Raw genomic sequence first — 72089 nt, forward strand, 5'->3', positions numbered from 1 at the left:
TCCCAGCGTATGGAAATTCAGCTAAGTAATGTCAAGGCAGGCGATCACACGGCAAGGCATAAGCACACCCACTATGTCTTGGCGAGCGATCACTTTGTGTTTATAGACGCCCACCAGCCTGCCGCCCAGTTGTGAACGTCATCTCCAGGAAGTATATACAACCATCGGTACATCGGGTTCCATCAGATCTGACCGCAGCGCTTGCGGTTGACTGTTCCCTACTGCAAGCACTTCAGTGTATAATTCAAGTTGGTGACATGTACTATGATGCTGCCTGTTAATTATGCATGCCTCTGAAATGGCGTTGTAACACTCAGGCACGTCTGCGTTCGCACCTCCACTCCCCCGTTACTACTGGCCTGCCATTGTTACCAATCACAAACTTCCTCTCCTGTCTCTCATTCCACTGGGCTGTCTTTGCAGGGGGAGCGAGCGCTACCCGAACGCTCAGACTATTTCAGGCACGCAAAATGCATGCGCAATTGCATAACCGGCCACGTACGAGCGAGCGGCTGCTTGCGAGAGGGTCTGAATCAGGTCCTAACTCTGTATTAATGCCCATTGCTTTGGAACAAGATGTTCAACAAGCACACGAGAGTGATGTTCTGGTGTTCACATACTTTTGCCCATGTAATGTGCTTTTATACACAGCAACGTGACAATGGGTGTGTGACTGATGCTGCCACCAAAGGAACACAGTCATGGGGACGGCAAAGTTGCTGCCTTGACCATTGGCACCCTGGTGAGGCAGCCTGTCACTCTCTTCCACCTTGCAGGGTATCTGGAGAGGCACCCAACGACATTGAAAGGTGCTAGGCTCCTATCTCTTAGCTCAGAGTAGGGGTGGCCATCAGAACGGAGCTGTTATATTGTTTGCAATGTTGCCGCCATTGCACCATGTCTCACGATGGCATGTAGCCAACACCCGTTAACCATTGAGGGTATGCTAGTACGCATGTGGAGTAGACAGCTGCAGTTTGACGCCAGCAGCCATTGGAAATTAGCATGCTGTTGTGCTACAATCCCAGCGTCGACTTGCAAAAGCGTCTCCATTGGATCGGAAATCTCATTGGTTGCCAAGCATCGGTTTCCGATGGCCGTCCCTAGTGCCAGCCACTGAAACAGTAGTTGACTACTTTGGATGCACCAGTGTTCTAGAGTAATTTTGCAGCTAAACTCTATAGCTGAACAGATTCATTTCCTTTTGTGCACTGGCTTACATCAATAATACTGTATATATGGGTGGGTCATGGATTGGTGCAGGACATTTATGGCATTTGGAATTCTGTCCCAGATAGGGTTATGTGACGGTAGTGTCTAAATCCCATTCACGGAGAGGACCCTGACGTCATCAGCCCCAGTGTCCAGCGTCATTCCCGACCATACGAGTGGTAACATAGAGGTAGGGTCACGTGAGCGCCGACGCTTGCCCTCACTCCTCGCCTTCTTCCGCCAGCACTCGGGGCGTGTTGACATCAGACGTCGTTTTTACTCACAACTCCTGTTAACATGGCGGCGAGGGCACCGGGTAAGGACGGTGGACTGTACCACTTGTGAATGTTACGGCCGGGGGATGTGAGGGTAGATGCAGCGGGGGCGGTTAGTGGTTTTGTGGCGGTGCGGGGGTGATAATAGGCGCTGGGTCTCCTCCCTCCCTCCTGCAGCCGGGCAGATGACCCCGTGCCCTCCATGTGACCCAGCAGTGACCGAGGGCTGGGGGCACCGCCACGCTCTATGCCAGGCTACTACCGTGAACTTTGGCACGAAATAAAAAGCTCCCCCCTCCGGTCTATATTAGTCTGATAGTGCATGCATCATATGTGTACTGTATTGCCTGCACTGACCCCTACCCCCCCCCCCCCCCCCAAGGGTATGAGGGAGATCTGGGCATTAGAGCCCCCGTCTCTGCCCATAGGCATGGGGTAAGTGTAGTGTAGGGTGTTACTGCTGATACTGAATCACCAGACAATAGTGGCACCTGAATAAAAAGTAGAGACTCTCTTACATTATTTAATTGTATTTGTATATTTGCAATTTCTACTTCAGGGTCCATAGGGGGTCCACAGGGTTGACCTTGGGGTATAGGTTGGGAACCAAATCCGGGCACCACGCAGTTAAAGCTTTTAGCTCCCAGGATGCACTTGGGTCCACTCTCCCTATAACCCCGCCCCCCAGCCAGAGGCACCTCAGTTTAAGTTGGTGCCCGGCCGGAGTCGGGTCACCGTTACTGCAGGGGGGCTGCTTAGCAGCCTCTAAGCTTAAAAGAGTTTTGTTTTATTATTTTTTTACTACTCTTCAGAGCGGCAGCATCAGACTGTCCAATGGACGTCTGAGCTGCCGCTCCTACACCCCGCCGGCGCTGCGACGCCAGTACAGATCTGGGGATCGCAGCGGGACCCCAGAGTCTGTACTAGCCGGGCTCTGGAGGAATCCCTGGGCTGCTGCCGGATCGACGGGGACAGGTAAGTCGCGTGGTCACCGCTTGCGGTGACCCGCGTGTACATGCAGCCTTATGCCTCCGGTCTCTGGGGACAGACCGGAGGCGCTAGCGGTGGCGGCGGGCTCCCCCTCCATGGAGGCATACCCCGCGTGTCCACAGCCCACCAGGGATTATAGCGGCAGCGGGAGCCGGCATCCCGGGGGGTTAATTGCTAGCCAGGGGAGGAAGCCTTCCCTGTCTAGCGGCTCCTCCCCTCAGCTCAGCGCGCCTTTCAATACTACAGTCTGGCGTCGCTGAGCTGCTTCCTCCGCGGGCCACGCTTCTTCTGAGGTCTCCAGCGGCCATTATCTCTCTGTGGTGCTGCAGAACTCTTAGGATGTCAGTGAGCCCAGTCCCCCTGCGTACCTGGCCATTTGGGTGAGTGTACACAGCGCTATAGCCTTCCCAGACACTGAATCTGGGCAGTTGAATGTAGCGACATTGTGCAGTATATTATATGTCATGCTTATGTATGTATATATATTTTTCTGCATTGTATGTGACTTTTGCTAGTGCTGACTGTCTGCTTTTTCTCTCACCTGTCAGTGTATATCTATCCCTTTTCTTTATCTGCCCTAATACAGGTGTACCTGGGGTGGTTCTGAGACCTCACATATATATATTTGTTAATATCTGTGAGGTTTGTCACATACTGTTGCGTGCTGCACGTTGCCATATTTTAGATGGAACTGTGAGTTGCGTACGCTGATAATGGGTTCCTGCAGCTAATCTTAGCGTCAGTCAGGACCGGTATGGCACTGCTTAATATTTCCGTCAAGATAGTCAGATATATCTGACCAGGAGATTGCACACGATACTGCACCCATTATTGCTATCCTGCAAGTCATAGCCTGCAGGAATTAGTGCGGAGGATTTTAACTCAGACAGGTTTACGTATGCGGCACCATCTGGTGCCGGGCCCCTTGCACGACCCCCTTAAAGGGCGTTGTTTCTCAGGATCCTCTCCTTTGAGGATCGCCGGGCGGGCCCCATTGTCGTCACTCGCTTGGAGTTACTTCACCATACTGCCCTTTGGAACTCGGGGTATCTCGCAATTTCTTGCAATTTACCCCTGTGTCACAGACTATCGCTCCCTGCCGGGGGTTTTCACAGTACATGAATTACCTCCGATACCACATCGGTCTGTCATTCCCCTTGCAGGGATTACCACAACGGCCACCCTGGTGGATGTCGTTTTATACGAAATACTAATTGGCGTGATATACGCCCTGTGGTTACTGACCAGTGGCTCTGCCGTGAACTGGATGGTATATTCGGCTCTTTCCCTCTCACATGGGGGGAGCCGATCTCAAGTATTATTATCCCTGCTTTGGGGCTGGTAGCCAGGCTCATTCTGGATATAGAGAATGTCGATCCTGCACCAGTATCATACATCTCCCGTTTTCTGCCCAGCGGGTGGATCTCATAGCGGGAGTCTGGCTGTCCCCAGATACGAGGAGTCACAAAGGCCTCCTGTTTCCCATTCCCTGAGGGTCCTCACAAGTAATGGAAATCCCCTTCTCGGATGGATTTGTATGTTAATCATCGGGTTACAGGCATTAATACGCCTCCCATCCCGGCCTGGACGAATTTTACGGATCCGTAGGTGGTAACTTTGCCTGAAATCAATGTACTCGTTTTCAGGGCCTGTTGCCCGTCCTACCATGGCCATCGCATGGTGATGCTTTTGTGACGTTTTTCCCCTCCAACACGTCTGAGGTTCAAATATCTTTTTGCCGCTCACAAAATATGCAGTGGTCATATGTGGGATTACCTCATGGGATGCCGGTCTTCTAACTTTCAGGGTTTCGGCGGCGGCTGTATCCGCCGCAGTACCCTATGGCTGCGTTATGGGAAAGCAGAGGTGCACACTCCTTCCAGGGGGAAGTTCTTGTTTGGTCCTGACCTTGACAAGATCGTTGCATCATTGGCAGTATCACTAATGGGGAGATACCGTCTTTAGCTACTACCACTACATTCGGACTAACTCTGTTAAGTCTTTTTGTCCTCAGGGTCAGCCTAAAGGCCTGTTTTTTCCTAGGCTGTCGGCCTCCACGGGGGCCACCATATCCAGTACCGAGCAGTCCTGGACTTCCGGACGACCCTGTTTCTACACCTGAGGATATACCCTCAGCCTGACGGGACAGGTCTACATCTGGGGAATTTCCAGAGTGAGGTACTGATTCTCAACGGCCTCTCATTGCTCATGCAGCCTCCTCACAGGCATTGTTACACGGGCCCTTCTTCAGAACTGATCAGGGCCTTACAATCCCAGAAAGCTATACAGTCTTTGTGGTAAGCAGAGCTATTTCGGCCAACCTCACTATCTCAGTGAGGGACTGGTTGTTCTACTTTCTTTTTGGGGCGGTGACCGACTGGTCCTCCTTTGCCTATACTCTGTCTCAAATCCCTGAATCAGATTCCAACGGTGCCTTGACTCAGGTGGAATCGTCCATGCTCCATCATCCGATGTTTGGAACCTGGGGATTTTATGGTATATCCGAGTATTCAGGATACGTACCTACGGGTACATACAGAGCCCTCTCATCAGCATGGGTTCAGGTTTGCTGTGCCACAGCAACACTTGTAAGTTTCGGGCTCTGCCTTTTGGGGCTGTCCTCAACTCCACCGGGGTTTACCAGCTTTATGGATTTTCTGACAGTTCACCTGTTCAGTGTATCCGAATGCTCCTTTCTCTGGACGGTCTCCTGCTTTTAGCAGGATCACCAAGGTACTTTACCGCCAGGTCAGGATAACCGGGGCTTCTTCTCGGCACAGATAATTAGTCAACGGAGGAAAAGTCCTCCCTGCATCCCTCACAGGGATTTCTTCATCTGGGAGCACTGCTGGATTCTCAGAATCTGAGAATTTTTCTGGCGTAAGACAAGATCTCCACTCTTCAACTTCGAGTGTGCGGATATCTACGCAGTCGACATATGTCATTACTCTTTGTGATGCGCGGTCTACCAGAGTGTCTACCTTTTGGTAGGGTGGAATGTGCTCAGTTCCATTCCAGGCCTTGCCATAATTGACTCCCCTCCAGATGGATCGAGTTTTTTCCATCGGATCGCTGTTCGAACGATGATACTTTCTCCGGAGGCGAGTTGGTCTCTGTCCGGGTGGCTATGGCCATCTCGTCCAGGGTGTTCTTTGCTAAAGACAGTGTCTGGTCCGCATTCATTTCGGGGCAGTTGGACGTCTGTCGCTTCTGCCCTGCCACTTAACTTGTTGATACTTTAAGCTGTCTTGGACTTTCACTCTGGCCTAACCCATTTGTCACGGTAAACCTGAATAGGTTCAGTCCGACAGTGTCACAACAGTGGCTTCCATCTAGGCAACACTGGTAGTTGGGTGGCACTGTTAGGAATGTCACCCATTCTGACATAGTCCAAGGGTCTTCTCCTGGCCAACTCTGCGGTGTTTATTCCCGGAGCTCTCCATTGGGAAGCGGGCTTCCTCAGCCGTCACGGCGTGCATCCCGGGGACTAGTCTCTTCTCCAAGAGAGGTTTCAACTCCTGGTGAGCAGAGGGGGCCTCCCTGAGGGGATTAATCCCCATGGCCTTCTGACTCGATCACACATTACCGGTGTTACAGTCCAGCTCTAGGAGTACTGAGGCTACCTTCAGTGACTCTTTGTCAGTGAAGTGGTCCTTCCACTTTGTGTACCTGTGTCCTCCGGTCTCCCTTCTTCCTCGAGGTCTTCGGAAGTTTAATTCGAGACGGAGGGGCTTTCCTTCTGGGGGCTCCAGGTCGTCCCAGACATCACTGGTACTAAGATTTTCGGAGTCTCCTCCTCGATGCTCCGTTCCTACTGCTTCACTATCTGGACCTGTTGTCTCAGGGTCCTTGTTTTTCCCTGGATCTGGATCGCTTGTCTTTAACTGCGCCCCTACTGTGGTCCTCGGGCTTCCCTGGCTCTGTCTTCATTGAGATGTTTAGAGCAGATAGGCCAGACTTTGCTGGGATCTGCCACGGACTGTGGCGTACATAATTCTTATGATATCGTACCTGTCGATACGATCCTCCGGTGTCCAGGATTTCCAGATATTCTGGCATTCCTTCCAGCTGGCTTGGGTTTCACCCTTGGCCTGGCCTTCCTGACAGTGCGGATCTCTACACTGTCGGTATGGTTAAGATATGGAATTGCTCCGCTCTGGTATCCAGTTCATCCTTTGGAGTGTTTTCTGGATTATGTCTCCACTTGTCCTCCCTAGGGACTCCTGGGGAGTTAGTATTGGTTCTTTGTTCCCTCCAGGGACAGTCAATGGAACCGCTGGTTGTGATAGCCATTACATGGTCTATTGTTTAAGCTCTCTCTCTCTCTCTCTCTCAGGGTGTTTAAATCAACCAGGAGAGTGTCTGAATGGGGAGCGTTCTCATGTGGCTCCCTCTTCTGGAGGGCATCATGTCAGGGTGTGAGTTGCTCTCGCCCTGTGTTTCTTCTTAAAGTGGTTTTTAGGTTCCATATTATTCTGGAACTTATGGTATGGCCATTCAGTTCCCAGTCCTCTCGGCTGTTGTGGCCTCATGGACTGTGGTCCGGCCTCTTTGGCTTTATGTGATCCGTTCAAGTTCCTTATGGTAAGCGGACTCCTTATTGGTGGTCTGCGGTTTCTGGTTTTAACAGGAAACGATGGCCGGCCTATAATGAAATGTTGACTGGATGGCCTCGTATGTCTTCCTCAGGGGCCTACCCATGGGTGGGCATTTCTGTCGTTGAGGCTTGTTTTTTTCTCGGGCCGTGTAACCCTCGTGGGCGGCTCGTCGTGGCGCCTCGGCTGTTTTGCCTTACTAGGTGTCCACGTGGTCTTCTGTCCATACCTTTTTAAGGTTCTAGGCATTGGTTTCCTTTGCCTCTCAGGATGCTTCCTTTTTGGCGACGGATTCTCCTCTCAGCACAGGAGCGTCCCCACCCTTGGTTGAACTGCTTTGGGACATCCCCAAGGTCAACCCTGTGGACCCCCTATGGACCCTGAAGTAGAAAACAAGAGATATGGTAAGAACTTACCTTTGTTATCTCTGTTTCTACGAAGTCCATAGGGTCCACAGGGCGCCCGCCCTGACGCACCTGGCTTCATATGGGCTGTGTTACTGGTCACCGGCTTCCCGTCTCCTTTTCTGTGAGTATGGTTCTAGAGTGTTCCAGTTTTCTCTCTCTTTTTCTCTCCTCCTCCGGCCTTTGGCTACTTACAATCTGAGGTGCCTCTGGCTGGGGGGCGGGGTTATAGGGAGAGTGGACCCAAGTGCATCCTGGGAGCTAAAAGCTTTAACTGCGTGGTGCCCGGATTTGGTTCCCAACCTATACCCCAAGGTCAACCCTGTGGACCCTATGGACTTCGTAGAAACAGAGATAACAAAGGTAAGTTCTTACCATATCTCTTGTTATTGATGTCATTTTGTTATCACTGCGCGGAGCCCCTGTAGTGCGCTACACATGCTGATTAAACTAGAGCCCTCCTGGGTGTGCAGCTATCTGGTAGTGAAGCTCAGGCAATTTTACTGTCCTCCCCATTACAATAACTATTAAGGAGCCACATCTCCTCCCCTCTTTCAAATGAGGTGCCACTGCGAATATTAAAGAAAGGATGGTAGGGAGATAACCACCAACCCCCATCCCCCCCCAAATCATCGTTCATTTCAAGGCTAAATATGAATCATGCATCTCCTGCACTCACCTAATTACACACCAGACTGTGTTTCATTTAAATACAGGGAATGTTAATTTCAAAATACAGTATTGCAGTCATTTGTCTAGCCGGCCAACTGCATCCAAGTCTACCCTTCTGGCCAGTCACCACACTGACTCACATACACATGAGAATTGCTCTGCATCATTTGCTACCAGGTGTAACATAGATTCTATACACTAACTATGCTTTTTTCATGGGTATAAGGTGGACAATTCAATTGAACGGGATGTAAATAGAGCCGGAAGGAGTTCCTGGAGCTATACATTTTTTTTACCCTGCGTCCGGCACTTAGTAGGGAGATGCTGGTTAGCACAGCTTAAGCCGGTTGTTTAGGCACGCTAACCGGCATTTTTAAAGTGCCAGCTGCGATGTTAACGTCGCACTAAGCTGAAAAATTGCATCGCGACCGGCACTTTTGTCGGATTTCTGCTCGCATCCTTAGGAGGGTGCGAGAAAAAAAATCCTTTAGTCGGGCTAACAGGTCAGTGAATTGAATAGCTTCAGGAACTCCTGCCCAGGGCTATTCACATTGCGCTGAATTGAATCACCCCCATAGAGACAGAAAACCCCCCCCCCCTTCTCAGTTTTGTCCACTATCCGCCCTTTTTACCATCTCTTACTAGTTTTCACCAAGTAATGCTTGTGGCATGTGAAAAAGCGTTCAAATATGCTACCAAAATGAATCCCCGTTGTTCTGGGAGAAGGGGAGGGTGTTGGGGCCGGACAGAGCAGCTGAGAGGGGGATGGAGCAGGACAAAGCTGCAGATTTGAGGGGGAGTTGTGCAGACTGGGGTGTCATGACGTATGCCGAATCCCTTTACTAGTGTGCATTTATATCTAACTATACTGTATATATTTCTTCTTCAGGGTCCATAGGGATCCACAGGGATACCATGGGAAATAATGTGGTTGGAGAAATCCAGGCACCAAACAGTTAAAGCTCCCAGGATGCCTTGGGTCCTCATCCATATATACCCTACCCTTAGCCACAGGCCTTCAGTTGTTTGTTTGGTGCGGCAGGATGCAGATGCACCAATGTAACTGGACTGCTCGGGCAGTCCTAAGCTTTTATTTTATTTTCTATGTTTTTGGGTTGGCAGTACTGAGCTTCTGAATTAAGACGCATATACTGCGACTCCCCCTAGCTCCGCCAGGCCGCAACACCAGTAATAGAGCAGGTGATTCTGGCAGTCTTCTTTTCGGTCTTTTCGTCCTCAGGGACGAGCAAAGGAACAGTCTTCTTCCAGGCAGTCTAGTTTTCGCAGGACAACCAGGCGACAAACGAAGAGGTCTGGGCTGGCCAGATGTCCATCTTCTAAGCCGGACGACAACTCTCGGCTTGATTGGGCTGGCCTCCACCTAGGGGATCCCAGTGTGGGGGCCGACTTCTTCAGTTTGCAGATTGCCAGCATCAAACAACAACAGATGCCTGGGTCCAAGAAGTGGCCTCTCAGGGGTATGCTCTCACTTTCTGGAGGCATCCTCCCCAGAAGTTTTTTTTGCACAATTCCTCCTTCAGGTGTGGTAAAGGTGGCCCTTCAGGAGGTCATTCATTCCCTGCTGCAGGCAGGGGGTTAATAATACCGGTTCCTGTGTTACAAAAAGGAAGGGGTTATTATTCCAATCTATTTTTGGTTCAGAAACCAAATGGGTCTCATTGCCCTATTCTAAATCTAAATCCCTCAACAAATGTTTCCGGGGACATTGAAGCAGAAAATTAGAGTTATGGTAGACGGACCTGGCTGCATTGGGTCATTTTTCTTCGGGTCACAGATTTCCTCGTTTTGTGTAAGAGTGTTTCTGGTGTACGATTGCCCTTCTCCTCTTTCCTTCTCCTGCCTTGAGGCTTGTTAACAAAACTGAAGGCCTGTGGCTATGGGTGGGCTACATATGGAGGAGCACCTGAGGCATCCTGGGAGCTGAAACCTTCAACTATTTGGTGCCTGGATCTCTCCAACCACATTATCCCTATGGACCGCGAAGATATATATTTTTTTCCCTTTGCTTGCGTGGGTTTCCTTCGGGTACTCCTGTTTCCTCCCACACTCCAAAAATATACTGGTTGGTTAATTGGCCCCCAACAAAGATAACCCTAGTGTGTATATGTGGGAGGGAATATAGATTGTAAGTTCCACTGGGACCAGGACTGATGTGAATGGCCAGATATTCTCTGTAAAGTGCTGCAGTATATGTGTGCGCTATATAAATAACTGGTAATAATAAAATGTATTGATATTTATATACACATTCGCTAGGAAACAAGTTTATTTGCATTTAAACTGACGTGTCACAAAAAAATTAATTTCCTAAAACCCTTCTTTCATCAAGCAGTTAAGGTGGTAGTACAAGCGAGAAGTGGAACATAGGAGTTGGGTTTCCGCATTTTTACTTTTTGTGTTTTTTTGTTGTTTTTTTTCCCCTCTAGTTGCTGCTTCGGGTCGGTTCATGGGCAGCCTGTGCAAGTGGTATTATAATCTTGCTGGATTCAACAAACTAGGTATAGTCTAATTATATTTGACCCAATAAAACATTTTTGTGATTTATCATTTTTGCACAGAAAAAGACCAAAGAACCATTTGCATTGGCTACGATTATCTTGGCAGGTTTAATGCGGGATGATACACTGTACGAAAACGATGATGTGACAGAGGCAATCAGGAGGCTCCCACCCAAGTTGTACGATGACAGAATCTTTCGTATCAAAAGAGCTCTGGATCTGGATATGAAAAAGACTATACTCCCGAAGGAACAGTGGACGAAATATGAAGAGGTGCACATTCTCATTATTCATTGGCCGAACACATTACTCTTTACTGATATGCATTTGTCAGTTAACTATACACTAATCCAGTGTTTCTCAAACTCATTCCTCTGGGAGGACTCTCAGTGCATGTTTTCCAGGTCTCCTCACAGTACCACAAGTGAAATAATAAGCTCCATCTGTTGAAACCATGCACTGTTAGTGCTCCCTGAGTAGTGGGTTTGGGAAACACTACATAGTGTTCTCCCCAGAATTTCCACAAAGCTGGGCAGCACCATGAGGCAGCCGGGGGAAGGGAGGGTAGTGTGATGGGGCACCGCGCAATGGCATTCCACCCATTGCCTGGCGGCTTCAGAACAGGAGAGGGGGAGGCTGTGTGTCTGCAATGCCTGTAGCGGCGGTACCATGAGACAGCCAGGGAAGGGAGGGCGAGTCTCCACCGCGCATCCTCCCCACTAGCATCCCACAAACTGCCAGGCGGAGAGGCGAGTCCGCAATGCCTGCAGCTTGCCTTCTGTAGTACATATTGGTAGCTGTTCAATCACTTCAGTAAGATCACTCAGGTGCATGTAAGGGAGGGATTATTCTATACAAGAAACAGCAAAGGGTATCTCCCAGCACACTGAAAGATATCAGCAATAAGAATTAAAAGACTACATGGTGGTAGATAATTCAAAGATCTCAGTTGCACTTATTTGGAAAAAAATGGCTAAGCCTCCAGGCCACTTCACAGCTTCTCTGATTACTGGAAGTCCCTAATACTAAAGGCCCCCATACATCAGCAATTGATTGCAGCAATTGTGCAATGTGCAATCGATTGTGTATAAAAATCTTTCCCTTTTTCAAACAATTGCAGAATTTCCACAATCGATTGAAAAAGGGAAAGATTGTGTATAAAAATCGATTGCAAATTGCACAATTGCTGCAATCAATTGCTGATGTATGGGGGCCTTTAGTCAAAGCCTGGGGCGCGGAACCCCAAAAAAGCCGGCAAATGCCAGCCACCACAGGGCAGCACACCTGTGAGACGCTAAGGTGTGACTAAGTGTTAATAATCAAAAGCTATGTGTTAAAAGGTGATACACAGGTGAAAGGTGTAATTAAAATGCTAAATAAAGTAGTAGTAAATTGCGATTTTTAATTCCTGTATATTTTTTTTTTTATCTGCTTTTCCTAAGTGAAAGTATGAAGTGATGAGGAGTCTTCAATGAAATTAGTGACGTGGGTTTCATGATTTAGTACTGGATCAATATCGCATTTAAAAAAACAAACAAGCTCTTATATTTTGTTTGTTGAAAAATTACTTTAGTTATTTATATTTTAATTTAATCCGTCTCCTGTCTGGCTTCATTATATTAGAGACCTAGCCATTACCATTGTAGTGTAGGAGGGTTACACCTCGTCACTGTGCTTTGTGGAGTAAGTAGCAGAAATATATAGGTCAGTTCAGTTAGGAGTGAACGGGGCGAAGCACCTTTATATTAGCACCTCATCTTGCCCCCGTCTCACACCGGGCTCGCAGATTTTAAAACATCCATTTTGGGCTGTGACCCTAAATCACAGTGTCAAGGGATGCCATAAGTGCCGTATATGCGCGCACTTCTAATTCAGTTCACCCCTTAGGAATCTGTTCCGTTAACGGTGTGGCCACAATGTACCGTTCTAGAACAGCACATTGTGGCCAATAACATCACTAGTTATTCCTTGCCCTTCATAGAGGTGCGCAGGTTGTTCAGCCTGCCATAGTGGTCATATATGTGCGCACTGTCAGATGTTTGGCGGCCGATCGCTCGAGTTGAAACGTCCCCTTTTATTTCTGATTTCTACTTCAGGGTCCATAGGGGGTCCACAGGGTTGACCTTGGGGTATAGGTTGGGAACCAAATCCGGGCACCACGCAGTTAAAGCTTTTAGCTCCCAGGATGCACTGGGTCCACTCTCCCTATAACCCCACCCCCAAGCCAGAGGCACCTCAGTTTAAGTTGGTGCCCGGCCGGAGTCGGGTCACCGTTAGCGCAGGGGGAGCTGATTAGCAGCCCCTAAGCTTATTTTATTTTTTTAGGGACAAAGTTTTTTCATAGACTTTGGACTCTTCAGAGCGGCAGCGTCGGACTGTCCATAGGACGTCTAAGCTGCCGCTCCGTCACCCCGCTGGCGCTGAGACGCCAGTACAGATCTGGGGATCTCAGCGGGACCCCAGAGTCTGTACTAGCCGGACTCTGCGGTCGCCCAGGACTGCTGCCGGATCCACGGGGAGCAGGTAAGGTCGCGGATCACCGCTTGCGGTGATCCGCGCATTTCAAATGCAGTCCTGTGCCTCCGGTCTCAGGGGACAGACCGGAGGCGCCGGCAGTGGCGGCGGGCCCCCCATACCCCGTGTGTCCACTAGACCACCAGGGACTTAACGATCGGTGCAGGGAGCCGGCGTCCCGGGGGTTAATAGCCGGCCAGGGGAGGCAGCCTTCCCTGTTACAGCGGCTCCTCCCCTCAGCTCAGCGCGCCTTTCAGTATCCATAGTCTGGCGTCGCTGAGCTGCTTCCTCCGCGGGCCACGCTTCTTCTGAGGTCTCCAGCGGCCATTTTATCTCTGTGGTGCAGCAGAAATCTCTGGAGATGGCAGTGAGTCCAGTCCCCCTGCGTACCTCACCATCAGGTCAGTGTACACAGCGCTGTAGCCTTCCCAGACACTGAATCTGGGCAGTTGAATGCAGTGTAATAGTGCAGTATATTATATGACATGTTTATGTATATATGTATATATCTGCATTGTATGTGACTTATGCTAGTGCTGACTGTACTTTATTCTCTCACCTGTCAGTGTATATCTATCCCTTTTCTTTATCTGCCCTAATACAGCTGTACTTAGGGTGGTTCTGAGACCTCACATTTATATACTTGTTAATATTTGTGTGGTTTGTCACATACTGTTGCGTGCTGCACGTTGCCATATTTTAGATGGAACTGTGTGTTGCATACGCTGAAAATGGGTCCCTGCAGCTATTTTTGGCATCAGTCAGGACCAGTATAGTGCTGCTTAATATTTCCGCCAAGATGGGTCAGATATGTCTGACCAGGAGATAGAGCGTTATACTGCACCCATTTTTACTATCCTGCAAGTCATGTGCTGCAGGTGTTAGTGCGGAGGATTTGACTCATAAAGGGTTCTGTATGTGGCGTCATCTGGTGCCGGCCTCTTTCACGACCCCCTTGGGCGGTTTGTTTTCTCGGGATCCTCTCAATTGCGGATCGCCGGGCGGGCCCCATTGTTGTACCTCACTTGGGGTTACTTCACCATACTGCCCTTTTCATCTCAGGGTATCTCGCAGCTTCTTGCACTCTTCCCCTGTGACACAGACTACCGCTCCCTGCAGGGGTTTTTTGCAGTATATGAATTCCCCCTGATGCCACAATAGTCTGTCATTCCCCTTGCAGGGATTACCACAACAGCCACCCTGGGTGGATGTCGTTTTCTACGAAACGCTAATTGGCGTGGTTGACGCCCTGTGGTTACTTCCCAGTTGGCTCTGCCGTGAACTGGGTACTGTTCGGGGCTCTTTCCCTCTTACACGGGGGGAAGCCTATTTCAGGTATTATTATCCCTGCTTTAGGGCTGGTAGCAGGTCCATTCTGGTTAGAGTGAATGTTGACCTGCACCTGTATCATACACCCTCAGTATTGCGTGCCTTCGGGTTACCTGTTGCTGACTAGCGGGTGGATCGCATAGCGGGACTCTGGCTGTTGCCAGATAGGAGGTGTTACAACAGTGTTTGGCCTCCTGTCCCAAATTCCCTGAGGGCATCACGAGCCCCTCCTGGGGGGGATGGGCGTGTTACTCGTCTGATTACAGACGTTACTACGCCTCCCATTCCTGCGTGGTCGGATTCTTCGGATCCGTAGGTGGTAACTCTGCCTGAAATCAGTATACTTGCTTTCGGGAGTTGTTACCCATCCTACCATGGCTATAGCATGGTTGGTTAATACTATTGCATATTGGGTTGATGCATTTGTAACGTTTTTTCCCCTCCAACACGTCGGGGGTTCAAATGTATTTGGTCGCTCATGTAATATATGCAGTTGTCATAGGTGGACATGCCTATATTGGATACCAGTCTCCTAACTTTCAGAGTTCCGGCTGCGACTGTATCCTCCGTAATACCCTATGGCTGCGCTCTGAGAATGCAGAGGTGCAGATACCATCTTTAGGGTTGATATTGTTTGGTCCTGACCTTGACAAGATTGTAGTAACATTGGCAGTATTACTAACGACAAGTTTACCGCTTTCAGCTATGCACACTACAAGGCCTCAGACTAAGTCTGTTAAGTCTTTTTTGTCCTCTCGGTCAGCCTAAAGGTCTGTTTCTTCGTAGACTGTCGGCATCTACAAGGGCCGACATATCCAGTACCGAGCAGGCCTGGACTGCCAGCCGATCCTGCTTCTGAACCTACGGATATCTCTTCAGTCTGACGGGACAGGCCTACAACTGGGAGATACCGATTTTCTCAGTTCGCCCGGTATTAGTGTCAAGTTGCCGCGGCTACGTGGGTAGGAGGGTACGCCCTCTTTACAAGGGCCTTACAGATCCAGAAAGCTATGCAGTTGTTGCGGTAAGCGGAGCTAATTGGGCCATCCCCACTATCTCAGTGAGGGACTGGTTGTTCTGTTTTCTTTCTGGTGCGGTGGCTGAATGGTCCTCTTTGGCCTGTTCTCTGTCTCAATTCCCTGAACCAGTTCCTAAAGCTACCTGGGCTCAGGAGGAAATCCCTATGCTCCATCATACGATGTTTGGAACCTGGGGACTTTAGGGTATCACTGGATATACAGGACGCGTGCCTACGGGTACTTACAGAGACCTTTCCTCAGCATGGGCTGAGGTTTGCTGTATCACAGCAACACTTACAATTTTTCGGGCTCTGCCTGTTGGGACTGTCCTCAGCCCCACAGGGGTTTACCAGCGTTTTGGATTTTCTGACAGTTCTTCTGTTCAGTATATCCCAATGCTCCTGTACCTGGACGGCCTCCTGCTCTTAGCGGGATCACCGGGGTACTTTACGGCCAGGTCAGGATGACTGTGGCTTCTTCAGGGTGCAGACGTTTAATCAACGGGGAAAAAGTCCTCCCTGCATCCCTCTCTGGGTATTCTTCATCTAGGATCCCTGCTGGGTTCTCAGAATCTGAGAATTCTTCTGGCGTAAGACGGAATCTCCTCTCTTCCATTAGGAGTACATGGTTGTCTGCGCAGTCGACAGATGTCTTTACACTCTGGGATGCATGGTGGAATGGGCTCAGTTCCATTCCAGGCCTTTCCATAATTGGCTCATCTCCAGATGGAATGAGTTTTTTCTGTCGGATAACTGTTCAAACGATGATGCTCTCTCCGGAGGCAAGTCGGTCCCTGTCCGGGTGGCTATGGCCATCTCGTCCAGGGTTTTCTTTGCTAGGGACAGTGTCTGGACCGAATCCTTTTCAGTGCAGTTGGACGTCTGTCGATTCCACCCTGTCAATTAACTTACTCTGGCATAACTCTTGTTTCCCGGTGAACCTGAAAAGGTTCAGTCCGACAGGGTCAGGACAGTGGCTTCCTTTTTAGCAACACTGTTCGTTGGGTGGCAATGACAGGTATGTCACATATTCGGACATAGTCCGAGGGTCTCCTCCCGACCATCTCGGCAGCGTTCATTTCAGGAGCTCTCCATTGGGAAGCGGGAGTCCTCAGCCGTCACGACGTGCATCCCGGGGACTAGTCTCTTCCCCAAGAGAGGTTTCATCTCCTGGTGAGCAGGGGGGGCCCCCCTGAGGTGACCCTCATGGCCTTCTGACTTTATCACACTAGGGTGTTACAGTTCAGCTCTGGGGATTCTGAAGCAAACTTCAGCGACTCTTTGTCGGTGAAGTGGTCCTTCCACTTTGTGTACCTGTGTTCTCCGGTCTCCCTTCTTCCTCGAGGTCTTTGGAAGTGTTTTCAATCGAGACGGAGATGCTTTCCTGCTGGTGGTTCCTGCTTGCCCCAGATGTCAGGGGTACTTGGATCTTCGGAGTCTCTACATCGATACTCCATCCCTGATGCTTCACTGCCCGGACCTGTTGTCTCAGGGTCCTTGGTTTTGCCTTGGACCTGGGTCGTTTGTCTTTGACTGTGTCCTTACAGTGGTCTTACGGCTTCCCTGGCTTTGTCATCGTTGGAATGATTAGAGCACATGGATCAGCTTTTGCTGGGACCTACCACAAACTGTGGCAGCCATAAATCTTATGGTATTGTACCTGTCGATACAATCCTCCGGTGTCCAGGATTTCCAGATATTCTGGCATTCCTTCCGGCTGGCTTGGGTTTCACACTTGGCCTGGTCTTCCTGACAGTGCGGATCTCTACACTGTCAGTATGGTTAAGATATGGAATTGCTTCACTCTGGTATCCAGTTCATCCTTTGGAGTGTTTTCTTGATTATGCCTCCATTTGTCCTCCCTAGGGACTCCTTGGGAGTAAGTAGTGGTTCTTCGTTACCTCCGGGGACAGTCAATGGAACCGCTGGTTGTGATAGCCATTACATGGTCTATTGCTTAGGCTCTCTCTTTCTCTCAGGGTGTTTATATCAACCAGGAGAGTGTCTGAATTGGGAGCGTTCTCATGTAGCTCCCTCTTCTGGAGGGCATCATGTCAGGGTGGGAGTTGCTCTCGCCCTGTGTTTCTTCTTAGTGGTTTTCAGGTTCCATATTATTCTGGAACTTATGGTACGGCCATTCTGTCCCCAGTCCTCTCGGCTGGTGTGGCCTCATTGACTGTGGTCTGGCCTCTTTGGATTTATGTGATCCGTTCAGGTTCCTTACGGAAATCGGACTCCTTATTGGTGGTCTGAGATTTCTGGTTTTCACAGGAAAGGATGGCCGGCCTATAACCAAATGTTGACTTGGATGGCCTCGTAGGTCTTCCTCAGGGGCCTACCCATGGGTAGGCCTTCCTGTTGTTGATGCTTGTTTTTTCTCGGGCCATGTGACCCTCGTGTGCGGCTCGCTGTGGCACCTCGGCTGTTTTGCCTTACTAGGTGGCCACGTGGTCTTCTGTCCACACCTTTTTAAGGTTCTAGGCATTGGTTTCCTTTGCCTCTCAGGATGCTTCCTTTTTGGCGACGGATTCTCCTCTCAGCACAGGAGCGTCCCCACCCTGGGTTGAACTGCTTTGGGACATCCCCAAGGTCAACCCTGTGGACCCCCTATGGACCCTGAAGTAGAAAACAAGAGATATGGTAAGAACTTACCTTTGTTATCTCTGTTTCTACGAAGTCCATAGGGTCCACAGGGCGCCCGCCCTGACGCACCTGGCTTCATATGGGCTGTGTGGCTGGTCACCGGTTTTCCGTCTCCCATTTCGGTGAGTATGGTTATTGAGTGTTCCAGTTTTCTCTCTCTTTTTCTCTCCTCCTCCGGCCTTTGGCTACTTACAAACTGAGGTGCCTCTGGCTTGGGGGTGGGGTTATAGGGAGAGTGGACCCAGTGCATCCTGGGAGCTAAAAGCTTTAACTGCGTGGTGCCCGGATTTGGTTCCCAACCTATACCCCAAGGTCAACCCTGTGGACCCTATGGACTTCGTAGAAACAGAGATAACAAAGGTAAGTTCTTACCATATCTCTTGTTTTTGCCGACATCTGTAAAGGTGAATTGGGAAGGGTGAGTTTATTTGAAGGCATCGGGAAGGAAAGCACTGTAATGGGTGTATTTGTTTCAATAGGATGACCAATATCTGGAGCCATACCTGAGAGAAGTTATCCGTGAAAGGAAAGAGAAGGCGGAATGGCAGAAGAAATGAGCTTGCGAGATGCTTTATTATTTATCACCAACAGACAAACCGATGTATTCAACTCCACTTCGAACAATCTCTTTGGTTTTCATACCGTTCTCTGTTTCTAGAGTTGACTACCAAATAAACGTTTCAGATAATCCATTTGATGCGCTTAATAGATTTTTATGTCCTTGATAATAAGCGGTATAAATATAATTCATGTGTGAGTACCCCATGTACATTAACCATATAAAAAATAGTTTGTCTGGGAACTTACCTGTATGTTTCCGCATAGGCCAAACTGGTCACAATGACCAAAGTGTCATGGCAAGTGTTGTATTAAAACACATCGCATATCAATATCTGATACCTCTTCTCGGCAAGAGCTGCCGCTCATAAACCTACAGTATATCTTACCAATCAATTATTGTGTTTTTGGCACAGGCTGTTGTCTGGAATGGTTATGGGTAGGTTTTTATACAAAGTCTCTACTGCAAAAATTGGGCGCACCATAGCTAAAAATTACCCCTCCCCCTAACCTTTTCTTCCCATTAAATTGCAGTGTCTGTAAGGAAACATTTGTTGGTCATGTATGTAGTGTTCCCTCTAGCTCCGGCGGCAGGCAGGGCGCCGGAGCTAGAGAGGGCAATCTTGTGCGCGCGCGTCCGAAAAGGGGGCGTGGTTATGAAAAGGGCCGTGTCTATAAGACGCGTCCCCTTTTCGTCATACTTGGGGGCGTGCCCGGCGCTTACGGACATGCCGGGCAGCCCCCAAGCGCTGCAGAAAGGGAGAATAGCAGCCGGGCGCATGCGCCCGGCGTCTATTCTCCGGCGGTGACCGGGTCACCGCATGTTTGTCCACCCGCAGGACACTGCGTCCCGCGGGTGAGAACGGCTCCCGCAGGCTGTTAGGGCAGGGCGCTTTTTGCCCTCCAGGAGGAGGGCAGGGTGCTTTTTGCCCTCCAGAAGGAGGGCAGGGCGCCGCGCCCCGCTAAAACAGCCTAGCGGGAACGCTAATGTATGTCATTTACAAGGTATAGTGGTTCTGGATGATCTTTCTTTTCTTTTTTTTGGTATGGGTTCTGAAGTATAATCTTAAAGTGCGTACACACTGGGCGATTAAAGTGGACAACTGAACGATAACGATATCATTGTTGTTCACTTTATCGTCCATTTTTTACACCAAAACGATGAACGATAACGACGATGCGCGTTCCCGCAGGTCATTCATCTTTATTGTTCATCGGGTAAACATGCAGGCCAACCTGACGATATTGTTAGGTTGGGGAATGGGGGAGAGAGCCCGGCGCTGAACGATATCGTTAATGATATCGTTCAGAGGGTGTGCTCAATGTCATGAACGACATTGAGCACAGCCTGCCGGGGACACACTACACGATATCGCTCAGGGAGCATATCGTCTAGTGTGTACGCACCTTAAGGCTATCTAGCCCAGTTTGTCGTCTGTTATAGTTTCCGAATTAAGTTCTGAGGAAACACTGGATATTTTTACCGCGTTCCCTCCATAACAAATGTAAGTTGTGTGCAGAAGATGATTTCAGTTTCTTGTATTGCAATAATTGTTTTAAAGTAACTGTGGTAAAAATGGGGGGTTCTCACTATTTCCTGTAGCTTTTCACATACAATGCCAATAAAAGTGTAATAGTTATTCCAGGTGCGCGCAGTATATATGTTATTGTATTAATGACATATAAGGACTGATGCTGAGTTGGGAGCAAATAGGATTTTGGTACTTACCGATAAATCCCTTTCTTCGATTCCACAGGGGACACTGGAGTTCAAAACAGTGGGGTATAGACAGTGGTAGAGTAGAGCCTGGCACTTTAAATAATTTAGAAGTGTGACTGGCTCCTCCCCCTCTATGCCCCATCAGCCCCAGTTTAAGAACTGAGCCCGAGAGGAGACTGAGGACAACAGGAAAACTAGGAGGAGAAGACCACAGAACGGAACAAGACCGACTGAAGGAGAACAGAGGAACCCACTGCAGGGAACACATGCAGTCACACAACCATATAAGGAACCAAAGAAAAAACGGCAGGTTCGCAGCGCTGGGCGGGCGTCCAGTGTCCCCTGTGGAATCGGAGAAAGGGATTTATCGGTAAGTACCAAAATCCTATTTTCTCCTTCATCCACTAGGGGACACTGGAGTTCAAGACAGTGGGGACGTCCCAAAGCCAACCTCCCGGGTGGGAAGCGCGGAGAACTTGCCGATCCCGCTGCAAAACCGAAACAGGGACTGCCAAGAACCGTAGGCCCAATGTAAAGGCAAGAGCTGAGGAACAAGTGTCGTAGAGCACAGAAGACAATCAGAACTCTTTGATGAACAGCCACAGAAATTCCACAACATACAGCGTAAGTCGAATGGAATAAAATGGCTAGCGAGAGAACACCCGCAGATGAGAATCAACAAAACACCGTAAGCTCAGCTGAAAACACTAAGCCAGACTGTTGGTAGCAGACAGCCCCAACCAGAATCCATAGAAGGGCAGTAACACGAGGACAAATCTCGAGAAAACCGTACCAGAGCTTAAAACAGGAAGCTGCAACAGTCGCAGACAGCAGAATCCCAGCACTGCTGGATAGATATATATATATATATATATCTATATATGTGTGTGTGTATGTATGCATGTATAACGAAAGCAATCTACAGATACAGAGCTGATCCTGTCCACAAACTCCTAACAAAGAGTATACAGGGAGGCAAAAGTCAAGACTGAACAGTCGCGATGAACCATTCATGAGGTCCAACTATTACAAGGCTGTCAACCAGCAGAAGAGTTAGACCATAGAAGTTTTAAACGAGTTGAGAACTTACTGGGCATGAGGAAGAGGCCGCTCCGGAAGGATTGAGACTACAATTTCTTTCAGGTGTCAGAAAGCAGTACAACCCATTCTGGAAACAGAGGGATAAAACAGCAACTAAAACCCTGCAGCTGAAAAGAAACCCACAGCAACAAACCCCAGACAACAGACCACTTCCAACATGATGGAAGCGCGTAGTCAGTACCAACTGCTGGCCCGAACAGAGGACGGATGCAACAGCCCCCCAAGGAGAGTTACCAATATAGGGAAGCTAGAGCACTAGGTCAACCACATAGGTATCCGTCAGTGTAATGAAAATATCAGATACTGAACAGGAAAACCAACTAGACCAACTGCGTGGAATATAGTGACTGTCACACTTTACTGTAAAGATGTGCAATAGCCCATAGATTTACTTTCCTAACAGATTCTAGGAGAATAGAGTAACTTATCTCAATGTTGGAACTATGCACCCACATGCCAGGAAAGCTCTAAAGTGTAGAGCCAACTGATATGACTGAAGGCTGCAAGGACAGCCGCTAGGGTGCGGAAGGGAGAAAACGCTATGTAATGGGAGGTTGCATGAAATAGGAGCATCTTCCGAGGCTTTAGAGGAGTAAGTCCACTCACCTGTGAGTGAGCAGAAGCCCCCTGGATGCTATGTAGAAAGTCACTGACCTTTTCCATCTCACATCAACCCACCTCGTCAGGTATAGCGAGTAGCTTCAGTGGCTACGAACCAATGCTCTACAGCGCAGATTTCAGTCTGGATATGTTGCAGAAGAAAATACTGTAGAGACTAGCAGAATGTTAGCGGAGACAAGAAGGTCGTACAACAGGACTCTATAGCTGAGCTTGTCCCATAAGGGATGTGCATCCATATATAGATTATACATATACCTAGTGCAAGTATCCTTACATTAACACTTATAATGGTAAAATTCTCATTAGCCAAGAGGTAGGATAGCAAAAGAAATTAATTAAGACCCTTTACCGGTCAAGATACACATAGAAATATCACATATTTGATGATGATGGACCCCCACCCGTGACCCCTGACATTTATAGTGGTCACAACGAGAGGGATTAAATTTGAACCTCTAATACAACCCAGGCCTCACCCTGCCTATATCAGCGGATGGCCCTTGGCGTTTAGGCTTAGGGGTAGTATCTGCAGTCTGTTGTAATGTAACAAATTAAGCCCTGAGGAAGGAATAGAACCTGAATTCCCTATGTAATGATAGGAATGTACCTAGGGGACACTGTAGAGGCTCATTACAAGACAATAATATGGCGTATCGGAATCTATACTGAGAAGGGTACCTGTATATAGCCATAGAATGCATTAGTTATCCCCAAGTAAAGAAGGGATATATCTGCAGTGATAACCCCAGTTAGGGCTACAAACAGGTTTTCCCAATTATTAGGAAATAGTCATACAAGGAATGTGAATATATCAGTATACATACACACAGACATAACATACAGTAATAAGTTCACTTGTCAGACTCCTGCACCAGGAGATTTTTATAATTTTTGTATATATATATATATATATATATACATACATATACACATACATACACACACACATATATACATATATATATATATACACACATATATATATATATATACATATATATACACACACACATACATATATACACACATATACACATACATATTGTCCTGCATGCTTAGTGTCTTAGAAGTTTGCTACCAAGTGCGTCACTGGGGTGTAAACAATAGGTCCCTCAAAAAGGGGTGCTATAGATATACGGGAACAGAACTATAACCCAAGGAGGGTGTAAGAACATGTCTTTATATACATGTGTGGACATACAAGAAGGCCCCAGGACATGTATAGGGTCCATACTAGAAGCACTGCTTTAGGGAATTGTGACTATCACAATGTAAGCTGCAGAACATGACTGTAGTCTATAGAGCCACCTAAACAATTTTTGTACGTGCTGCAAAAGCGAGCAGTCAGATTAAATATATATATGGATATATCCTACAGCTTCATGTAATCCCAGGTCGGCTCCCCATCCGTGGAATTATATACACACAGACACACACACACAACAATCCTTAGGGAGAGTTAGTGTAAAGCAGAGTAATTGTAAAAACTATCGCATCAGGAGAGTAAAGCCTCCAAACTCTGCATCTTTCTTTTAAAATAAGCTAGGTATCAGACATAAAACTGCTAAGAACATATCCTACCCTTGCCTTTATGGCAAGGATAAAAAGCGATATATATATATCCATATATGTATACGCATACTGTACCTACAGACAAGATTAATAGGTGATTATAATATCTTAAAAATAGAACATGAGCAATAGTTAGAGCCATGGAAGGAACTGAGCCAAGACCTTAATTGAGCCCAGGACAAATTTCACTCAAGGCATATATATGTTCTAAAGCAGGGCTTAGCATAAAATACAAATATATTCTATATATATATATATATACACACACATATGTGGCTTACCTCCACGCAGGGAGCATGCTCATGTGCTGCGTTGCGGCCATCATTCTGCTACGGCGGGATATTTTAGTAGCGTGCTGTCCCAGACTGGTTTAGATCCTAGGGACACATCTGTCCTCGGTGTACTCGCCTTATCAGGTGAGCCATTTGAGCTACAGTTGAACCGGCTTTTTTACAGTGGGAATCAAAAAGACGAACTCAATGCGGTGAGGCAGTGACCACTACACTGGCAGCCAAACGGAGCACATAAGATATAAATCTATATAGATGTATATATGCATACCTTCTAAGGTAAGCAGAGAAGGCTGGTGAGAACTGGAAGGTTTTAAAACTAGACTATAATTTAGTCTATGCATGGATACTGCCTTTCTTTAAGGCGAACCAATGTGATGAATGAGCCTGGGGATGGGATGCAATCATCTGCTAACCCTGTTAAGGGTATGCTATAACCCTAAATTCTGGCAGCAGCACCAGAACTGTGGCTGTTAATATACATACCCATTTTAGAGATATATACTGTACATATATTTAGTGATTATAAGGAAGATGTGCACCAAGAGGTAGCCTCCACAGGCTACAATATCAGACAATGGTTTTAGCCGGGATGTGTACCGGCTGAACAAACTGGCTCCACTCAGAACTGCATTATGCGGTTATAATGTGCAAAAGGGGTTGGGCTAGTTCTCATTGTGCTAGCAACAGCTGTCCACTGTCGCTAGCACTATTACTCCTGTCATACAGTGACAGCCATCTTTACCTTCTGCACTGAAGAACTCCCTGCTGCAGGAGTTAAGGCAGTCCTAAGGAGGGAAACCGGGAGACAGCCGCGCTCTTGCATGCGGCTGGTCAGCACTGCACTCCGCCCAGAGGCCTTACGTAGCTGTTTGGAAGCAGCTGCAATAGAGCGGAGCCTGCTTTATAACAATTGCTTCAGGGCTGACCCACGGATATCGGGAGCTCTACAGTGTAAGCATCTGGTCCCCGAGCTGGTATATTGGGAGAGCTGCGCTATCGCTAAGCCTCGCCCCCAGTCTCCATAATCCCAGCCGGTCTATTGCTGTAGCGCTGGCTGGTCGCTTGGCGCCCTTTGTTTCACCCTGCTGTGCTTTAGCTGCCCGCCTCAGCACCAGCTGGAAAGGTGGGAATACACCGCTATGTAAGGGAGCACTTTAGCGTCCCTCCCCATGCTAAGAGCATGCGCCTGCAGCTCATACCAGAGCGATGGACAGCGCTCCCGCTGTAAGTACAGAGGGACGCGGCGTCTTCTCCTTTGTATTAGAGAAGAGCTGCTGGAAGGTACAAAGGGCATTTCCTGCATTAGAATGCAGAGCTGTGCCCAGGCCAAGTTAATGGCTCCAGGGCAGTCACCTACTTTATAAGAGGTGGGCCGGGAAGGCGATCCAGTCTCCGTATAAAGGAGCGTACAGGAGTGAAGCCCCGACCAACAAGGGTTCAGCAGGACAGCACCGCGCTGTCATATACTCTCCCAAACAACTTCTGTAAGGGAGTGCAGAGAGAGAGAGCCTTTACTAAAATAGCGCCGCTGGTGTGCAGGACGCGCAAATTAATCCGCCACCCGTTTCTTTAAAAACCATCATCTGTGGAGATTTCGGGTGGGGAGGTAGTCAAGGGTTCTGCTAACAGTAACAGCATGTCACTGAGCCCAGCTATTCATCCACTGCTCCTGCTAATGCAGAGCAGTGGTTATACTTACAAGCTGTTGCGGCCGGGATGCTGGGCTGAGGGGGCGGCGAGGAAACCCGGACACGAGCCAGTGTCAGCTGTGGCGGGTCCTCGCAGTGTCTGATGACACCATCTGTAAGCCCCCTTCTCAGGGTCACCAGACACAGGCTGCAGTAGCCGTGGCGGTACCCTCCCGGCGGCTCCCCCGTAGCAGGCAGACTGCCACAGCAAGCAGTCTGCCTGTCCTCAATGCTTGTTTATAAAACAAAAGAAAAAGATAAAAATTTATGGAAAGGCTGGAGACAGCCTGATGTGCTACCGGCTCTCTCGGGCACATTCTAAAAACTGGGGCTGATGGGGCATAGAGGGGGAGGAGCCAGTCACACTTCTAAATTATTTAAAGTGCCAGGCTCTACTCTACCACCGTCTATACCCCACTGTCTTGAACTCCAGTGTCCCCTAGTGGCTGAAGGAGAAAAAGAAAAAACTAGTAACTGCACCTGGACAAACCATTCTGCAATGCAAGCAGTGCCAATACAATAATAAATTTGCATGCGGGGTAAATACTGGCTGCTTCTCCATGTAGCCCACAAATGCTGGACAGCTTTATTTTTACACTGCACTTTAGATCTGAGTTTGGGCACGCCGCTTTCACATCTAAATCTCTCGGCTCCTTTTACATCTGCCCCATCTGCAGTGCAACATGGTTTTACCCAGGTGCACAGTTACACTATATAGACAAAAGTGTTTGGACACCTCCACGCAAGTGAAATGCGTACCATTGCACACAAGTCACTAATGTGGCAATTTTGACAAGAACACTTATATTTCTACAGAAACAATGTTATTACCAGGACGACAAAGCCACCTGTCATGTTTCCAGGGTGAGGCTGGACTGGTATATAGAAAATTTGGTAACCTGGATGGACTGGCCAGCTCAGAGTCCAGATCTTAACCTCTTGGATGAACTGGAGCGTCTGGTGCGTTCTAGGCTTACGCGACCTTCAGTGTCACAGTTGGTCACTGTACTGAGGTGGAATAGCAATACATACGCCTGCTGTTGTCCAGGCACCTGTGGACAGTTTACCAAGAACGGTGTCTGCTGTAATCACTGCACGTGGTGGACCTACAGAGTACTGACGTCAATAAAATCTTGTTGATCTATTTGCTGTCAGCGTCCAATCAGTTTTGTCTACATAGTGTATTTTCTCTTCTTGTTTTACCCCAATTCTGAATGAGCCCCATAGTGTTTTACAGTCTCCTATTTTGCTGTTTGGAATCTGCCACAATGTTCATACTCTGCATAAGTGCAGACTGTTATCTAGCTGATAGCACGAGAGAGGAAGAGAATGGAGCAGTGATACAGCTGCTGGGACTTTATTAAACTGATGTATTTCCGTTCATTAATATAAGTGGTAGCAGATGGTGCTGAGACGCACTCCTGGACCCAATGCTCCTTCCGGAGGGGGAGGGGGCTACATTTACTAAGAATCGTGTTTTTGTCGAGACAAACACTTGGCATCGCTAAGACGCGTGTGTGTTTTTCACGCTGTCTATTTTGATTGGATGGTCTATGCCAGTGTTTTCCAACCTCTGTCCTCAAGGCACACTAACAGTCCTGGTTTTAGTGATATCCATGCTTGAGCACAGATGGTTAAATCAAAATAACAGGTACTAATTAAGACACTTGTGCTCATGTATGGCTATCCCTAAAATCTGGACTTTTAGTGTGCCTTGACCGTGGTTGGGAACCCCTGGTCTATGCCATTGTGTGTAAGTTCAGTCGTATTGGTCTGAAAACAATAGAGCTGTGTGTTCTGCAGAAGCTCTGCACACGTCAGTGTGATCTGTGCAGTGCTCCTGTGTGTAGTGTAAAGAAAGGGTTAAAAATAAAGAAAATAAAATCGCGCCTTCCCCCCCAAATAAAAAAGCATAACAGACCCGGACTTTTGAGCCCCTGGTACTGGTGGGTGCAGGGTTAATGGGTGATAATGGTAATTAATATTCATGCATGGTGGCACTCGCTGAACCATAAGTGGACTCTAAGTGCCTGCTGGCACCGGTACCCCCACTGGGAAGAAAATATAAAAAAAATAAAGACAGTACACACAATATTTTAACTCTTTATTACACACTCACTCGCTACACACTTATCCCTACTCCATGGCACTGGTCGATCCTTTTCCCCAGTAGGCATCCAGGATTTTGGCAACACCGACTGTATATACATGTGTGTACTACACTACATACCACCTGCATTGACCCCATATGCTCCTGGCTGGATCTGCTGTATGCCTGCATTAACCTGTGTTGCCCCGCATCCTGTTTTCTGCCGGTTAATAAACCTACAAGACTGGTTATCTACTGTGTGGACTGACCTCGCCTATTACCAATATAGGTTCTGCCAATAGGTCTTACCTGGCAATGTTTCTTTTTCCTTTCACTTAATATAAATCTCCTGCTGACCACTGATGACACGATCAGCTTATTAATAACAATTCAACTACTTGTTGGCAGCTCAGTGAAAAATGTCAGGACACGACGGCCACTTACCCACGGATTTGGCTTTAGATTTTATGTTCATGCTATATAATATGTATTGCATGGATATGTCACTAGTGTTTTACTAGCGTTTGGAAACATCTTACAGGTTTCTACGTTGTGAATAGGTTCAAATGCATTCTGTAATTCTCAACATTAGTAACTGATTTCTAATATATCAATTGTATTCATTTTACCAGAGTTAAAAACTTTAGTGGGTAAAAAGCCTAATGCTGAGTACACACTATACAATAACTAGTTCGTACAGCCGACGAAAGATATATGGTGAAGGGCAATGGATCGTGTGCACCCATGATACATCTGTGAACGACGTCTTTCAGAGATATATAGCATCTGCTGTGCAGCACGGTAGATGCGATATATCCTAAGGTCTGCACATGCGTGAGCATGCCTCCATGAAGCCACAGGCCCGCAGTCAATGGCTGAGCTCTATAGTCAACATCCCATGCAAAGACTGCAGCAGGAGCGTGAAGGCTTGGAGGTGAAGCCAGCGGCATCATCTTGGTTAGGGAGCCTGTGACAGCAGGACCAGGGTGGGTGACTGGTAAGTGTGTATGCGGGTTGGGTATGGGATCGCAACGGTCAGGATGTCGACAGTCAGAATCCTAACGTATTTTGGTAAGTATAACCCTAACCCATCCCTTCCGCAGCCTAACCCTCCCCTCCTGTAGCCTAACCCTCCCCTCCCACAGCTTACCCCTCCACCTAGTGCCTAACTTTAAGCCTAACCCTAATACTTCCCTCCGCAATCTGACAGTATTGTGACCGTCGGCATCCCGACTACAGCCATTGTATGCACATGTCTTTTGTGCATAACCCTTACTGTAAAGAAGTCTTAAGAGCAGAGTGCAAATACTGCTTTGTGATGTTCCGGTTGTTCTGCAAATGCACTCGTTTGAACAGGGAAGTGCATTTATATATGCCAGTGAAGGTGGCAAAACAGTGCAATCTAAGGATGAGATGTAGCCTTTAAGAAACCAATCAGATTGTAGATAATATGAGATATGGTAAGAACTTACCCTTGTTATCTCTATTTCTACGAAGTCCATAGGGTTCCACAGGATACCTTGGGGTATAGGTGATGACGTCAGACTTCAGGCACCACAGAGTTAAAGTTTTCAGCCTCCCAGGATGCATCTGGGTCCCTCTCCTATACCCCGCCCCCGGGCCAAGGCATCTCAGTTACGTCACAAGCCATAGGCCGGAGGAGGAGAAGAAAGAGAGAGAAGAAAAATCTGGACACTCACAAGAATCACATTCTCAACATAGGGAGACGGAAAAACCGGTGACCAGAATAAAGCCCATCTGCAGTACAGGTGCGACAGGGCGGGAGTCCTGTGGAACCCTATGGACTTCGTAGAAATAGAGATAACAAGGGTAAGTTCTTACCATATCTCATATTTTCTACTTCAGGGTCCATAGGGTATCCACAGGATACCTTGGGGATGTCCCAAAGCAGTATCCTTTAAGGGTGGGGACGCTCCTGTGCTGAGAGGAGAATCCGCCGCCCGAAGGAAGCATCCTGAGAGGCAAAGGTGTCAAAAGCGTAATACCTCACAAAGGTATGGACAGAAGACTACGTAGCAGCCTTGCAGATCTGAACTGCAGAGGCACCACGTCTAGCTGCCCACGAAGGACCCACAGACCTAGTGGAATGAGCCCTCACCAAGGAGGGAACTGGAAGACCTTCATGAAAATAAGCTTCTGAAATTGCCATACGAATCCAGCCTCCCAAAGTATACTTTGAAGCAGGCCAACCCTTTTTACGGAAGCCATAGAGGACAAACAAGGCGTCCGACTTCCTAAAAGAAGAAGTGCGGTCAATATAAAATCTCAATGCCCGCACAACATCCCAAGTGGCGTCACCCACTGAAAGTCCAGGTGAATTGAAAGCCGGCACAACAATTTCTTCATTGATGTGAAAACTGGATACCACTTCAGGAAGGAATCCCGGACGAGTGCGAAGCACCGCCCTATTCCTATGAAAAATCAGAAAAGGGGGTCTACAAGAGAGAACCCCTAAATCCGAAACCCTTCTGGCCGAGGCAATGGCCAGAAGGAATATGGTTTTAGCTGTAAGCCATTTAAAGTCCACTGAGTCCAGTGGTTCAAACGGCGGTCCCTGGAGAACTCTCAGGACCACAGCCCAATTCCAAGGCGCCACCGGAGGAACAAAAGGTGGCTGAATGCGAAGAACACCTCGCATAAAGGTGTGCACATCAGAGAGCGCAGCAATCCTACGATGAAACCAGACTGACAGGGCAGACACCTGCACTTTCAGAGAAGCCAGGCGAAGCCCATGATCCAGTCCAGCCTGTAGGAAAGCCAACACCCTAGACAGGTGGAACTCCCTAAGGGAATACCCTCTAGGTCTACATCACCGGCAGAAAAGTATGCCACACACGATGGTAGATTCTTGCCGAGGAAGATTTACGAGCTCTTAGTATGGTTTGCACCACGGAGCCAGAAAAACCCTCTGGACCTTAGCATGACCGTTTCAACAGCCACACCGAGCCAGGTCCGGGTGAAGACAAGGACCCTGTGACAGCAGATTCGGTCGTAATGGTAACCTCAGAGGAACGTCTACTGACAGACTCTGGAGGTCGGAGAACCAGTGCCGTCTGGGCCACTCGGGAGCTATCAACAGTAGAAGGGAAGGGAAAAGAAGAGAAAACGGAGGGAAAAGGTAGGGAAACTGGTACGTCTACTGGACGGACAGGGCATACACCAGAGACGTCTTTTCGTCTCTTGTTCGAGACCCGTACACCAGCAACTTGTTGTTGTGCCGGGACGCCATGAGGTCTATCTCTGGAAGACCCCACTTGTCCACCAGACTCTGAAAGACGTCCTGGTGTAAAGACCACTCTCCCGGATGCACGTCTGCCTGCTGAGAAAATCCGCTTCCCAGTTGAGGACTCCCGGGATGAACACTGCTGATAATGCTGGGAGATTGCGCTCCGCCCAGACCAGAATACGGGACACTTCTGCGAGGGCTGCCCGACTTTGGGTTCCTCCTTGCTGGTTTAAATAGGCCACCGTGGTGGCGTTATCCGACGGGACCTGCACAGGGTGACCCCTGAGAACCGGCTGTGCCAGCTGGAGAGCTCTTGACACTGCATGGAGCTCCAAAATGTTTATTGGAAGCTCCGCTTCCGCCCGAGTCCACCTGCCCTGAAACAAGTGTGGACCCGTGACAGCTCCCCAGCCCCGGAGACTGGCGTCCGTTATTAACAGGACCCAGTTCGCCACCCAGAACAGGCGACCCTTGTTGACCCTTGTTGAGGTGGGTCGTCTGCAAACACCAGGTTAGAGACAGGCAAACGTCCAGAGTGAGCCCCATCGTCTGGGACTTGAGACACTGAGGCAATCCATTCCATCTGGACCGGATCAATAACAGCAGAGGTCTGGAGTGAAATTGGGCGTACTCCACCATGTCGAATACCGACACCATTGAGCCCAATAACCTCATTGCCGAGTGTATCGACGCTCGACGACACTGCAGACAACTGCGCACCCTCAACTACAAAGCAAGGATCTTTTCCTCCGTCACAAAGATCCACTGCTGCCTGGAGTCCAATAAGGCCCCGAGGTGCAGGATCCTCTGAGACGGGGTGAGAGTGGACCTCTGCCAGTTTGTCAACCAGCCGTGACGTTGCAGTACCGCAATCGTCAGATCCAGATGGTGTAAAAGAAGCTCTGGAGACCCCGCCATCAACAGGAGGTCGTCCAGATAAGGCAACAGTCGGACTCCCTGCGTCCGCAGGAGAGCCGCCATGACCGCCATGACCTTGGTGAATACCCGTGGAGCAGTCACCAGGCCAAAAGGCAGTGCCCGGAACTGGAAATGTTCGTTGCAGATTGCCAATCTGAGGAACTGCTGATGGCGCAAAAGAATAGGGACATGCAGGTAAGCGTCCTGGATGTCCAATGACACCATGTAGTCCCCAGGTTCCAGTGCCAGAATAATGGACCGCAGGGTCTCCATCCGAAACAGAGGCACCCTCAAGGACTTGTTGAGGGCCTTTAGGTTTAGTATTGAACGGTAAGACCCATTGGGTTTCTGCACCAAAAATAGAATGGAATAGAAACCCAGGCCCCTCTGGGAAATTGGAACATGCACTGAAACTCCGGCCTGGAGCATAGTATGCAAATCCTTCCGCAGTTCCGAGGCTTTGCTCCGGTCTAGCGGAAGGCCTGTGGTAAAGAACCGGGATGGAGGCCTGTGCCGAAAGGAGAGGGCATACCCGTGAGAGACCACCTCCTGAACCCAAGTGTCTGTCATAGTCCTCGACCAGCACTGGGCGAACTGAAGCAGACGCCCCCCACTTTGGGGTCCCCCAAAGGGAGGCCTGGACCGTCAGGCCACAGGTTTGTTATCTGACCTAGGAGCCGGACGTCTGGTACTCCAGACCTGTTTCTTGGGCTTGGACAATTTCTTGGTCCCAGCCTGCCGTGGAAAGGACTGTACTTTAGGCCTACCTTGGGCCCTGTGAGGCCGAAAGGACGACCCACCAGCACTAGAAGGAATCGTAGCAGACGGAAGACATGCAGATTTTGCTGCTGCCAACGTAGCTACTATTTTGTCCAGATCTGGACCAAATAGTACCTGTCCAGACCTTCTAATCCCTTTTTGGAATCCGCGTCCGCTTTCCAAGAACGCAACCATAAGGTGCGACGAGCAGCCACGGCTACAGAGGAGATCCTAGAGGTGAGCATACAAATATCTAAGGCCGCTTCATTAAAGTAAGTGGCCGAGTCTCGGAGATTGCCCACCAACTCGGTCTGTTCAGCCGAACAGTCAGAGTCCAAAGACGCCTCCAAATTATCCGTCCAGCGCTCCATAGCTCTGGCTACCCAACACACGGCCAGAGCCGGCCTGGATGCTTCCCTGCAAGGGAATAAACGGATTTGAGGCAGATCTCCACCTTGCGGTCAGTGACATCCTTCAAGGATGACATCGAAGGCATAGGCAACGTGGCACTTTTGATTATGCATGTGACATGTGAATCCACTTGCGTAGGGGATTCCCACTTAGAAAAATAATTGACCGCAAACGGATAAGCTGAAACCGTTTACCTGGATTTTTCCACGCCTCCTCTAAATGATCCACTAATTGATCAGAAAGAGGGAACACCGTAGCCTCACCCTTAATATCCTTAAAAATGCATATATGAATGTGGCCACTGAAGGATCAATATCCTCAATAACTAAAGCCGAGCGGACCGGTCGAATAAGACCAGGGATATACACCTCGGACTTAGCGTCCGGCTCTTTGGTACGGAGAGGTTCTTGGTCAGATAGATCCAGAATCTCCCCATCATCTGACGTCTCATCGTCATCCCCATAAGGAGCAGATAAAGACGCCACCGGCCGTTTATGAGGCCGCAACACAGACTCCCCCTGTAAAACATCGGACAAATGCTGAACCGATGTAGTTAGAGTATTAACCCACGCAGGCTCCGGAGAAACCTGGGAAGGGACAGGGAGACTGTGGGGTACCATCAATTGTCTCGGGAACTCCCGCATGGGTGACGACACCACTGACTGCTGGGACAAACCCGTCTGGGTAAAAGCAGGTGGCGGAGCTAGCTGGCCCACAAGGGTTGTAAGCGCCTTAGCGAAACAAGCCCAGGGAGGTTCCTGTACCGGGACCGTGACCATAATCGGCCGTGACAGTGCCAGGCACTGGGGTCATAACCTCTCCGCGTTACCCTCCCCCTCCGCTATTGGTACCTTACATTTAGTACACATGAGCTGGAGAGGAAAGTCAGTCTCAGACATGATGGTAAGTATGTGACACTCACACCTATACGTTTTGGTATAGTGTGAATAACACCCTGCACACCGTGCACCGCAAGGGCTTTGAGTAGAGCAAGATCAGGGACAGTAATAAGGCTGACAGTAGAAAGTGAAAGTACAGACAGCAGGCTAGCAGATTAGTCACATACAATGCAGAAGAAACAAATCCCTGCACTATTAGCGCTGGTTCTCAACTACTCAAACCCTCAGGCTGGTAGGACTCAGCACTGCATACACTGACCTGTGACAAACGGAGGAGAGGTATGCTGGGGGACCCAGACCGCAACGCCACCGCTCACAGGCTTCCAGCAGCATTCACCATGCTTCAAAGATGGCCACCGAAGAGCAGAGGATGAAGGAGGCCGGCCTGGGGGAGGAGCGCTGACACACTATGGCCAATCAGACAGAGCAGAGAGGCTGTGTGCAGCAGGGGAGGCGCCGGCTGTGAGACAGGGAAAGAGCGCTCCCCTGGCATGCATTTAACCCCTGGGACGCCGCAGCGCATGCCGCTCAGCAGCGGCCCGTTGTCCCAGGGGGTAGTGGAAGCGCAGGTTGGTCGCCTGGCTCCTGCCTGGGGACTCGGGACCATGTGACCAGCGGGGACCCAACGCGGGACCCCGCTGCTTACCTGCTATCCCCTGGGCTCCGGCCATGGTCCAAGACATCTGGGGGCACCGCTAGCCGTGACCCCAGATGTCTACCAGCATCCCCGGATCAGTACCGGCGTTCTGGTACCGGCGGGGTGTAGGGGAGACGGCATGGACGTCAGTACTGACTGTCCATGCTGTACTCCCAGATGTGCAGCCAGCGCTGCCTTTATAAAAAACTTCAGGGGCTCTTCATAGCCCCCCTCTGCACAGTGCCTCCGACTCCGGCCAGGCACCGACGAAACTGAGATGCCTTGGCCCGGGGGCGGGGTATAGGAGAGGGACCCAGATGCATCCTGGGAGGCTGAAAACTTTAACTCTGTGGTGCCTGAAGACTGACGTCATCACCTATACCCCAAGGTATCCTGTGGATACCCTATGGACCCTGAAGTAGAAATCATTTTTGGTTGCTATGGGAAACACTTCCACTGGTCGTCTTTAGAACGTTCAATATATCTTCCCCTGTATATTAGCCATACTCTAGGCTACAGTCTGGTGTTGCTTTAGCTGAGTACAGGATGAATAATAGCTGTATACGGCTGTAGTCTAAGCGATGGCAATTCTCAGGTCTAGGACAAGACTCTCTGAAAGATAGGGAATTCCTAATGGGAGTGCGCGAGGGGAATACTGTCCCGTCAAGTTAAATGTGATTGATGAGAAATGGTCAAACAGTACAATGTGACTAACGCTGAAAAAGGGTACTCATTGTGCGTGAGCAAAATAATCATCTATTTATACGAGCGGTAATTCTAGTCTATTCCATGATCATAAATTACCAAATGATATTTTATTAAATTATTAAAATGAATAAAGGGCCTTTTTTTTTATTTTTGATTGCCTCATTTGCTGTGCTTTATACATCGTTTCCTGCGGCTGAATTGTGCCTTTGGGACGAATTAATGTTCTTCGTCCATAAGCCACACCAGATACATCTGCTAGTCATCCTTCTCAATCGCACATCTCCACCTACTCGATAGAAGACAAGTACAGTGTAAGCACAATCTTCTGCTCTGAGAATGATGTGTTCCTGCGGCGCAGGCAGCCAGAAACCGATTATAAGTACTTCTCTTGAGAGTATAAAAGATAGGTCAGAAAAAAGAAATGTGTTAATCGTACATCATTTTGTGGAAGCTCTGACAGGATACACCTCATTTTAATGTTTAGATCATGGAACAAGCCCGATTTAAACTTGACAGGTAGTTCTAACTCTTACAGATAGATTTCTCTCCGAAGATAACTTCGTCCGTATCCAGAACACAGGTGAAAGTTGTTGAACAAAATCCTTGGAACTGGAGCCAGGAACACCAGAAAAAGCTTCCAAAAAATAAAATTTATTAACCAGAGTTCCCAGCATAAGCTTGGAGGCATTCACGTATAATACAGGTGTGAAATCTTCCACATCATTAAAACATAAAGAAAATGCGGGGGAAGTTCTTGTTTTAGGACGATCACTTTGTCCGTAATTGCCCAGTACTGAAGATGAGTGTGCTTTGAGGCAAACCTGATAAATGGTACTATTCAATGTTGTTAGAAAGCATAGTTCTCCAGTCATTATTTCTGATGAAGGGATTGTATCACCCCCTGCCTACAAAAAAGGATGATCCGCTATTGGCTGTGTAGAACTTAAGGGATTGGATGAAGGCCAAAAAATGTGCTACATGATCTTCTCACATGCAATCATGTCCCACCCTCTGTGGCCTGGAACATACGCTATTTTGAATGCCTTCTCATCAGGTGTATCTTACTGAAATGGACCATCCCTCAAGCCTTTCACCACTCCAGGGTTGCATAAAATTGGATTTTTTTTTTAAAAATCAAAAACTGATTTGTTTGATTTAAATTAGATTTCTTGGATTTAATTGGACATTTTATAAAAAATTTTTTTAAAGTAAACGTTTTACATTTTTAAACATTAATTTAAAAAAAATGTAATAAAAAATCAGATTTAAATCAAATAAATCCGTTTTCTATTTTTTTTTTTAAATCCAAATTTATGCAACCTGTCCACTACCAAATTAGACATATTATATACATCAACTTATTAACTTTGGGCTTTTTGACTTTTTTTGTTTGTTTTTTTATTGTCAAATCAGTTAAAAAAAATGTAAAGAGTATAGCAATGGCAGCAACAACATCAAATGCAATAAATACAAATAAGTAAATGAGATTAAAACTACATTACAAATGCATAATGGAAATGATAATGGCTGGGGGCCATAAGAGCCCATATGGTAAGGGGTCGGGATGCCGCTTGTCAGTATACCGACAGCGGCATCCCGACAGTCAGAATCCCGACACCCAGAGGTAAGTATAGTACCACTAATCCCTACCCTAACCTTCCTTCCCCGCTGCCTAAACCTAAACTCCCCCGCACCCAAACCCTCCCCGGTGCTTAAACCTAACCTCCCCCCTAGTGCCTAAACTTAACATCCCCCTCCCCCCTTAGTGCCTAACTCTAACCCTCCCCCTAGTGCCTAACCCTAAAGCTAACCCTCCCCTAAACCCCGATACCCTCGGAATGCCGGCGATCGGGATACTGGACCTGGGATTCCGGCGCCGGTAGTTAGACCGTAGGCATCCCGCACGCCGGGATGCTGACTACATCCCATGGTAAGCACCTCTGTAAATGCATAATATCCTACTGCATATAAGGTGTGTATGATTATTAAAACATGATGACAAATCAGAATTAAGGGTAATTTTGTCCAGTCTTGCCATATACTAAAGCATTTACCATGTTAATCTAAAGCTGGGTACACACCGGAGCGATGTCGGGCCGATTTACCATTTTGCACAGACAAATCGTCTACATCGATCAGTGTGCACCCGAGGTTGTTAGCGATGATCGCTAGGTTTGATGTGCTGCACATCCAACTTATAGATATCGCTAGTGACCTGTGGTATGTTAATGAAGGATGGAACAATGGGCCTGATTCAGACCCGCTCGCGAGCGCTGAACGCTCGCAAGCGGGTCGATGTTGGCCCAGTACGCATGCGCACGATGGAGCCGTCTCCGTCGCGCGCATGTGCGAGACCCGGATAGCGACAGGCAAGCCGTCGCTCCAGGTCTCGCTACAAAGGGGGTGTGCTGTCGATGGTGAGTGACAGCACACCCCCTTTGGTGGGCGTGCCGGGGGCATGGCTGCCCAGACGGAGGCGTTCCCATGGGAATGTCTTCGGCTCTGATAGAGCCGAAAGCACTCCAGGGCTTGCGGCAACGAGACCCTACCACGAGGGTCTCGTCGCAAGCCCGATGGTCGCGATGGTCTTGACCATCGCGACCATCTTTTTGGCCGCTCGCTATAGCTGTGGGTGGTCACCCACAGCTATGCGAGCGGCCGGGAGGCCGCTCTAAAAAAAGAGAAGGACTGCCCTGATTGAAAATGGAGCTCATGAGTGAGCTCCAGGCCGGCTCCGGCAGTGGGTGCAGCAGCCGATGAGAGTCTGTCTGACTCTCTTCGGCTGCTAAAACAGACACAGCTGCCGGCGGCAGTGGCTATGTGCTTGTTACTCGTAGTGTAGTGTGGGCTGCACTTATGTGCGGTACGCACTACACATTATTCCAGAGGCGTCCTGCAGTGGCTGGCGCTCTTAGGCAGCTGCCTAAGTTTGCATAGTGGTAGCGCCCTGTATATAAGGGAGATAAGGGCATTTACAGTGATGTTCCCTGCTTTGCATGGGGTCACAATCAGTTCTCTGTCACCTCAGAGGTGCTGGATGTCGGATCTATACTTATAATGGGGCGTGCTTTGCATCTTCCAGGTAAGCACATTTGTAGGCGCAGTTGGACCTATGCAGTGGTGTAACTATGGTATTTGGAGCCCAGGGCAAATTTGAAAAGGGAACTTTTTTGTCATTACTCATGGTAAGTGATGATCCTTTAATATACATAGAAAGCACTTTTATAATGCCCCCAGTGGTAGTTCCCCCCCAAGTAGTAGTCCCCAGTAGAGGTTCCCCCTCCCGATTAAGTGCCCCCAGTAGTAGCCCCCCCCCAGTAGAGGTCCTCCCAATAATGGTGCCCCCAGTAGTAGCCACCCCTCCCCCATTGTGCCCCCACCCCCAGTAGAGGTCCCCCCAGTAGTAGCCACCCCCCTCCCCCATTGTTCCCCCAGTAGTGGCCACCCCTCCCCCGTTGTGCCCCCACCCCCAGTAGAGGTCCCCCCATGTAGCCACCCCCCTCCCCCATTGTGCCCCCAGTAGTGCAGATAGGTAAAAAAAAAAATATATATATATAAATATACTTACCTGAATCCACGCTGCTGCTGCTGCTCCGGTCCGCGACGCCGCTCCCGCTGCCGCCAGTCCTCCCGGGCTGGCGCGCTCAGCATTATGGGACAGACGTCATGACGTCTGTCCCATTACCCACTGCAAGAGCCGGACGGAAGTCCGACTCTTGCAGTGGGTGCTGCAGCAGTCAATGAGAGTCTATCTGACTCTCATTGGCTGCTGTTTAACACACGCATCGCCGCCAGCGCTGGCGGCGATGCGTGTGTTATGCACAGCCTGAGCCCGCCTCCTGGCGCTATTGGGCAAGCGCTCAGGGGGAGGGAACGGGCTCAGGCGTGCAGCACAGGACCGGCGCTGGAAGCCCAGCGCCGGTCCTGTGTAAATGTGTAGCGCTGACCGCACTCATTGCGGTCGGCGCTACACTGGCTAACTAGGGCAGGCGGGCCGGTACCGTGGCCGGCGGCGCCCCCCGCGCCGCCGGTCCAACGACGCCCAGGGCAAGCACCCCGCTCGCCCTGCCCTAGTTACGCCACTGGACCTATGTAATAAAATGTTTCAAACACAATAGTGCTTCATATAATAAATACAGGGGCCGCCCAGTTTCAGCCCATTTCATGCAAAGCGAGATCTGGCAGAGATCCACCTGACTCAGAATTCATTGTAGGTATGCAAATACGTGTGCATGCGCTGTATGGTATAAATCTGCATCCGTGAGGAGAAATTCATCTGACTCACACCCTAAGTTCATAAAGCTAAAAGGATCCTTAGATTGCTGAAATAACTTAAATACGGGAAATATAGAAAAAATACTGTCGCTCCATGATTAATCAGAGCGACGCAGAACTAAACTACCGAACTATACTCCTCCGTCTTGTGATAAAAATGTGTCACTCTCAAGCAGGGCCGAAACTAGGATTTTTGTCACCAGGGGCAAGACAGTAATTTGGCGCCCCCCATGTAATTCCCCCTGCAGTAGTGCCCATATTGTAATGCCCCCATAGTAATGCCCATATGTTAATACCCCCATAGTAATGTAGTAATGCCCCTGTAGTGCCCACCATACAGTAATGCCCCTGTAGTGCCCATGCTCCCATATTAATGCCCCTGTAGTGCCCATGCTTTCATAGTAATGCCCCTGTAGTGCCCATGCTCTCATAGTAATGCCCCTGTATTGCCCATGCCCCCATAGTAATATCCCTGTAGTGCCCTTACAGTAATGCCCCTGTAGTGCTCATGCCCCCACAGTAATGCCCCTGTGGTAATGCCCCTGTAGTGCCCATGCCCCAATAGTAATGCCCCTGTAGTGCTCATGCCCCATTATTAATGCCCCTTATTGCCTATGCCCCCATAGTAATGCCCCTGTGGTAATGCCCCTGCCCCCATAATAATGCCCCTGTAGTGCAGCTTATTTAAAAAAAAAAATACTTACCTTGAACCCCGCTCCTGCATCCAGCGTCGCGTCCGGTCCGCCGGCTGCTCCTTGGAACTATGGGGGAGATGTCATGACGTCTCCCCCATAGTGCCCGTGGGGAGAGCCGGAAGCTGGAGTTCAGGAGAGAACTCCAGCTCCAGCTACACCGCGTCGCTGCAGAGAAGGAGCCGGGCGCCCGCTGGTAATAAATATTACCAGCGGACGTCCGGCTTGGAGCCTCTCTGCAGCGCCGGGCTGGAGGTCACTGGCACCAGGTACAGCGGCTCACCCGGTGCACGTGCACCTCCAGCCCCCCCCTAGTTGCGGCCCTGCTCTCAAGCTTTGTTTATATGGAAGTGGGAACATAACCCTTATGTAGGATGTAACCTGCTACTTCTAGGGGGAGATGTACTAAGCTCTGGGAAGTGATACATTTCTAGAGTGATAAACTACTAGCCACTCAGCTCCTAACTGTCATGTTACAGGCTGTGTTTGAAAAATGACAGTTAGGAGCTGATTGGTTGGTAGTTTATCACTCTCCATTTTATCATTTTATTATTTAGTATATCTGCCCCTAAGTGCTAATCATCAAGCTGAGACATAGTTGTTAGCAAAATGGGCCTACATTCAGCACCTCATTGACTTCAATCTTCATCTCCTGCTCTTCAGGGATGTCTCCTCCCCTCCCTCCCTCTCTCTTACCTGTTGCTGGGCGAGCAGGGACAGGAGCGGCCGTGGACGGTCAGGGGCTGTGCTTTATAGCAACAGGCTGAACAGCGCCTGCACCACATGGAGGAGAGGTGTAATGTGCGATCTTTAACTTAAAGACCGCACGCACCTTACACCTCCTCCTCTATGCGGTGCAGGGGTCGTGCAGCCTATTGTTATAAAGCACAGCCCCTGACCGTCCACGGCTGCCGCAACATTCAAATGTTCCATAGCCCATGTTCGGATCATTAAAATGGTCATCACAGCATAGAATAATTAAGGATATGGGTAGATTAATACATTTCCCTGAAAAAAGTTTCCTCATTGCCGCAATATGCAGCAACAAGAAATCTTGATTTTCAGGAGCTTGGTACATTTATTTAAATAAATATGTCCCTAAATCAGAAAAAGAAACCCTTGTATATGCGCTACTATGCTCACCTAACAGGGCCGTAACTAGCGTTGTGCAAAATGTGCCAATGCACAGAGGAGCTCATTCAGACCCGCTCGCTAGATGCGTTCACCCAGCGTATGCAAATCCAGCACACACCCAGCAAGGCAGGCGATCGCACGGCAAGGCATTAGCACGCCCACTATGTCTTGGCATGCGATCACTGTGTGTATGCAGATGCCTACCAGCCATTCATAAGACGCCCACTTGCGCACGTCATCTCCTGGCAGTGTATGAAACCATTGGTACATCGAGAACCATCGGATGCGATTGCAGTGCTTGAGGTTGACTATACCCTGCCGCAAGCACTGCGATCACTTCAGTGTGAAATGTAACCAGGTGACATGTACAATGACGCTGCCTGTTAATTATGTATGCCTCTGCAATGGCGTTAAAACGGTCAGGCACGCCTGCATTTGCACCTCCACTCCCCCGTTTCCAGTGGCCTGGCCCTGTCACCACCCACAAACGGCCTCTCCTGTCACTCACTCTGCTAGGCTGTCTATGCGCAGCGAGCAAACGCTTCCTGACTTCCCGATCTCTCGCACTGGTTCGCGCACTAGCATTGCGATGCATACGCATGCGCAGAAAACAACAATCGGCCAGCTACGAGCGAACGCATCCTAGCGAGCGGGTCTGGAATAGCTCCAGAGTGCAGGGTCATAAGGGCAGCACCCAGTTTGGTTGGTGTGACAAGTATAATGTTTGCATGAGTAGAAGTGTGACTAACGGCTATGTACAATATAAAGTCAGATCAATTCTTCAGATTTTTCAAGCTTTCTGAAAAGAAAAAGTGGAGATATTGGCCATATAAGAAATAAGAAAATAACACTTACCTGCACCCAGGGATCGGCGATCGGTGAGCTCCTCCATGATACGGTCAGCTGATCGCCGGGCTCCTGCTCTGTGACCCCGGTCAGCTGCTCTGTGCTGTAAACTGAAATGCCGGTATGATTTGGTCCTGATGACGGTCCCTGAGAGAACTGAAATGTCGACTTTGAAACATGCAAGTTTTGTTAGTTCATAATAAAGATGTGATTTTATCTTTTTCACAACTACCTGGTGAGTGCCCCTTTTTTGATATATATATATATATATATATATATATATATATATATATATATATAAGGAACCAGTTAGGGTGGCACTCCTATTCAATAACACATCCCTCGGCGCCACAGCGGGAGCTACATTATACAACACCTGGTCGGCGGCACTCGGTAACAAAAGTCACTTGTAGCAGATAACTGGTATTAACGTTTCGATGTTTATTCCATCGTCTTCAGAATATAAATAACTTAACAAACAAAACTCACTTTAATACCGTCACCACCATGTGCACAGCCACGACCTCCGGAAGCAGCTCAGCGGCGCCCTCATACTGACGTCACTGGTGCGACCGGCTGTCATGGCAACAAAATGTGATTTAAAAACAACACATAGAGCAGCAGCAAACTGTGAACATACACCAATAATACACATCATATATCATGGATACAACCATCCATCTAACATCTTCATGTAAATAATTGAAAATTTATGCTCGACTAATTTAGAAAACATATGGAAGATTAGTATTCATAAAATCCTTCAGCGGAATATCTAGTACAGAGGCTAAATCCAACTCCTTATTTAATTAATCCATACACAACTGTAATGCTATTCATCATCACAGCTATATGTGACCTATACTTATACCAAACGCCACAATGAAATGGTATACATTAATCAATCCTCCAACAATCCGCTGTCCTACATACCTTGCAACATACCCCTAGCCCTCCCCAGGCAAAAAACCATAGGTCAGGCAGAGGTCCAAAATTATTCATATAATACATGTCATCAAGAAACGATAAAGAAACCATAATCCCCTTATCTTTTAAGAATAATCTTCTCCATACATACAAGGACCACAATAAAAGAGAACACAACACCTCATATATGCAGATCTTCATAAAAAACAGTATAAGCCCAAACTATCATTAAGGCCTTTGGGGTATAAAGTACCCAATCGATGAATCCAACGGGATTCACATTGGAGTAGTCGTTGTGATCTATTACCCCCTCTGCCCAATGATGGTACATGATCAATAATGATGTAGCGAAGTGTTGCTACACTATGACCAGCCAGTGCGAAATGTCTCGCCACAGGCTGGTCACTAGTTCCAGAACCAATGGCTGCTCTAATGGCAGACCGATGCAGTGCCATCCGTTCTCGCAGACATCTGTCTGTTTTGCCCACATAACTAAGGCCACATGGGCAAGTAATAAGATACACTACATACTTAGTAGTACAGCTCAACCTATAACGTATAGAATATCGTTTACCATTGTGGGGATGTGTAAAACCTTCTCCGACCATTAAATATCTGCAAGTGAGACAGTTCAAACATTTAAAGCATCCATTTTTTTGCCTTAAGAAATAGGTCTCTTCCTTTTGATCAAACCTACTCACATCAGTCCTAACGACCCAATCCCGAATATTCTTGCCACGTGAATAACACGGCATAATATACATATCAGTCAGATTCAAATCAACATCATTCTGTACAATCGGCCAATGTTGCTTAGTTATTTTATTGATCATAGGACTAGCAGTACTAAAATGATTTACCCACGGCATTCGTTTGGACTTACTCTGTTTAACACTGGATTTCAAAAGTTGTTCACGAGGGATTCTCATGGCACGTTCTTTTGCTTTCATGAGAGTTGTCATATCATATCCCCTATTCAAAAATGTACGGTAATTATCATTTCATCTATTTTCCCACTCGCCTCATCAATATCATTACAAACGCGCCTTGGAAAATTGTGAGTATGGATTAATTAAATAAGGAGTTGGATTTAGCCTCCGTACTAGATATTCTGCTGAAGGATTTTATAAATACTAATCTTCCAGATGTGTTCTAAATTAGTCGAGCATAAATTTTCAATTATTTACATGAAGATGTTAGATGGATGGTTGTATCCATGATATATGATGTGTATTATTGGTGTATGTTCACAGTTTGCTGCTGCTCTATGTGTTGTTTATAAATCACATTTTGTTGCCATGACAACCGGTCGCACCAGTGACGTCAGTATGAGGGCGCCGCTGAGCTGCTTCCGGAGGCCGTGCCTGTGCACATGGTGGTGACGGTATCTAAGTGAGTACTGTTTGCTACTTTATTTATATTCTGAAGACGATGGAATAAACATTGAAACGTTAATACCAGTTACCTGCTACAAGTGACTTTTGTTACCGAGTGCCGCCGACCAGGTGTTTTACCCGGTTCTTATCACATCTGTAAGTCACTGCCGGTCTATTAGCACTAACACCGTGTGTATTAGGTGGGCATCTTCCCCTTTTCGAGATAATCATATCTACAATTGAGTTAAACAGAGTCTAAAACAAAAAACAAAGGGTGCACCACATAGTGCATTAACCAAAATTTAATTAAAATAATTTTTTTCAAGGTAGGTAATGAATCACGTACCAACGGTGGCGGCCAGACCATCACAAGTAGATAGGTTTGAACAACTTATACCACGTGCACAAACAGCATACACAGCTGATAATCCCATATCATATAATGGTCATGCTAGACCACGACCGTACGCGTTTTATCACTTAGACTTCATAAAAGAAAAAAATTATTTTAATCAATGTTTGGTTAATGCAATGTGGCGAACCCTATTGTTTTAGAATATTTATATATTTTAAATTTCCTCAGGGGCCGTGCCTGAGCCTGAGCTGAGCCGGCAGCACACCCGTGCAGTAGCCTGTGCAGCTCAGCCACCATCACCCAGCGAGCCAGGTACACCGCCACCAGCAGCCTGTAATCTCTGTGGGGCTGGTACTCTCTGTCAGAGCTGTAACTAGACTTTTTGGTGCCCTGTGCCAGAGAGAACATTGGCACCTCACCCGCCCGCATTTTTTAAATAGGGACATAAGAGAGTGCACCTGAAAAAGGGCCATGGCCTCATGGGGAAGGGCCAGGGAAGAGATAGGGGAGGACAAGAGATGCTGGGGATCAAAGAAGAGGAGGCTACAAGTGAGAATGATAATAAACAGGAAAATTGACAGGCCCAAGCAGCGCCCCCTGCCCTGCAGTGCCCTGTGCCATGGCAGTGGCACTGGTCACACTACCCTAGTTACGGCCCTGCTCTCTGTGCACTGCTAGTGATGGCAGGGACTGATTACAGAAAACTGAGTCTGACAGGCAGTAAGAGAGTCAAATCTTTTCAAATGAAATATACTATGTCTCTCCAGTTAAGGGTCCTTACCATCCTCCCGTTCCAGGCCAGTTACTTACCTAAACCTTATTCAGCATCTTCCGGATGCTCCCCATCTGGCTGCGGCAGTGGTCCGGGCTCCTCTCCTCATTACTTCTTGATAGTGCGCGTGTGTGACATCATGCGAGCTGTGCCACTATACAAAATAAAAACTTTATTGCCTCGGCAGCAGCAGCCAGTGTCACAGGGCTCTACGGAGATCAAACAGCAAACGCTTGCAGCAGCTGGCCCAACATCAGTTAGAGACAACCCAGGGGCAGCCGCAGGGGTCCGCCCAGCGGAAACTCTCCTGAGAGTTCATCTGCCCCGGAAAGGTATATTTACTCTTCACTAGCCTACCTGGAAGCGATGTGGACTGAGGGCCTGCTTCAGACCCGGTCGCAAGCGCTGAGCGCTCACAACCGGGTCGATGGTGGCCCACAGCACATGCGCACGATGGAGCCGGCTTCCACCGTGTCTTTAACTTACATTACTTTTGGAGCCTGCCAATGGCTGCGGCGCCACCTGCTGCATTCTCCGAGTCCTCAGGTCCGGGACTTCTCTTCAACGCCGGCCGCAGGGATCCAGGCTGGCCAGCCCCAGCCTTCTTTGTGCACTGTGAGTAACATCATGACGTCATGTCGCCTGGGCCAACCTGCCCATAGAAACAGAGGAAGCCGGAGCCGCGGCTGCGGCCCGCCCCTGGTAATAGCATGGCGCATTGCAGATAGCTATGTTACAGTGACACAGTCTGACTGCCACCCGCCAGCGTGAGCTGCATGTCGCTGGCCACAGCTGGGCCAGGGTGCCCTCCTCTATGTGCAGGGGCGTATCTATAATGGGTGCAGGGTGTGCGGGGAACACGGGCCCCACACCGCACACCCTGCACCCATAATATTACTTATCTCTCTGGAGTCCCACGTCGGCGAAGGTGGTCTGGCGCTGTAAAACAACTGGAAAATGGCTGAGCGGCCATTTTCCCGTCGTTTGCGCATGCACAGTACAGGGAAAATACCGCCACAGACATTTTCCTGGTGACCTGTGCATACACTATAGATTCTGGGCACACTCTAGTGCCCAGAGTCTATAACTCCGGCGCTGGTCGCGCACATCTCAGTGCGCTGCCGGCTGCCGGGCGGAGTGGAGGGGGCCCGTGTCGGAGACTGCACACCGGCCCCCTCCTCTCTAGAAACGCCCCAGTCTATGTGGCACCCTACTCGGATATATAACCAGCGTATGTGTTGAACTGGCCCTGTATATTTACACTACTATGATATTTACTATCAAGTTAACTTAAAAACTGAGATGAATTGTCGCTACCAGTAGGGAAAATATCCATAGTTAACATTATAAAAAAAAATTACCAGTAAATATTATTTAAATTGAAATGTTTTTTTTTTATAAATATCAGTTATACTCAATCTCAGTCTGCTGAATGTAGTACATAAAGAGATTATGGGGGAAATTTACTAAACTACGGTTTAGTATGCGGTTTGGAAGCCGCTACATATCAGATGCAGTGTTCAGATCAAAGCTGTAGGATTTATTGAGGCAGAAAACTGACTCTGGGCCTGATTCAGACTCGCGAGCGAGCGCTATGCGCTCGCAAGTGGGTCGATGGTGGCCCAGTGCGCATGCGCATGACGGAGCCGGCTCCGTCGTGCGCATGCGCGAAACCCGGATAGCGACGGGCAATCCGTCACTCCGGGTCTCGTACCAAAGGGGGCGTGCTGTCGATGTTGAGTGACAGCACGCCCCCTTTGGTGGGCAGGCCGGGGGCGTGGCTGCCCAGACGGAGGCGTTCCCATGGGAACACCTACGGTCTGGGGCTGGCCCCACTGACATCACAATTGATGTCAGTGGGACTGCTTTCGGGTCTGTTAGAGCCGAAAGCACTCTGGGGCTTTCGGCAACGAGACCCTACCACAAGGGTCTCATCGCAAGCCCGATGGTCGCGATGGTCTTGACCATCGTGACCATCTTCCTGGCCGCTTTCTGTAGCTGTGGGTGGTCACCCACAGCTATGCGAGTGGCCAGGAGGCCGCTCTGAAAAACAAGAAGAACGGCCCTGATTCAGAGTGAGCGCTCTGTCAGAGCGTCCGGCTCTGAATCAGGGCCTCTGAACAATGGCAGTTTGCAATCCGTTAGACTGAGTTATGGTTCTACTCCTTATGGAGCATAAACACGGTCAGATTTTTCTTCAGATTTGAATGATAACGATTTAAAAAATCGTTCAATCGTTCATATCTGAAGGAAAATCTGACATATCTGTCAGATCTGTCAGATGAACGATTGGAACGATGCGCGTTCCCGATGGTCAGATAACGATATCTGACATCTGATGTGTTTGCAGTCAGACTTGGACGATTCCATTCATGTTAATGCAGTCAAAAATCGTTCAAATCGTTCAAATAGTTCAAATCTTTGGTAAAATCGTTCAAATCTTTCAAATCGTTCATCTGAGAGATCTGACAAATCTGACCGTGTGTATGCTCCATTAAGCTGCATACACACACAACAATTTTGTTACCAACGATTCTCTGAACGATTATCTGTCAGATTATCTGTCAGATTTTTTAAAGTGTAATGAACGATTTTTTTGAACTAGAAACGATTTTTGCATATTCCCTTAATGAAAATCATTGAGTTGACAAGTCTAACTGAACTACAAACTACAAATGTGAACGCGCATGAACGATTATCGTTCATCATTTGACTCAGAAAGTGAACGATTTTTTCAAACGATTATCGTTAAACAATATCGTTTAACGATAATCATTAAAAAAATCGTTGTGTGTGTATGCAGCTTAATGAACGATTAATTTGAACTACAAACGATTTTTGCATATTAACTTAATGAAAATCTTTGAGTTGGCCAGTCTGACTGAACTACAAACTACAAACTACAAACGTGAACGCGCATGAACGATAATCGTTCATCGTTTTCACTCAGCAAGTGAACGATTTTTTCAACGACTGAACGATAAACAATATCGTTAACGATAATCGTTCAAAAAATCGTTGTGTATGTATGCACCTTTCCATTCTGTAATGGCTCGGCTCCGATCTCAGGGCCTGATTCACCAAGGATCGCAATTTCAATGTTGCACGCAGGCAGCTTTGCAATGTAATTCCTGCAATCATGCAAATGCAGCAGGAGGTGTATGATACCCCCTGCTGCATTTGCCATCCCAGCACTGAGAACTCCGTTACAGTGCTGGGATCACTATCGCGACCATCGTGGACCACGCCAAGGGGTCAGTCAGCTAAGTAAGTCTCAGTTTACTTAGGCTGGCCGGCGTGCGAGCCCAGTAGACTGCGTACGTCCACGCAGTCTCTGGGCTGGCCACTCCCGGAAAACGGGGTGAACATGCCCCACTTCCGGGAATGCCAGCCGCACCTGCACCGCCACTTAAATGCCTTTGCCTGTCAATCATGGGTGCGTGTTAGCAGGACCCATTCTGCACACTCGCAGAATGGGTCCTGCGCATGCCCAGATTCCCGATATCGCCAATTAGCCCCTCACTCCGTACTACAATCCTTCACAACTGATCTTGATCTTGACCGGACTGATCTTGAAAAATGTTTGCACCCTCCCCACCTAAAGAGTACCAATGCTAAGTAACACTGGACCCCTAATGGGACCATGAGTGTTATTGTATTCTGGCACTTGTAGAACTACAAGCACCAGCATGCATATGGAGGCTGGCACATACTTGTACCTGTAGGGCCACGAGTATGCATTTCAAGTGTAAAAATAAAAACACTCTGGGGTAAATTTACTAAAGTGAGAGTTTTTAGAAGTGAGTTTTAGAAGAGATGTTGCCCATAGCAACCAATCAGATTCTACTTAACATTTAACTAGCACCTTCTAGAAGATAATAACTAGAATCTGATTGGTTGCTATGGTAGCGTTCCCGCTAGGCTGTTTCAGTGGGGCGCCGCGCCCTGCTCTATTTCTGAAGGGCAGAAAGCCATTTGCCCTCCAGCGCGGCGCCCCGTTGAAACAGCCTGCGGGTTCTGTCCTCCACCCGCGGGCCGCAGTGTCCCGAGGGTGGAGAAAATGGCAGAGCAGCGGTCACCACCGGTGAATGGATGCAGCGCGCATGTGCCCGGCATCCATTCACAGTGACCGCGGTGCTTGGGGGCTGCCCGGCATGTTCGTAAGTGCTGGGCACGCCCCCAAGAGTGTCAAAAAGGGGATAAAGACACGCCCCATTTTCATTGGCCACGCCCCCTTTCCTGCCATTTGCCCTTGCTCTAGGTCCAGCACCCTGCCTGCCACCGCACCTACAGTGAACACTATCTGGGCAACATCTCTTCTAAAAATCACTTCTAAAAACTCTCACTTTAGTAAATTTACCCCTCTGACTCTGATACACACAGTGGCGGGCTGGGCCGGGGGGCAGTGCATAGGGGGGATCACTACTGGGGGCACTACTGGAGGCCTGCATAAGAGTGTTATCTCCTGTGGCACACGGGGGCACTGCATATGGGCACTACGACAGGGGGCTGCCCCACATCTTTATTTTTACCTTACATTAATCCCATATGGACCCGCCTCCTCCCTGAAACACTTGCGGGGGGGCGGCGCCGTAGCACGCACTTTCTTCGGGCACCCTGGCTACACGCTACTCCTCTGCCAGGGCTGCCTGCATGCATTTGCCCCCCAGGCTAAAAGTTGCCAGCCAGCTCCTGGATACACAAGTAATAAAGTTTGCCTCTGATCCTTAATAAATATATCATACTTATCAAATAAGCTTTCCCATGCAAGACGTCCAAGAGCCGGACAAATATGACACCAGCAGAAAGTAATCCCTTTCTTTTATTGGGTAAAATAAAACCAAGCCCTATTGCCCTTTGATAAATCTGACCCCATATTTTAGTCAGTAGTCCTATGGGGTCCCCAAGTTATTTGGCCCCTTCTCTGTGCTAATGTATCATTTTTACAGCTCAGTTGATACTACCATGTCTGTACTTCAGTGTTGCTCTTCTCATGTACACAGAGCCTGATTCAGACCTGGTCGCGAGTGCTGAGCGCTCGCAACCGGGTCAATGGTGGCCCAGAGCGCATGCACACGATGGAGCCGGCTCCGTTGTGTGCGTGCGCGAGACCCGGCTAGCGACGGGCACTCCGTCGCACCATGTCTCGCACCAAAGGGGGCGAGCTGTCGATATTGAGTGACAGCTCGCCCCCTTTGGTGGGCGGGCCGGGGGGGTGGCTGCCCAAACGGAGGCGTTCCCATGAGAATGCCTGTCGTTTGAGGGCGGCCCCACTGACATCACGAGTGATGTCAGTGGAGAGATTCCGGCTCTGTTAGAGCCGAAATCTCTCTGGGGCTTGCGGCCACGAGACCCTACCACAAGGGTCTCGTCACAAGCCCGATGGTCGCGATGGTCTTGACCATCGCGACCATCATCATGGCCGCTCGCTGTAGCTGTGGGTGGTCACCCACAGCTATGCGAGCGGCCAGGAGGCCGTTCTAAAAAAACAACAACCCGGCCCTTATTCAGAGTGAGCGCCCGGCTCTGAATCAGGGCCATTGTCCTGTTTGATACTTGTTTCTAACAGACCACAGAGGAAGGAGGATAAGGTGTGGTTGGTCCACTGGAGACCAGCAAACATAACATGGAAGGTATATAGAAGCATTCTCATCAAAGTCCACCCAAAAGTTAACTAATAGTTTTAGTTGGATTATAGCAGCTAAACAGCTGCAGGGACCTGATTTTTCTTTGGGTCTTATGTCCCCTATTGTACCTGTCATACAGTTTCCACCTTTATTGCCAAAATATTGGTCTTTTAAACTCTGTTGTTTCTGGCCTATTATAAACACTGACACAGAGGCACTCATTCAGAGCTGCTCGCAAAAAGCCAGCGCTCGCTCTGAAGGAGGGCGGCAGCTTTTGTTTTGAAAGCCGGCCTCCTGGCCGCTCGCTAAGCTGTGGGTTACCTACCCACAGCTTTAGCGATTGACCAGGTGATGGTCACGATGGTCGAGACCATCGCGACCATCGGGCTTGCGGCGAGACCCTTGCGGTAGGGTCTCATCTACCGCAAGCCCCAGGTAGTTTCCTGCTCTAACAGAGCAGGAAGCTCCCTACTGACATCACTGGTAATGTCAGTAGGGCAGCCTACAAACGGCAGGCGTTCCTTCAGGAACGCCTCCGTTTGTCCGGCCACCCCCCCACTCCACCTACAAATCGGGGTGAGCTGTCGATCAACATCGACAGCAGCCCCGTTTGTAGCGAACCCCGGAGCAAGTAAATTTGTGACTCGCTCCGGGGCTTGCGCACGCGCACTGCGAGCGTTGCGCGTGCGCAGGCCTTCAACATCGACCCACTTGCGAGCGCAAAGCGCTTGCGAGCGGGTCTGAATGAGGGCCAGAGTCCCATTTTAAATTTCCATTTGTTTATCTTAGGGCATACTTACCGACATTCTTTCACCCCTTTCTGGGAGCAGCCAGAGAGGGCCATCTTCTCTCTGCTTCGGGGGTGGGGCCAAACTATTGTCAGTATTAGGCCCCAGCCCCTTTACAAAACCCCCCCACACGCGATTCGCGGGTCTACACTGAGCGGGCAGGGCCAAATTACTCAATTCGCGTCATTTAGCCCCGCCCCCTCTCTACGGACCCGCATATTTCACGGAGAATCTCCCCATCCTGCCCACTTCACTAGGGAGTGGGTGGGATGCGGGAGATCTGCCTACTATTCCGGGGGTGCGGGGGGGTTACCCGAAAAATCGGGAGCCTTCCGCGACACCCGGGAGAGTAGGCATGTATGTCTTAGGAGTATATTTACTAAAGTGTATGAGGGGCCGTTCAAGTCAAAATTACAGCTTTCTAGATATGTCATATACCTAAATTATTGCTTTCTGGATATGACGCATGCTGAAATGGATTTGACGTATGCTGAAATGGATATAACATATGATGAAATGGATATAACATATGATGAAATGAATATGACATATGCTGAAATGGATATGACGTATGCTGAAATGGATATGACGTATGCTGAAATGGATATAACATATGATGAAATTAATATGACATGCTGAAATGGATATGACGTATGCTGAAATGGATATAACATATAATGAAATGGATATGACGTATGCTGGAATGGATATGACGTATGCTGAAATGGATATAACATATGATGAAATGGATATAACGTATACTGAAATGGATATAACATATGATGAAATGGATATAACATATACTGAAATGGATATAACATATGATGAAATGGATATGACATATACTGAAATGGATATGACCTATGCTGAAATGAATATAACATATGCTGAAATGGATATAACATACACTGAAATGGATATGACATGCTGAAATGGATATAACACATGCTGAAATGGATATAACATACACTGAAATGGATATGACATACACTGAAAACCACATGACAGTGCCAGCCAATCACAGCTCTCCTATATAAGCAGGGCTCCTGGGAAGGAAGAGCAGGAGTACAGTGTGGCAGAGCTGTAAAGGTTAGGTGAGTGCTAACACTATAGTCAGTGGTGTAATAACTTTTGCTGTGCTGATGATGGTAATGTAACACATAACTACTACTGCATGTACTATTAGTTACAGCTGCAGATAGGAGACTGCCTCTTTTCAGCTTGTTTCTCCTGTGAGGATCAGGCTCCTGCTGCAGGCAGGTTATGTATTAATGTTACTTTCTCTTCATTTCTGTCCTCATTCTCTCTCATCTCAGCTCTTTCTTTACTCTCCTTTCTCTCCTTTCTCTATGTCTGATTTCTTGCCAGTACCCCAGGTCCCTGCTCATGTTAGGGAGTGCCCTGACTCCCAGCAAGATGGCTCCTTCATAATCCAGTAAGTGGGGTAGGATTCCTCTGTTGTCTGGATAGATGTACTGACTGTATGCAGGCTGCTGGGTCAGACAATCGGCAGTAGGCTGTGGTTTTCACACCCCACACGTGCCAAGCATTATTATAACCATACCACCCAACTATCCCACATTCAGTGGGACAGTCCTGTTTTTTTGGGATTGTCCTGCTGTCCCACAGTTGGGGGGGGAGTTGGGGAAGCATACACTGCTGCTCTGCATAGCAGAGCAGCGTGTATACGCAGAGCGAGAATAGATGTGCGCATGCGCACAGTATCTTTCTACTTCAGGGTCCATAGGGTATCCACAGGATACCTTGGGGTGTAGGCTAATGATGTCAGACATTGGGCACCACAGAGTTAAGGTTTTCAGCCTCCCAGGATGCACTGGGATCCCCCTCCTATAGCCTGCCTCTGAGCCAAGACAAACTAGTTTCGTAGGTGCACGGCTCGGAGTGGGATCACCATATAACAGAGGGGGGCTGTAATGGCCCCTGAAGTTCTTCAAGGCAGCTGTGGCTGCTCAAGATGAGCTGCACAGCATAGACAGTCAGTACTGACATCTATGCTGTCGCTCCTTCACCCCGCCAAACCAGAACGCCGGTACTGATCCCGGGATGCTGGTGGGTTTCTGGGGTCACAGCTAGCAGTGACCCCGAATTACCCGGACTGTGGACGGATTCAAAGGGGCAGGTAAGCAGCGGGGTCCCTCGGATGGTACATGCTGAAACACCATCCTAAGTCCCCAGGCAGGGGGCTCCCTAGGGACTCTGCACGTGGAGCCAGGTATTAACTTGCGCTTCCACTAGACCAAGTAGAAAAAGGAGGGGGATTTAACCCCCTATTGTACCTCAGCACACTGAATAATACCTGCAACAATATATGAAGACTATATGGTCATAGAAATTCAGAGATATTAGTTGCATGCATTTGCAAATACATGGGAGGCTGCTGGGCCACGTCATGGCTTCTCTGTTACCAGCAGTCCCTAACACTAAGGGGTTCACATCTGGGGCGCAGTGCACCCCAAAAAACGTCCAGCCCAGGACCCCCCAGGGCATCACACGAAAATGGAAAAAGAGTGACAGTGCAGTGTAAAGTATAGCTGTGTGTGAGTAATCCTTAAGTGTGGAATGAGAGGTTAAAATATATGTGAAAAAATACATGAATAATAAACAAACATAAAAGGTGATGTGAAAAGCAACTATGTGTATTAAGTGGTGATGCCCTGAGGAGGCCCAGCCAGACCAGTCCCGGGGGCCCTACGCCCAAACGCTCACCCCAAATGTAAAATATACCAATTATAAGGCCTCATGATAAAGGCACATATATAATTTTGTCAAATGTAAGGCCTCATGCACCTGTTTAGTACTGCTAGATTGATTGAGCAGCTGCCATTTTTGTTTGCTTCCACTAGACCACCAGGGACAGCGCGCCATGGCTGAGCGGCAAAGGTCTGGCATCCCAGGGGTTAATTGCATGTCAGGGGAGCGGCCTTCCCTGTCTTACAGCCGGCGCCTCCCCCGCTGCACAGTGGCTCTCCATAGCGGTTTGGCGGGCTGTGTCAGCACTCCTCCCCCTGGCCCGCCTCCTCTCTGCTCCTCAGCGGCCATTTTCTAAGAGTGTGCAAATGCTGCTGGACGCTGAATCAAGGTGGCATGGTGGTCCGGGTCCCCCCGCATACCTCTCCTGCGATTAAGGTCAGAGTATGCAGCACTGTTTCCTACCAGGCTCTGTGTCTGTGTAGTTGATCTCTGTGCTGGTACTGCAGGTGATTTATTTCTGCATTGTATGTGACTAACTGCTAACGCTGCTGCCTGTACTTTCACTTCTGACTGTCAGACATTTTACTATCCCTGTTCTTCCTCTGCTAAAGCCCTTGCGGTGCGGTGTTGCAGGGTGTTCATTGCCTCACTGTAAAAGCATTTATCTGTGAGGGGAGTCACATACACTACGGGTATACAATCGGGAAGCCGGTTGCCGGAATCCCGACAGCCGGCTTCCTGACTGCTTTATCCCGGCATGGGATAAATGACCGTCTATATCTAGATGCCTGTCATTTTCCAAATGCCGGCACCACGCGAGCAGACAGCCTCGGGGGGGAGGGTTAGGTTTAGGGTATCGGGGGGTACTTAGGGTTAGGCACCCCTGGGGGGACTTAGGGTTAGGCACCACCCTGGGGGACTTAGGTTTAGGCAGCGGGGAAGGGGGGTTAGGGTTAGGCACTTAGAGGGAGATTAGGGTTAGGCATTTGGGGGGAGTTTAGGGTTAGGCACCCTAAAGAAGGGTTAGGGTTAGGGGGTTAGATTAGTATAGAATATACTCACCTTTAGGACGATCGGGATTTCCAGCGCTGTCGGGCTTCCTCTGTCGGGCTCTGCTAATCTGTCGGCCTGCCGATGCCGGGAATCGAACTGCCAGCCATGCGGCCAGCGGTATTTCATACCGATTCCACACTACATTACACTTATCATGTCTGAGAGTAAATGTGATTTTCCTCTTCAGCTAAAGTGTAGCACATGTAATGTACCATTAGCGGAGGGTGATGGAAACACTGAGGGGTTAAGTAGGGTGTGTTATCTTATATGACGCTCGATTACTGTCACTGTCTGTGCAGGAACTGCCCTGGGCTTGTTTTGCTAAGGCACTTACAACCCTTGTGGGCCAGCTAGCGACTCCTCCTGTGTTCCCCCAGATGGGGTTATCACAGCAGTCGGTTGTGTCGTCACCCATGCAGGGGTTCCCCAGGCAGTTGATGGTACCCCAGTGTCTCCCGCTTTCACCCCCCCAGGTCTCGCAGGAGCCTGTGCAGGTGAATTCATTGTCCAATACGGTGCAACACCTGTCGGATGTTTTACAGGGGTAGTCATCATTGCAGCCTCCTAAGTGGCCTTTAGTGTCTCAGACGGCTCAGTATGATGTTGTCTGATGACAATGAGATGTTTGACTTTTCAGACCAGGAGCCCCTCCGTACTAAGGAGGCGGAGTCTTGTGTCTAAAGTCTATATACCTGGCCTTATATGGGCAGTCCGTGCGGCCTTGGTCATTGAGGATGATAATTCCCCCGTGGCTAAATCTAAATATGCCTTCTTTAAGGATATTAAGGGAGATGCCACTGTATTTCCTCTATCTGGTCAGTTAGTGGATCATTTAGAGGAGGCGTGGAAAAATCCAGGTAAGCGGTACCAGCCTTAAAAATGTTTGGCCTTTGCATACCCCTTTGCGGATAATTATTTTTCCAAGTGAGAAACTCCTCTGCAAATGGACTCTCATGTCACACGCCTTGTGAAGAGTGCTACATTGCCCATGCCCTCCATGTCCTCCTTAAAGGATGCTACGGATCGCAAGGTGGAAATATGCCTGAAATCCATTTATTCCATTGCTGGGGGGCGTACAGACCAGCTATGGCTGTGTGCTGGGTGGCCAGAGCCATGGAGTATTGGGCTGATAGCTTGGAGGCGTCTCTGGACACTGACTCTTCACCTGAGCAGGTGGAGTTAGTGGGTAATCTCAGAGACTCAGCCACGTACATTAATGAGGCAGCCTCGGATATAGGTCTCCTCACTTCCAGAATCTCCTCGGTAGCAGTGGCGGCTCGCCGCACCCGATGGTTGCGCTCTTGGAAAGCCGACACAAATTCCAAAAAGGTTTGGAATGCTTGCCTTTTAAAGGACAGGTTCTGTTTGGCCCAGATCTGGACAAAATTGTGGCCACTATGGCAGCAACTAAGTTTGCGTGTCTGCCATTGGCTACAGTCCCATCAGGGTTGGTTCTTTTGTCCTTTTGGCCCTATAGGGCCCTGGGTAAGTCCAAAGTACAGTCCTTTCCGAGACAGTCAGGGGCCAAGAAACCTGCCAGTCGGACAATAAGCCTTCCGCCTGATGGGATGGGCCTCTCCTTGGGGGACCCCAAAGTGGGAGGCCGGCTTTTTCAGTTCGCACACTGCTGGTGTATCATCACCATGGACACTTGGGTAAAACAAGTGGTCTCTCAGGCGTACGCCCTCGCCTTCCTGCGGAGGCCTCCCAGCTGATTTTTCCCCACCGGCCGCCAGTTGGATCAAGACAAGACCCTGGTATTCCGGAAGGTGTTACACTCTCTGCTCCAGGTTGGAGTTATAGTGGCGGTTCCGTTGTCCCAGAGGGGATCGGGGTATTACTCCAATCTTTTTCTGGTACAGAAACCCAATGGGTCTTACTGGCCCATCTTCACCCTGAAATCCCTCAACAATTCTTGAGGGTTCCTCTGTTCCGGATGGAGACCCTGCATTCCATCATTTTAGCGATGGAGCCTGGGGATTTTATGGTGTCGCTAGATATGCAGGACGCTTACATGCATATCCCTATTGTTTCAGCATACCAACGTTTCCTCAGGTTTCCTCAGGTTTGCAGTGGTTAACCAACGCTTCCAGTTTCAGGTGCCCTCGAGTGTTTACCAAAGTCATGGCAGTTATGGCAGCCCACTTGCGGATGCAGGGGGTCCGCTTATTGCCCTATCTGGATGACCTCCTGTTGTTGGCAGGGTCTCCAGAGATACTTCAGTGCCATCTGCAACTGACAGTCTCCATGTTGCAGACTCATAGCTGGCTGCTAAACTGGAAGAAGTCCTCCCTGGTTCCCTCAAAGAGGATGCTCCATCTCGGAGCCCTGTTGGACTCCCAACAGAGGATCTTTGTGACAGAGGAAAAGATCTCTGCATTATAGGCAAAAGTATGCAGTTGCCTGCAGAGTTCCCGGGTGTCTAATCACTCGGCGATGAGGTTACTGGGATCCATGGTGTCGATGTTCGACATGGTGGAGTATGCCCAGTTTCACTCCAGACCTCTGCAGAAGTTGATCCTCTCCAGATGGAATGGGTTGCCCCATCGGATAAAGACACAGACAATGGTGCTTTCCCCGGAGGTACGTCTGTCTCTGGCCTGGTGGCTGCACACTGCTCACCTGAACAAGGGGCACCCCTTTTGGATTGCGGACTGGGTCCTTCTGACAATGAACGCCAGTCTCCGAGGCTGGGGAGCGGTGATGGGTCCGCACTTCTTCCAGGGAAGGTGGATGCCAGCAGAAACTGCGCTTCCGATAAACATCTTGGAACTTCAGGCAGTATTCAAAGCTCTCCAGCAAGCAAGACATGTCCTGCACGGAAAACCCATGCAGGTGTAGTCAGACAATGCCACCACAGTGACTTACATAAACCACCAAGGAGGGACCCGCAGTCAGACGGCCCTGACGGAGGTGTCCCGCATTCTAGCTTGGGCGGAAGGCAATCTCCCTGCCATATCGGCAGTGTTCATACCAGGAGTCCTCAACTGGGAGGCAGACTTTTTCAGTCATCAAGACGTGCATCCAGGAGAATGGTCTCTTCACCAGGAGGTGTTTCAACTCCTGGTGAACAAGTGGGGCCTTCCAGAGATAGACCTCATGGCCTCCCGACACAACAACAAGCTACCTGTGTATGGGTCAAGAACAAGAGATGCAGAGGCACTTCTGGTAGAAGCTCTGTTGGTCTGGTGGACCTTCCAGTTTGCATACCTCTTCCCTCCGTTCTCCCTTCTTCCTCGAGTGATTCGCAAATTCAAGCAAGAAGGGGGCATGCTCCTGCTGATAGCTCCAGCTTGGCCCAGATGGCACTGGTACTCAGATCTTCAGAGTCTCTCCTTAGACATTCCAATGCTGTTGCCTCTATGTCTGGACCTGTTGTCTCAAGGTCCTTGCCATTACCCGGACCTGGGTGGTCTGTCTTTGACGGCGTGGCTGTTGAGACTTAAGGTCCAGGGGTTTTTCCAGCTCTGTAGTTAACACCATGCTCAGAGCTCGGAAGCCTGTGTCTGCAAGAATTTACCATCGAGTATGGCATACTTTCTTTGAATGGTGTCACCGTAGAGCCTATGTTCCTCAGGTGTTACGGATATTCAGGGTGTTGGCTTTCCTGCAGGTGGGCTTAGTTCATGGTCTTCGCCTTGCTTCTCTGAAGGTGCAGGTTTCTGCCCTGTCAGTGTGGTTTCAGCGTAGGATTGCTACTCTTATTGATGTCCGCACCTTTCTGCAAGGTGTACTTCACGTTCAGCCTCCCTTTGTTCCTCCAGTGGCTCCTTGGGATCTTGCTGTGGTCCTGAGGGCTCTCCAAGGACCACAATTTGAAACACTGGGCTCAGTGAATTTGAAATGGCTTACAGCTAAGACTGTATTTCTTCTGGCCATTGCTTCAGCCAGAAGGGTTTCAGAATTGGGGGCTCTCTCATGTCGGCCTCCCTTTCTCATTTTTCATAGGGACACTTGCCCTGGTTTTCTCCCAAAGGTGGTATCTAGTTTCCACATTAACGAGGAAATCATAGTGCTGGCCTTTAATTCTCCAGACCTCTCGGTTGGTGAGGCCACCTTAGATGTGGTACTGGCTCTAAGAATTTATGTTGACCGTACCAATTCTTTTAGGAAGTCAGACTCCTTGTTTGTCCTCTATAGCTTCAGTAAGAAGGGTTGGCCTGCCACTAAGCAAACTTTGGCAGGATGGATTTGCATGGCTATTTCTGAGTCTTATATAAATGAAGGCCTTCCTGTTCCATCCTCTGTTAGGGCTCATTCCACTAGGTCTATGGGTCCTTCATGGGCAGCTCTACGTGGTGCCTCTGCTGTTCAGCTTTGCAAGGCAGCCACGTGGTCTTCTGTCCATACCTTTGTAAGGTATTATGCATTCGATGGAAAAGTAAATAAAGGTTTTCCTGCGCTTTAAGGATTACCCAATTGCAATAATAATCAACAGAGTATCAAAAGTAAATGCCAATTTAGTATAATAAAGGAATAATAAATAAAAAGCTAAATATTTTAATAAAAAAAGGTGTATATCACATAAATTACATACAGATGAAACACAATAACGCATTTGACAGTAGAGAAATATCTCATTTATAGCGCTTGTGAACTCATAAACAATAATAAAATAACAAATATAAAAAATCAAATAAAAAGGAAGTGCCTCACTTTAATATAGTGCAGCTGCGTCCGGCTGGTAGAAAACAACAAAACAATATTAATATAAAAAATGAGTAGTAATCATTTTTCCTCAATATAGCTTCATTGCTATAACCACAAAAAATAAACTGATTAATCCAACTATTCAAGATGTTATTGTATTGATTTGTATCCAATGATGTGGTTAGTTTTAAGTTAAAATGTCAGAAGTTCTTTATAAGGTGATACCACTTGTAATTAACAGCTTTTATCATAGGATCCGCCACTTATAGATATCTCTATATTGAAAACAATCCACAGTCTATTGTGACAATGATATATATCTCTCAAAGAAAAGACAAAATAGTCTCACACTGTGTAATAGGTAGAAGCTATTTCTCCCACTCACCATAGGACAAAGCCTTCGATACAACTCACTGTTTAGTTGTCAGTCCTTTTATCCATAGGTTTAGCCTTGTACGTAGCCTTACAGGTGTAAGGGACACAGTAGTAGTGGGGGACTCGGCAAAGTGCGGCTGTACGCCGTGTCTGGGTGATCTCCTGCCTGGAGGTGCGACCTCCAATGGGGACCGCAGCCGCTACTGCATCTGGACGTCCCGTCTCTCAGAGGTGCAAAGAGCAGAGTTCTCTCCCAAGTGAGTCTCCAAAATCAGCAGCTGCACTGTATGTGCTGTGCTGTAAGCGCTGTACGATGGTGGGCTAATCCGCCACACAGGTGATTACCGCAGCGGTCACAAGCCGTATAGAGATGAGTGGAGCTGCTGGCAGTTCACCGGTGGTTCACCAGAGCAATGAGCTTAAATGGGGTGAAAAAATAACAGTCCCTAATGCGTTTCTTCCATTTGGATTTCTTCAGAGGGGTGTGGTTGTGACAAATGGGACGTCCAGATGCAGTAGCGGCTGCGGTCCCCATTGGAGGTCGCACCTCCAGGCAGGAGATCACCCAGACACGGCGTACAGCCGCACTTTGCCGAGTCCCCCACTACTACTGTGTCCCTTACACCTGTAAGGCTACGTACAAGGCTAAACCTATGGATAAAAGGACTGACAACTAAACAGTGAGTTGTATCGAAGGCTTTGTCCTATGGTGAGTGGGAGAAATAGCTTCTACCTATTACACAGTGTGAGACTATTTTGTCTTTTCTTTGAGAGATATATATCATTGTCACAATAGACTGTGGATTGTTTTCAATATAGAGATATCTATAAGTGGCGGATCCTATGATAAAAGCTGCTAATTACAAGTGGTATCACCTTATAAAGAACTTTTGACATTTTAACTTAAAACTAACCACATCATTGAATACAAATCGATACAATAACATCTTGAATAGTTGGATTAATCAGTTTATTTTTTGTGGTTATAGCAATGAAGCTATATTGAGGAAAAATGATTACTACTCATTCTTTATATTAATATTGTTTTGTTGTTTCCTACCAGTCGGACGCGGCTGCACTATATTAAAGTGAGGCACTTCCTTTTTATTTGATTTTTTATATTTGATATTTTATTATTGTTTATGAGTTCACAAGTGCTATAAATGAGATATTTCTCTACTGTCAAATGCGTTATTGTGTTTCATCTGTATGTAATTTATGTGATATACATCTTTTTTTATTAAAATATTTAGCTTTTTATTTATTATTCCTTTATTATACTAAATTGGCATTTACTTTTGATACTCTGTTGATTATTATTGCAATTGGGTAATCCTTAAAGCGCAGTAAAACCTTTATTTACTTTTCTGTTTGAAATTGGTTAGCATCCATAAAATACTGCAGCTAAAGGATCATTACCAATTAAAATTAGTATATATTTTTTACACATTTTTATATATTATTATTTATTTATATATTATTTATTTATTTATTTATTATTTGTATCTTATTTTAAAGTGCCGAGGTTATATTTTCTTTTTTTGTGGGATTATGCATTCGATACCTTCGCCTCTCAGGATGCTTCCTTTGGGCGGTGGATTCCCCTTTTAGCACAGGAGCGTCCCCACCCTTAAAGGATACTGCTTTGGGATATCCCCAAGGTATCCTGTGGATACCCTATGGACCCTGAAGTAGAAGATATGAGATATGGTAAGAACTTACCCTTGTTATCTCTATTTCTACGAAGTCCATAGGGTTCCACAGGACTCCCGCCCTGTCGCACCTGTACTGCAGATGGGCTTTGATCTGGTCACCGGTTTTTCCATCTCCTGGTGAGAATGTGATTCTTGTGTGTTCCAGACTTTTTCTCCTCCTCCGGCCTATGGCTTGTTACATAACTGGTTGCCTTGGCTTGGGGGCAGGGTATAGAAGGGGGATCCCAGTGCATCCTGGGAGGTTGAAAACTTTAACTCTGTGGTGTCCTATGTCTGACATCATCCGCCTATACCCCAAGGTATCCTGTGGAACCCTATGGACTGGGGTCCCCCTTCTATACTCCGCCCCCAAGCCAAGACAAACCAGTTATATAACAAGCCATAGGCCGGAGGAGGAGAAGAAAGAGAGAGAAGAAAGTCTGGAACACACAAGAATCACATTCTCACTAGAAGGAGATGGAAAAAATGGTGACCAGAACAAAGCCCATCTGCAGTACAGGTGCGACAGGGCGGGAGTCCTGTGGAACCCTATGGACTTTGTAGAAATAGAGTTGATAAAGGTAAGTTCTTACCATATTTCATATTATTCACAGTTAGTGGGGGAAGTCCGGGGGCAGCCCAGCATCTCTGAGAGGCAGCCCCTTAGCAATGTAAACAGGCTTTTTTCACATAAGTCACGCTCCTTTTCAGGAACGCTTCGCCGCGTAGATATCCCGAGTGGAACTCTGCAAAAGTTGGGAGGTATGTTATAACACTTACATGGCTTTGTGTGTTTATTTAGTGCACATACTGTATAGGCACTGTATGGCCATGTCTACATGCAATTCTATGTCTAGGGCTTTATATTGTGTATGTATGTATGTATGTATTTATTCTTCCGCTACTTGTGAGTGGCAGAATAAATACATACATACATACAGGACGGTAGAGAGCCTGGCCGGGCCCGGGTAAAGGAGGGGGCATGGCCTAATCGCGGGATGCGTGGCCACGCCCCCTTGGAAAAAACACAAAAATATATCAACCCAGCGCTAAGCAGGGGGTGGCGCGATCAGTGTGATCGCTCCCCCCACAGCCATAGGAGACTGCTCCGGCTGCTGCAGCAGCTGCAAGCAGTCTCACACTGCAGCCCAGCATAAGCTGTGTGCTGAGCTGCTGTGAGGTAGGGGGGGGCCACGCCGGGCCCCTCTAGCAAGCCCAGGCAAACTTTACCCGCTCCCCCCCTCCCGGCGCCCATGTATACATACATACATGCACACAATATAAAGCCCTAGACATAGAATTGTATGTAGACATGCACATACAGTACCTATACACTATATGCACTAAATAAACACACAAAGCCATGTAAGTGTTATAATAATGCTGTGCATGTATGGGGTGTGAAAACCACAGCCTACTGCCGATTGTGGCAGACTATAAACCTCTGACCCAGCAGCCTGCATACAGTCAGTACATCTAGCCAGACAATAGGGGAATCCTACCCCACCTGCTGGATTATGAAGGAGCCATCTTGCTGGGAGTCAGGGCACTCCCTAACATGAGCAGGGACCTGGGTACTGGCAAGAAATCAGACATAGAGAAAGAAGAGAAAGGAGAGTAAAGAAAGAGCTGAGATGAGAGAGAATGAGGACAGAAAGGAAGTGAAAGTAACATTTATACATAACCTGCCTGCAGCAGGAGCCTGATCCTCACAGGAGAAAAAAGCTGAAAAGAGGCAGTCTCCTATCTGCAGCTGTAACTAATAGTACATGCAGTAGTAGTTATGTGTTACATTACCATTATCAGCACAGCAAAGGTTATTACACCACTGACTATAGTGTTAGCACTCACCTCCACTTTCCAGCTCTGCCATACTGTACAAGTAAGAGGGGTGGGCTGTGCTTCAAATTATTATTTATATTATTATCATTAATTTATTTATATGGTGCCACAAGTGTTCCGCAGCACCTTACAAAGTACATAGACAAATAAGTAACCATTGACTTACAGTACAATACAATACAGGACATGGATAAACATTGCTATATTAGCAACCTTTATGCCCGCATAAACAGCCAAGTGTTAGTTGCCCTAGTGGGGAGTAAGAGATTAATTAAATTACAGTAGGGAGATGCACAAGAGGGTAGAGGGCCCTGCTCGAAAGAGCTTACATTCTTTAAGGGAGGGGAAGACAAACAGGAGTGATACAAAATGGGGTAGGCCGGGAGAAAGGAAGATGTAGCAGCAAGTTAGGATGAGAGCTGGAAGGCTTTAATAAAATAGTGGGTCTTAAGAGTTCGTTTGAAAGATTGTAGAGAGGTGCAGAGTCTGATGGGGAGAGGGAGGGAGTTCCAAAGGTGAGGAGCAGCACGGGCAAAATCTTGGAGGCAGGAGTGGGAGGAAGTAATCAATTGGCATGAAAGGCGGCATGTATTAAGTGAACGAAGACGGTGGACAGAAGAGTGAAGGGAGATGAGATCAGAGATGTAAATGGGAGAGGAATGGGTGAGGGCTTTGTAAGTGAGTGTGAGAGCCTTGAATTGGGTACTGAAAGGGAAGGGGAGCCAGTGGAGAGCTTGCAAAAGAGGGGATGCAGATGTAGAGCGTTTGGAGAGGAATATGAGCTGAGCAGCAGCATTGAGCACGGACTGGAGAGGAGAGAGATGGGATTTGGGGAGGCCAGCTAGGAGAAGGTTACAGTAGTCCAATCTGGACATGACCAGTGAATGTACAAGGGTTTTGGTAGCATCCTGAGTGAGAAAGGGTATGATCTAGGAAATATTCTTGAGATGGAAACGACAGGACTGCGAGAGGTTCTGAATGTGTGGTTAGAATGAGAGGGAAGAGTTCAGGATGACTCCAAGACAACGGACTTTGGGACTAGATGAGATAGTTATGCCATCTATTAATAAAGAAATAGTGGGACATGATGTTATGTGGGAGGGTGGGAAGACTATCAGCTCAGCCTTAGACATATTAAGTTTGAGAAATCGCTGGGACATCCAGGAAGAGATAGCAGAGAGACAGTTAGAGATACAAGTCAGTAGAGAGGGGGAAAGATCAGGTGAGGAAAGGTAGATCTGAGTATCATCAGCATAGAGATGATAATGAAGGTCAAAAGAGCTGATGAGTTTACCTAGAGAAGACGTATAGAGAGAGAATAGGAGAGGTCCAAGAACAGAACCTTGGGGAACATCTACTGTAAGAGGATGTGGGGGGGAGGAGTCGTCATGAGAGGAAACAGAGAAGGAACGTTCAGAGAGGTAGGAGGACAGCCAGGAGAGAGCATTGTCATGTAGACCAAGGGAGTGAAGGATATGCAGCAGTAGAGGGTGGTTCACAGTGTCAAAAGCAGCAGAGAGGTCAAGGAGAATGAGCAGGGAGTAGTGGCCCTTGGATTTGGCAGCAAGGAGGTCGTTGCTGACTTTTCTGAGGGCAGTTTCAGTGGAGTGGAGAGAACAGAAGCCAGACTGAAAAGGGTCAAGGAGGGAATGGGAGGAAAGAAATGTGGTGAGGCGGTTGTAAACAATATGCTCAAGGAGTTTGGAGGCAAAAGGGAGGAGAGATATTGGTCGGTAGTTAGAGAGAATGTTAGGATCAAGGTTAGGTTTTTTTAAGAATGGGGGAGATAAGGGCATGCTTGAATGCAGAAGGAACATGCAAGAAGAGAGGGAGAGATTAAGGAGGTGGGAAAGATGGGAGCAGGCAGAAGGAGAGAGGTAGCGGAGGAGGTGGGAGGGGATAGGGTCAAGGGGAAAGGTGGAAGGGGGGGAGGACTGGATAAGGGCCTTAACTTCCTCTCTAGTCACAGGGGAGAAGGATGTGAGAATCGGTAAAATGGATGGGGAGGGTTGATCCGGGAAAGGAGGAGGTGGAGAGCTGGGGGACTGGTTGGATATGATGTCCTGACGTATGGAATCAATTTTAGATGTGAAATATGTAGCAAACTCAGTGGCAGAGAGCAAGGAGGGGAGACGAGGAGGGGGTGGGCAGAGGAGGGAGTTGAAGGTGGAAAAGAAATGCTGGGGATATGAGGACAGGGAGGAGATGAGATTCTTGAAATATGACTGTTTAGAGAGGGAAAGGGCAGCACTGTAGGATGACAGCATGAATTTGAAATTGAGAAAATCTGCCTGAGAGCGTGATCTTCTCCACTGTCGCTCGGCGGTTCATGAAAATTTTTGCAGGTATCTGGTGCATTTGGAATGCCAGGGTTGAGGTGTGGATTTGTGAGGGTGAGTAGTGATCGCCAGAGCAACAGAGTCAAGAGCAGAACTAAGGGAGGCATTGTATAGGGAAGCAGCTTGTTCAGCGCAGGAGAAAGAAAGGATAGGGGAGAGAAGTGAGTCATGTAGGGAAGAAAAGAAAGCAGTGTCGACAGCTTCAATGTTATGCTTAGTGATGGTGGCTTTCGGAGGTAGAGGGGGGGAAGGAGAGAGGGATAGGTTAAAAGAGAGGAGGTGATGGTCAGAGAGGCGGAATGGGGAATTGGAGTAGGCAGAAATATCACAACGGTGAGTGAATACCAGAGCAAGCAAATGCCCACTCACATGGGAGGGTGAGGAGGTCCATTGGGAGAGTCCAAATGAGAAAGTGAGGGTGAGCAGTTTGGAGGCAGTTGATTCTGTGGGGATATCAATAGGAATATTGAAGTCACCGAGGATTATAGAGGGAAGGTCTGAGGAGAGAAAGTGGAGGAGTGATGGGGTGAGGATAGGGGACTGGCGGGAGGTGGGATGGGAAGTGGGCAGGTTCAGCAATGTGATATTAACAGGAGTACCAATGCCTGCAGGTAGAATATGAGGAATAAGGGGTACACATGCGCTCCTGCTGGGTGTGTGTGATACGATGGTGTGGGGGAATTGGCTGGGGAGGGGAGGGGGAGGGCAAGGGGAATGTGGGGAGGGGAGATGGAGAGGAGAGGTGTCTGTTTATTGGGGCTAAATGGAGGCTATGTTAGTGGGTGTGTGGGTGAGAAAAAATGAGGCAGAAAGTACGTGTGGAATCCAACCTGTTTTATTCGGAAAGACACAGTGCTTCCCTAGGTGGTTCCGTTATGGGGTGTGGGGATGAGCAGATGGCTCTGTGTGATCCTCGGTTGTTTAGTGGGTAGACCCTTTGAGGGGGCTCCTATCCGTGCGGTCCTTACTCCTGCACGTTCCCCTGCTGGACCTATGGTCTCAGTCTTCTGGAACCGGGATGCATGGGGTGTTGTTCAAGTCCTGTAGCTTGTGCAGTTGGCAGCGTCCCGCACTGTCTCTGGGACCTGTTTGACCTACCGGAAGGTGGAGAGATGTCCGTGGTGCTGTGCAGTGTAAGCGGTGGTCCCAGATGCTGGCCAAGTGTTGCGTTGCACCTCTGCGACCCGCGGGGTGCCTGGCAGATGGGCGCCCCTCAATGTCCTGCTGTGGGCTGCAGAGTGATGCAGAGAGCCATGGTGTGGTGCTGCTCCATGGTCCCGTGGGGTCAGTCTACTGTGCTGTATGCACTGCCAGGGCGGGCAAGGGGGACCCAAGGTTTGCTGGGTTGTACAGTGCTGGATCCTCTGTGGCCTGGATTCAGTGTAGCAATAAATGGTTGATTAAAGTTCTTGAAGTGGTGGTGAGTGTGGGTGGCTTGATATCCAACGCGTTTCTGCCTCGGGGCCTTTTTCAAGGAGTCCTTGAAAAAGGCCCCGAGGCCACCCTGGCAGTGCATACAGCACAGTAGACTGACCCCACGGGACTGTGGGGCAGCACCACAGTGCGGCTCTCAGCATCACTCTACAGCCCACAGCAGGACATCAATGGGTGCCCGTCTGCCAGGCACCCCGCGGGCTCGTGGAGGTGCAACGCAACACCTGGCCAGCATCTGGGACCACAGCTTACACTGCATAGCACCAAGGACATCTCTCCACCTACCAGTAGGTGAAACAGGTCCCAGAGACAGTGCGGGATGCCACACTGTATTCCTGCTTTTCCTTCTCAGCAGCCCTGCTTATATAAGAGAGCTGTGATTGGCTGGCACTGTCATGTGCTTTTCAGTATATTTTATATCCATTTCAGCATATGTCATATCCATTTCAGCATATGTCATATCCATTTCAGCATATGTCATCCATTTCAGCATACGTCATATCCATTTCAGCATATGTTATATCCATTTCAGCATATGTCATATCCATTTCAGCTTACGTCATATCCATTTCAACATACATCATATCCATTTTAGCATATGTCATATCCATTTCATCATATGTCATCCATTTCAGCATATGTTATATCCATTTCAGCATATGTCATATTCATTTCAGCATACGTCATATCCATTTCAGCATATGTTATATCCATTTCAGCATACGTCATATCCATTTCAGCATACGTCATATCCAATCCAGCATACGTCATATCCATTTCAGCATACGTCATATCCATTTCAGCATACGTCATATCCAATCCAGCATACGTCATATCCATTTCAGCATACGTCATATCCAATCCAGCATACGTCATATCCATTTCAGCATACGTCATATCCATTTCAGAATACGTCATATTCATTTCAGCATACGTCATATCCATTTCAGCATATGTTATATCCATTTCAGCATATGTTATATCCATTTTAGCATACGTCATATCCATTTCAGCATACGTCATATTCATTTCAGCATACGTGATATGTCATATCCATTCCACCATACATCATATCCATTCCAGCATATATCATATCCATTTCAGTATAAGTCATATCCATTTCAGTATACATCATATCCATTTTAGCATAAATCATATCCACAAAGCAATAACTTAGGTATATGACATATCCAGAAAGCTGTAATTTTGACTTGAACGGCCCCTCATAAAAGTGCAGGTTTTTAGAAGTGGAGATGTTGCCCAGAGCAACCAATCAGATTCTACTTAACATTTATCTAGCACCTTATAGAAGATAATAGCTAGAATCAAAATGGTTGCTATGGCCAACATCTCCACTTCTCAAAACCTGCACTTTAGTAAATATATCCCCTTACTCTTACGACATTCATGCAGTCGTTTCACAGTCTGTGATGTGCCTACAATGAACGTTCAGTCATTCAGTGTAAGCACATCAATCATCCCCGAACATGGGCAACCTGACAACGTCGATGTTCGGGTGATGATAGATGTCAAAACGACCAGCGGGCGTGCGCATCGCTGGTTGTTTTTTACATTAAAATGCCCAATTTGTGCCCGATTTGCAAGTGATTGAACCATAATGACGTCGTTATCTTATCCCAAATATAGTTACTACTATATTACATTATGCTGTTTCCTCTTTATCTATCTATATATCAATAGATAGATATGAGATAGCTAGCTAGATTGATATGAGATAGAAAGATAGATAGATAGATAGATAGATAGATAGATAATGAGATAGACAGATAGATAGATAGATAGATAGATAGATAGATAGATATGAGATAAATAGATAGATAGATATGAGATAGATAGATAGATAAATATGAGATAGATATTAGATAGATAGATAAATAGATATATATGAGATAGATAGATAGATAGATAGATAGATAGATAGATAGATGGACAGATAGATAGATAAATATGAGATAGATAGATAAATAGATATATATATGAGATAGATAGATAGACAGATAGATAGATAGATAGATAGATAGATACAGGGGTTAACGTGGGCCTGAATGGGGTGGAAATGCGTTATGTCACTTCTATTTGGAGACGGAACCAGTTCCACCTCCTCCGGCCCACCTAACCCCTGGGGGACCAGACGGCAGCGGACGCTGGAGCGGGGCTTAAGGTAAGTATTAGTTGGTTTTTTTTGTGTGTAAATGGCTTCACAATAGGGGACATTACTACAGTGGGCATTACTCCAGGGGCACTACTACTGGGGGGCATTACTCAGGGGGCACTACAACTGGAGAGATTTCTCAGTCGGCACAACTACTGGGGGCATTACTCAGGGGACATTACTATTGAGGGCATTACTCAGGGGGCATTACTAGGGGCACCACTCCTGGGGGCACTGCAGAAGGAGCACTGCCACTACTGTGGGCTCTGCATAAGGGGCACTACCACTGTGGGCAGTGCATAAGGGGCACAACCATTACTGTGGGCATTGTGTATAAGGGGCACAAATGTGGGCATTGTGTAAAAGGGGCATGAATAAGAGACACTACTATGTGGTGTAATGTGAATCAAGGGTATACGTTTAAAATGCTGACGGCCACTATGCCGACCGCCGGCATCTAGTCTGCAGAATCCCGGCGTGAGTTAACTAACCTACGCCGGGAGACCGGCGCCCGGCATCCCGATCGAAGGGATGCCGGGCACTGAGTGCGGACAGACGCGCGGGGGGGAGGGTTAGGTTTAGGGTTCCCGGGGGGGACTTGGGGTTAGGCACCCCCCCGGGAGGTTAGGGTTAGGCTAGGGGGAGGGAGGGTTAGGGTTAGGCACCCCCCCCCGGGGGACTTAGGTTTAGGCAGCGGGGAAAGGAGGGGTTAGGTTAGAGGGGGATTAGGGTTAGGCACAGGGGGGAGGGAAGTTAGGGTTAGGCACCCTAAAGGAGGGTTACGGGGTACAGTTAGGATAGTTCATACTTACCTTTCAGACGATCGGGATTTCCTTCCACGTCGGCCTGGCGCTGCCGGGATTTGAACCGCCAGTCATGCGGCCGGCGGTATTTCATACCGATTACGAAACAAGAATGTGCTACTGTGTGGCATAATTTGTAACGGGAATACTATTATGTGACCACGCCCCGTTCTTTTGAGACCATGCCCCTTTTTTCAGCACGCATCTACGGCACACGCTGTCCCTTTATTGACATTATACTGAGGGGGGCTCGGTGAGTTCTACCACTTCTCTAGGACCACTTTAAGCACTGGATAGATAGATAGATAGATAGATAGATAGATAGATAGATAGATAGATAGATATGAGATAGATAGATAGATAGAGCCAGTTAGATTAGATAGATAGATAGATATGAGATAGATAGATAGAGACAGTTAGATTAGATAGATGGATAGATAGAGACAGTTAGATGATATAGATAGATAGATGGATAGATAGAGACAGTTAGATGATATAGATAGATAGATAGATAGATAGATAGATATGAGATAGATAGAGAGATAGATAGATAGATATGGGATAGATATGAGATGGATACATAGATAGATAGATAGATAGATAGATAGATGTGAGGTAGATAGATAGATAGATATGAGATAGATAGATATAAAATAGATAGATAGATATAAGATAGATAGAGATAGATATATATAAGATAGATGGATATATAGATAGATAGATGTGAGATAGATAGATATAAGATAGATAGATAGATATGAGATAGATAGATATGAGATAGATATATAGATAGATATGAGATAGATAGATAGATAGATAGATAGATAGAT

General features: G+C 48.1%; 1 protein-coding gene across 1 annotated transcript; it reads left to right on the forward strand.

Annotated features, from left to right (window-relative positions):
* The first annotated feature begins 1422 nt into the window (after positions 1-1422).
* Positions 1423-18863, forward strand: UQCRB (ubiquinol-cytochrome c reductase binding protein). The gene is made up of 4 exons (XM_088442624.1): positions 1423-1528; positions 10596-10667; positions 10774-10940; positions 18651-18863. Exons 1-4 carry the CDS (start codon positions 1510-1512, stop codon positions 18726-18728), a joined length of 336 nt encoding a protein of 111 aa, XP_088298750.1. The 5' UTR covers positions 1423-1509; the 3' UTR covers positions 18729-18863.
* Positions 18864-72089: the final 53226 nt, after the last annotated feature.

This window comes from Taudactylus pleione, unplaced genomic scaffold (assembly GCF_031769625.1).
Source record: "Taudactylus pleione unplaced genomic scaffold, aTauple2 ptg000314l, whole genome shotgun sequence".
Lineage (NCBI taxonomy): Eukaryota > Metazoa > Chordata > Amphibia > Anura > Myobatrachidae > Taudactylus > Taudactylus pleione.

Excerpts from the sequence above, each read along its gene's own strand:
- UQCRB (XM_088442624.1), top strand. Across the intron at positions 10,668-10,773 it reads TGCTGGATTCAACAAACTAG|GTTTAATGCGGGATGATACA; the intron begins GTATAGTCTAAT and ends TTATCTTGGCAG. Across the intron at positions 10,941-18,650 it reads AGTGGACGAAATATGAAGAG|GATGACCAATATCTGGAGCC; the intron begins GTGCACATTCTC and ends TTGTTTCAATAG.